Source organism: Chaetodon trifascialis, chromosome 3, assembly GCF_039877785.1.
Source record: "Chaetodon trifascialis isolate fChaTrf1 chromosome 3, fChaTrf1.hap1, whole genome shotgun sequence".
NCBI lineage: Eukaryota > Metazoa > Chordata > Actinopteri > Chaetodontiformes > Chaetodontidae > Chaetodon > Chaetodon trifascialis.
The window spans coordinates 9,781,556-9,851,161 of NC_092058.1; the positions used below are offsets into that span (position 1 = coordinate 9,781,556).

The 69,606-nt window shown below is 43.5% G+C and overlaps 2 protein-coding genes across 3 annotated transcripts in view; one reads left to right on the top strand and one right to left on the bottom strand.

Moving 5' to 3' along the window:
* Window positions 1-12,506, top strand: part of necab3 (N-terminal EF-hand calcium binding protein 3) — a 38,292-nt gene extending 25,786 nt beyond the window's left edge. Inside the window, exons 8-13 of the mRNA XM_070959324.1 lie at window positions 2,294-2,373; window positions 4,338-4,391; window positions 7,694-7,806; window positions 8,277-8,354; window positions 8,858-8,949; window positions 11,403-12,506. Of these exons, the coding sequence (XP_070815425.1) occupies window positions 2,294-2,373; window positions 4,338-4,391; window positions 7,694-7,806; window positions 8,277-8,354; window positions 8,858-8,949; window positions 11,403-11,431 (446 nt within the window). The 3' untranslated portion in view covers window positions 11,432-12,506. The remainder of the gene's footprint in view (window positions 1-2,293; window positions 2,374-4,337; window positions 4,392-7,693; window positions 7,807-8,276; window positions 8,355-8,857; window positions 8,950-11,402) is intronic.
* Window positions 12,507-22,880: 10,374 nt separating this feature from the next.
* On the bottom strand, window positions 22,881-59,761 carry cbfa2t2 (CBFA2/RUNX1 partner transcriptional co-repressor 2). Of its 2 annotated transcripts, none has more exons than XM_070958742.1 (11): window positions 59,596-59,761; window positions 33,113-33,271; window positions 32,614-32,855; window positions 32,394-32,483; window positions 30,195-30,379; window positions 29,856-30,109; window positions 27,933-28,018; window positions 27,374-27,566; window positions 25,739-25,807; window positions 25,339-25,529; window positions 22,881-24,809 (listed from the first exon to the last, which is right to left on the bottom strand). In XM_070958742.1, exons 1-11 carry the CDS (start codon window positions 59,621-59,623, stop codon window positions 24,447-24,449), a joined length of 1,860 nt encoding a protein of 619 aa, XP_070814843.1. In that variant the 5' UTR covers window positions 59,624-59,761; the 3' UTR covers window positions 22,881-24,446. The 2 variants fall into 2 exon arrangements, with proteins under 2 accessions (XP_070814843.1, XP_070814844.1); XM_070958743.1 differs by lacking the exon at window positions 59,596-59,761 and adding an exon at window positions 44,631-45,053.
* Window positions 59,762-69,606: the final 9,845 nt, after the last annotated feature.

Below are 69,606 nucleotides of genomic sequence, written 5' to 3' on the forward strand. Positions count from 1 at the left end.
GTGTTGAGGTCAGCAATGACCCAAGCTGCTGAATGCGGTCAGATGATCCACAGTGACCTTGACTGGATGAGTAATGATTTCATGGAGAGAAGAGGACAAGGAGGAATCCTTCTATAGAAGGACACAAGTGAGATACCTAGGGGTTTGAGGCATCTGTCTTGACTCCTTATATTGACTATAGGTGGTAAAATGAACCCTGGTTTTCAAATGAAGGTCGATCTCAATGTGGCTGGGGAAAAACGAGGGTGGAGCAACTCAAAGTACTTCATGGCTGAAACAATTAAGTTGACAACATAAGAAACACTATAGAGGATGGCAAACAAATTATGTTTCATGCTCAACAGGAGCAAATATCCTTATCAGACAGAGGAATGTCAAAATACAGGCCTGTCTCTAATAGAAATGCCATCAAATAAATGCCTGTTACCCTTGTACTTGAGGTCGCTGCTGCTATTACAGAATTTATGGTAATTGTTCTGATTGCTTGTAGTTGAGGTAAATCAAGATCCTGACACTCTTATAGGATTTACAGAAATGTATTCCTGGAATGTTAGGTGGACGCTGGGAAAATGGAAACAATATTTCATTTTGCACAAAGCCCCGTGGAACTTAAAACTGTAATAAAAATGTAGCATGACCCAAAATGTGTTACAAACACAAGGTGTGAAGACTGGTTGATGCAAACATTTAGAGCTGAGGAGTAGTGTTGCATTAGATTTTGAACTATGTCGGTTTTCCATCCATCCATCCATCGTCTATACCCGACTATTCCTTTCGGGGTTGCGGGGCGGCTGGAGCCTATCCCAGCTGTCAACAGGCGGGAGGCGGGGTACATTCTAAACCGGTCGCCAGTCGATTGCAGGGCAACATGTACAGACAAACAACCATTCACGCTCACACTCACACCTAAGGGCAAGAGTCACCAATCAACCTGATGAGCATGTTTTTGGTCTGTGGGAGGAAGCCGGAGAGCCTGGAGAGAAGAACATGCAAACTTCACACAGAAAGGCCCCCGCCCGACCCGGGGATCGAACCGGCGACCTTCTTGCTGCGAGGCACGTGCACCACCTGCTGTGCCACCGTGCCGCCCCGCGACAGTTTTGGTGCTGTAAAAGAATCCTGGGTAGAAATTGGCTCCTGGATAATGATTGGGAATAACCTACCGATGCACAATGTTCCTTCCATATTAGGATTCAGATCACTTGTCAGTGAAATGTAGGAATCAGGTCTTGCCTTCTCTTTGAATAGACAGACCAGATCATGCCACCAAGGATGCAGGACTCTGCACAATAGGACTGACGTTTGTCGCACTCAGGGGAATGATTTTTGAAATCTTTGTCATCGATGACACTTTGACCTGAGAGAAGATATTTGCTGCTTGAGGATGTTGAGATCTGAGAGTGGTGAGTGGCTTGGATGTGAAGTGCTGCTGAACATAGAAGCAGGCTGCAACACGAGGCCTGGCATCGACGAGGGACGCTGATGATGCTGTGGGAGCTGAAGCGTTCTCTGGGGACTGCAGGCGTGCATAGACAGCTTGGATGGTATTAGCCAGAGACTTCATGATGACGATGAGGGTGTTGTCTGCAGCAGATACAGTGAGCAGGAGACTAAGCTGAGATGAGACGTTTCAGATTGCTACTACAAGAAACTAATAAAGGCAATGCAAACATTTAACATTCGGGGCGATTTGCGCTTAAATGACAGCTGACATATGACTGTCTGGTGGAGATAAAATCAGTTTGGCTTAACTGAAAGCATAAAAAATCCATACTCAGGTTACAATGAATTAAGTGGGAGAGGAGGGAGAGAGAAAGAGAGATGTGAATGAATGAGAAGCATAAAGATGGTGTTCCTGATTGAACTTATGTTAAGATTCATTAGCATTGTGCATAATTAGGGCAGGCTGTCAGGTCTCTCTGGGGGCTTTTTACACCGACAAAGATCATATTGACGTTTTCTAGAGATAGCTACTCTATGTTGAGCCTCATTTAATTCCTCTTCACTGGTATTGATAACCTGAACATCAAGTATAGAGCCTGCATTGAAAAGGAATGAACCGTTGGACTGAAACCACCCCAGCGTTGCCCTCTGTGTGCCTTTGTCAGCTGATGGAAACCTGTTTGGACATGACTAAATGGGACCTCTAGACATCAACAAAATCATTAAACGCAGAAAGGAAACTCTATATATCAGTCCCATAAAACGTAGACTGCTGTATGCACTAGTGCTGCCACACTTCGTATGCACAGTGGAACTGGGATTGACATGTTTTTGGTCATTCTGTCTGCAGGTGTGAACATGGAAGACGGAGAGAACTGGTGCTCTCAAATCAACAGGCTGCAGCTCCTGCTGGATAAACTGGAGTGTCAGGTACGAACCTTCCTCCTGTATATTTTGAAGTGGAATTGAATGTAGTCATGAAAACAAATCCTAAAGGCTGAAGACATATGAACAGAGAGCTTTAATATTTTAACTCGCCGGTGATCGCGATGATGTTCCCATGAAAACGAATACAGAATGTAGCAAGTGTCAACATTAAATGTATGAACTTTGTTGAAGTAATGGGCTGATAGGAAATAACAAAATAGCTAAGGCTGCGTGGGCTGCTTGCCATGCTGTCACAGACCTTTTAAAAACATTTTCATTAGTAAATAAAAGACAGCCTCCTGCATTAGTTCGGGAGCACAGAATATTTGAATGTTAAGAATAATGAGAAGCACACAATTGGGCTACACAAACAGCACTGCAGACTGTCTGTATCTCAACAGCAATGTCTTTAAACCTGCCCGCGAGGCTTTCTCTGGACTGTTTTGGTGTTGTGTTTTCATCATTGTATGCCTGGTACAAGGTGTCAGCTTAGTGCTTGAATGGTTTCAGCCCCGATGTGCCTGCTTGAAGAGACACATTGTGTATTTTCAGTCATTTAAGTCTTCAAAAACCATCTATCATGTTACATGTTGTGAATTTCTGTTCAACTTTGCACTGATGGCGTCATTCAGAACAAAGGGTGTGTGCACTCACAGCATGTAAAAAACAATGTTCTTCTAAGAGGAGCCTTGCAAATCTGTGCATCTGTCAGAGCAGTCACCTCTCATCTCTCTTTATGTATCCTATGACCCGTTCTCACGACCACGTCTCAAAGCCTCTTTCACGCGCTCCTGCTCCATCTTCTGCTCCTTCTCATTCTCTCTCTCTTCTTTTCTCTTCATTAGCTCCCGTTATTCCCATCATTTCTTTCCCCTCCTTACAGTCTCTCTCCCAGCATTCACCTCCCTCTAGTCCCCGGTTTTGACAACCCAGAGGGACTCAGACTGCAATATAAAAGCAATTCATAACCTGCAGGATGCGGAGTGCAATATCTATCCCCACACCTCAACACCAGCTCCTTCACACACATCCTCTGCCCATCCCGCTCCCTTCTCTGCTCTCTCAAATACAACAGAATGAGCTTTCTGCCTCAAAGGGTATTTTCCCTGTATGTACACGCGCACACACACACACACACACACACACACACACACACACACACACACACACACACACACCACACACACTTACAGACACATACATACACATAGGAGCCATAACCTTTAAGATGGAAAGCTCATTCTGTTTTATTACGTTCTATTTCATTATTCATCACATCTGTATGGACTGCATATTGTATACATCCTACAGATAGATAGAAGTGTAGTGAACGACATGTTTTCCACCAGTTTTTCTTTAAATCTCTGTAGCGTGGCTCTGACTTTATCTCATCATTGCGTTACTCTGCTATTACATTTTTAGCCCCAGGTTGGCATTATTGACTGAATGGATGTAACCTTTATACGACAACTCTGAAAAACTCAAACACACAAAAACTTCAGATATTAAATACCAGCAGAGCAGAAAAAACTACATCACAGCAACAGCTATGATTCACATACTTAGTCTATTTACTTCACCACTTTACTGTACCGCATTTTGTCTGCAGCCTGCAAACAGGTGCAATTTGTGCACAGGTGCGAATTACAGTGTGTGTTTGCTAAAGCCAGTGGTAGTTTTATCATTATGTGACATCTGTGCATAACTATGCAATGCAATAAAAGGTAAGTGGAGTATGTATAAACTCAACAATCTCTCTGAGTCTCAAAAGAACATGTTGATTAAATCAGAAAATATAAAAAGTTTATGAAACAGATTCAAGTGAGCAGGTTGCACAGAGGCATTTTTCTATTCTTGCTGATTGATGGATTCAGCGGTTAATTATTTATGCCCATCACTGATCTTTCTTACCCAGATGTGTAACAGAGTTAGAGCTTGTTCTCATATTTGTTACCCTCTTGTCTCAGGGTCCAAAGTTGGAGCCACTGAAAGAGGACACCCTGGCCAGCACGTACAAGTCTGTAAGTCAGCACTGATATCAGAATGTCACCTGGAACGCTGACCACTTTGTTTATTGAGAATTCATAATTTTCTGCCATGATAATGGCTGTAAACAGTTTGTGGTACGTGGATTTAACACTGGCTGCCACACACAGGGTGTAAACAGCTTGGTCATTACAACACTATATTTTAATATGACATGTTCCAGGATCGTGATGTTACTCAGCCACACACTCACACAGGAAACTGGACGTAGTTTACAAGGCCTCATGTCAGATATTCTAATCCAAACTCGCATTTCACAACTCTCAAGGTCAAACTATATGCAGAAACCTTCCCATTGTCATGCTGAAACGCAACACTTCTCTGCTTGAGGCGAGTTATCATAACTCTGTCTTTGGTAGACAGTAGCTTGATTGCATTGATTGTGCCTCAGTGTGCAAATCAAGTAGAATACAAACTAATGAGATTCACTTTAATGGATAATTGGTGATTTAAAAGAGTGCGTTTACATTTTCATTTTTTAAAAAGGAACCGAACTCTTCTTCATCTGGCATTAATCTTGGATATCCCTACATAAAATACAAGCAGTGCACGTTGTTGTACCACTCTGACGCTAAATAGGATTATTTTATTCAAAACATTTGACAGTGGCTACAGTATGCATCTCTAACTGCATGTTTGACTTCTTTTCCTCCAGCAGCACCCTCCGTGTCCTCTTTTCACTCCACCTCTGATTGCGACATCTCCTGTAGTTGCAGTATGTTCGAAAAAGCTGACAAGATATTATTGAAGCTCTTTTTCGGCTGCACTCAGCAATCATTCTCTCCAAAAACGCATTTCACTCATCCAGTTTGTTCACCGTCCTCATTCTCGACGCCAAGCAGCTCATCCTTTCCCAAATGAAATGATACCAGAACAGCCTGTACCAGCAAGTTTAGGGTCTGTTTTGTGGGCTCGTGCGTGCTCATTCTACCTCGTTGCAGCCTTGAAAATCAATATATGACAAGTCTCGAACTGTGAAATGTGAAGTTTCTGTTCACAAGGCTCACCTTGAAACAAGAGTCGGGCTTAATTTGGTGTCTGAGTATATTTGACATGTTCTGATGTGGACAAAAGAAATTACTGACTCATGATCTCCTTGAAAGGTAGAGATTGTGTGAAAACACCCACAGACAGGTGAGAATGTGACCTATAGTTAGGGGTAACTATGGTGACAGTTATATCAAAGCATTTATAACAGTAATAGTGAAGTTAATGTCTGATTTCATATGTTCCCTTGCTGGTGGAGAAAGGTAAAACTGTAGAAATAGTAAGGTTTCTTTGTCTGTCTTTCTTTATGGATTTTAGAAGAAGACATCCAGAATAAAACTTTAGAAACCAAATCTAAAAAGGCAGCAGTTTCCGTGGATGAATCCCTTTCCCATGCGCAGTATAAATTATAAATGGTATTTTAATCCCAGAAATGCATATTTTCTCACTCACTTTCAATGGAGTCTGGTCGTGCGGATTATTTTGATTTTATGAGCTGAGGCTTTGATGTATCCACTTGCAAAACATCTGCCTCAAAGACAGACAGGCAGTTTTCATCTGTAGTGTTTTTTGGTAGACAGTAGTTCAGTGACAGCGCTTCCTCGTGATGCCTGTTCAATGTTTCAATGTGATGAGCATCATGAAGAGCATCATGAAGTAAAAGTACTGAGGCGGTGACAAAACTTAACCCAAACATGCCACATACATCCAAAAATATGCCTTGTTGAAATCAGAATCAGAATTACTTTATTTATCCCCGAGGGGAAATTGTTTTTAGCAGTGCTCCATGCAAAACAGAATTATAGATTAGAATAAAAATTAGAAAGAAGGACGAGAAGGAATATATATATAAAGGCAATATAAAAGAAACAGAATATTAATACTAAGGACATATGTAAATAAGAAATATACAAATATACAGAAATATCCACTCAATGAATGTACAACAATATAAAATGTACCGCAATACAATTGGATGTGCAAAATTGAGATGTAAAATATATATTAGAATTACTATGTACTATGTACTGAATGTTGAATGTGCAAAAACTGAAATAGATATACAACAGAACAGACAGTGACAGTGAAGTCCCAGGGCCATTCAGAGGGAGGAGTTGTACAGGTTGATGGCCACAGGCAGGAATGATTTCCTGTATCGTTCAGTCCTGAGTTTTGGTGGTATGAGTCTCCCACTGAACGTACTCCTGTGACTGACCAGCACATCATGAAGTGGGTGTGAGACGTTGTCCAATATAGTCCATTATAGAAATGCAGATGAACCGACTCTTCAAGTCTGTGGAAAAGGTGGCCATAAAAGATGCCATAAGAGAAGATTCACTTGATAGCTGCAGCAGTGACTCACTCTGGCATTAGACTGTTGAGAAAGTAAAGAGGACAGCAGGTTGACATGGTGCACTGGGAGGCCAGACGCCAGGCGGAGGACCTCAGTTCAAGCCCGGTTTCCCTGTGGACGATGCTGAATCGCTGCGAGCTGCAGGGATGTTGCTCGCTATCTGGGCATATTGATTTATAAAGGGGAAGAAAAAAAAAGTATTCTGTTTGAAAGTTTCTTTTCTTTTCCTCTGTCATGAGGTCCATGGATTGATATGGAAAACAGGTGACTGTGAGAGACTTAAGTTTTATGTAACATTTTCACTGTACATTTAGATGATAAGTGGGAGAAAGAGCGTGCACCAGTGAACAAAAAGAGCTGATATGAAAAATAACTTGTGACACTGACTTACTGTGAGGTCGCTGTGCTGCTGTCAGTGTATTTTATGAAGAAAGTGACAAAGTACTCTGAAAGACACTGATGAGGTATCATGGCAACAGAGTTATTACAGTGCAGGTAAAGTGTCAGAAATCTTTTATGTAATAATAATGTAGAATTTAGGAAAAATCATCAAATTTCACTTAATTACTTTACAGTTAGTGCCCCTGTCTCACTTTGTGCAGCTGTTTCCACTCAGGCTTTCATCCGCAGTGACAAATAAAACTGAATATACTGAAAAATGAGCCTTAAGCAGGAGCTAAAAACCACGTGACATAACAGACATAACCACGTTTATTTATATCTCATCCGCTCTTAGTGATTGTGAGATACGTGCCTTCTGGGAGTTATGATCAGTTCCTCATCAAATGCTTCAAACGGATCCATCTTGACAATAGATGCACTCATGCCTGGACCTCAGGGGGCGACGTGAGCTTGATGCGTCCTCACACACACACACGCACACACACCAGCCAGTCGTTTCATGCGTCATCTCATCTTGTTTCTCATCGCCGACAGAACATCCTGCTGGTCCAGAGGCAGATGTCGGTGACTGATGAAAATCTGGACAACTTCAGGAAAGTTCTGAAGGGCTACATCGACGCCACCTCAGCCCACTCTGACAACCTGCAGTGAGTGTCTTCAGGCAAAGCCAGATACCTTTTAAACACTGCGTCAGGCTCTGCAACATTGAGGCAAAGCTGAATCAGAGGTTTGAAAAAGCCAAAAGTGATGTCCATGAATAAACTGAGGGGGGAAGGATATTAGCTGCACTTAATGAAAAATCTCCATTTGCATTTTAACATCTATTATCCTTGGACATTAAAGCAGCTTTTATGTGACCCCAAACTGTGAGCAGCTTGATTGAAAATTACCATTTCAATAACAACTGAATGTTTCCACAAAGCGACGCTGCCACTGCCCAAATCTGGGCTTTTAACGCTGTCTGCTGTCTCGCAAGAATCATTGCTGCCTCGCTGTCTCGTTCTGACATCTTGGGAAAAGATTCAAACTTTTTTGTGTAATTTATCCTCGCAAACTCTCTTTCACTTTGCATCCCTCTCTTGCCCCACTCTACTTTTCATCTCTGTCCTGCTGTCAGTGTGTCCGTTCAGAAGCTCCCGGGAAAGTCGTGTTACATAATGTATGAGTTCTGGCAAGACCGCATCTCCTGGATGAGGTCAGTATGGTTTGTGTGTGTGTGTGTGCGTGTGCGTGTGTGTTGTGGTTGTTGTGCGTGCGTGTGTGTCAGATATTGGCAGACTGTTTGGCACTCTTAACTTTTTGATGGAAATGTTCCCCACCAGTGAAGATGAGCAGATGGCCCACCTCTCAGTTCTCTCACACACAGAAACACACATATACACGCACACACATGGATGTAGCTTAAATGCTTTAAATGGTATCTATGCCACACGCGTATCAATGAATATATTCATCTGCCTTTTGGAACAGACATGCTGTGTTTGTTAAAAAAAAATAAAGATTTTCAATCCAAACTTTGGACATTTTTATCTTTGAAAGATTGTTTGCTATCTTCAAAATATTTGCCATTTTTGAATACAGAATAGCTCCCGTGTCAAACTCTCGTCTGCAACAGAAACACTAATGGACATTTAATTTTGCTGAACTCTAATTTCTGTTTTCACCTGTATTTTCCTTCTTCATTGTCCGTCTCTGTAGCTACCTGCAGTCCAACGACAGTAAAGATTTCCAGCGCTGCATCATTGACATGTTGCAGGATGCTGAAGTAGTTTCGACTATGTTGCTCCCAGGTTTGTACACGTGTGTCTGTGAGTGTATTCGCGTGTGTCTACAGTGTTAACAAACATTAAATGGCATGAGTGAGAACGTGGTAGAAAACCAGTGCTGCAAACCGAACAGGGTTTGCAGCAGTTTTGGCTCAGCGACGGCACATTAGACCCAAACTCCTCGGGTGCTGAGAGGAATTCATACGTTCCCATCTGCTCAGTTGCTCATTGCCTCTGTGATCTGTCATCTCTCCTGCGGCTTCAGAGCGGTTTGTGATCATACGGTGCTCGGTCACTCACACAGAGCTTTTCTCCCCTGTGTCAACAGCAATTCCAAGTCTTTTGAAGAATGTCTTAAGAAAAATAGCCTGGCTGGGTTGTAGAACTGAGCATGACACAAGCATCAGGGACGTGTTCGCATCCACCACACATCACACGGCTTTGAAATGTTCTCTTTGGTCATCATAGGCCATGATGCAAACTGTAAATATCCATATGCGGCTATCAGCAAGCGATCGTCCAGTGTCGGCCAGATGACATTTGCAATGGTCACAGTGTTTCTGCAGGTAGTCTATCAGGAAATAATCTCCTCAACAGTATTGCTGTAAGAGGAAATTATGCTTTTTTGACAAATATTTAATATTTTCTGTGATTTTCCATCTGTTGTGTGTGTGTGTGTGTGTGTGTGTGTGTGTGTGTGTGTGTGTGTGTGTGTGTGTGTGTGTGTGTTGCTCCTACGTTTCCTCTCTGCATTGCATTGAGGGATAATTAGTGTGCATCAACAGTCAATGCTCAAAATTCAAGTGCTTTGTTTTTGTTATTTTTAATTCAGACTGAAAGACTTCTCTGAGTGGACTTTTGTCTGTTCTGGTGTGAACACACTGCACCCCCCCCCCCCCCCCCCCCCCCCCCCGGACCTTTTCCCACATCAGCTACCGGCTGACTAAAAAAATAAGATTTGTTAATGTGATAATTGCATAATTGCAGAGTGTGTGTCACATTCAGCTGTTAATTGCATTAGTACATTAGGCCTGGATCTATTATGGCATGGTAAGATGTACTAAAACCCCCCATCTGTGGAAATTGGGGGTGCATCCAGAATTTCTGGGCCTTATGACAAGAACTCACTTTGTGAATTTGGCTATTGAGCCTAAAGGTAGAACATGTTTTCGAATCAGACACTTGCTGTGCAAATATTGGATGTTTCTAAACAAACAAATATCCAAATGGGGATATTTTCTCCAAACACTCTGGGCTACGTTCACACTGTCTGTTGAAAGGGAGTCGATTCTGATGTTTTGCTCACACGGCACAGATCAGATACTCCATGTGTGTATTAGAGAGGTGTAAACAGCGTAGAAAACTTCATATCGAATATGTTGTTGCCTTCTTTTGAACACATTTGAATGTGGAAATAAATACTTGGAAAAGTGGCCCCCATGTGACGCACACATCTTATTTTGTCGTCATCACGCCATCGACTCCTCAGCAGGATCAACACATGGCGGCGTAGCATGAATCACTGCAGACCGGGCTACAATCATGACTCCTCTCTCTCTCATCTTGACATTTGATTAACTTCTTGCGGGCCCCTAGATATGCTTCAGAAAGGACTTGCATTAATTATCATTCCTGCCTCTTTGCGTCCATTAGAGATGGTGAATTAGCTGTGTGGGCTGCACGGGTTGTGCTCGTTGCTAGGTTACTGAACGTGGTTGTTTACATCCTCATCTTTGGCTCGCATGTGTGCATGGCGAATGTTTAAGACATAACCAAAAGGAACAAAGGAGTCAGATGTGGGTCACTTTTAAATGCAGGTGTAAACAGGCAGTACAGAAACCTTGCGAAAGAGTCCAAGAATGTGTTGCTTTTTGAGGATAACTGCAGAAATTCAGTGTGTGTGCGTGTGTGTGTGCGTGTGTGTGTGTGATTAATCTACAACAAAACCGTAAATGAAAGCTAATTAAAATAAGCCTGGATAGATAGTACCAGTATGTGGCTAAACTCAAAATAAAAAGAAATCATAAGCAAAAAGTAAAACTTATTTGAAAATATGACACCAAAAGAATCATTTAATTGTTTTTACTCAGCAGTTTTAGTCCTCATGGGAGGTTTGTCTCGTTAATTTTCCTGTGAAAAAGTTAATAAGTGAATGTCCTGAGATGTGGTCGGTTTAAAAACAGCAGAACAATATGTATGCAACCTTAGGACCTTATGTCCAGCAGCTATGAAGCTGTGATTTTCCTGTGGTTAAATAATTTTAATTACCACAATCCCCAAATGACGTAAATCATTTACACGTGCAATTTCACTGATGAAATGTTTAGCTGATGGATTGGAAAAAAAAAGGAGCGTAATGAAACCTAAAATCACATTAATGACTTTTAAATGGACCTTGACGCTTCCCTTAGGAATCATCCGAGTTAGATGGGTGTGTGGTGACCTAACGCTCCCTCTCTGTATGTGTGTTTCCGCAGCTTCCTGGTGGATCATGACTAACAACTAACTGCTGAATCCAGAATGTCACATCTACTGCCTACACTGTCACACGGACAAAGACACACTGTCGCATCAACCCACCCACCCACACACACATACACACACACAAGTACACATACAAACACACAGAGGAATTCAAAAGGCATCCATGTGTTTGAAAGCAACAAGAGACGGAGACAATGGCGTCATCCAGCATTCTCCAGCAGCATCTTTTAATGTCCCTCTGTCCTCGACTGCTCATTATTGTGCTGCTTATATCTAAAGGGATAGTCGCACCCTATAGCCAATCTATAGACTTGATTCTGTGCAATGCAAAAGCCATTTTAATGATTTTTTTCATAACTCTCACTTCTGCCTCGTCTCTCTTGCAGTGTTTGCCTGATATTATGCCACTGGAGAGCAACCGAACAGATACGAGTGTAGGCTACTAGAGCAAATCCAATTGGAATGAAAACTGCCATGCCAGTAGTTATTTTGTGTCTTTGATGAGTTGTTTACTGTTGAATACAATTAAAAAGGAGGAAAAAGCAGAGAGGATGAGGAGATGAAGAGCTGCTGCGACCTAAACATGCATGCTGATGACCGTGACCAAGAGCTTTTCAGGAACTGTTCCTTTAAATCTGTATATGCTGTAAGATACTGTACCACTGTTTTTCTTTCATTCAGCTGGCCTGCCGTCATGTGCGCATAATGCCAAAAAAAAAAAAAAAAAAAGCTACACCTGCCCTGACATCTATCTGTTGCTAGAGTATATTAGTTATATCTCCTCAGTCTTCAATCTGTGACACACTCTGTCTCAGGTGTGACAGTAACTCTAAAAATGTGCGTTAATAAGGGAATTAACACTCTGTGGGGAGATTTCATTATATCAAGTTATAAAGAGAAAATATAGTTAATGTATAATGTATTTATTTTGATCATGGTAGACTTTATCTCATCTGTACATATGGAGCAGATACGTCAGATATGTTCATATTTCTGTTGTGTTTTAGTTCAGTAATGTACTCCACTGACTGTAAACAAACTGAAACGCAGCTTTAATAAAACCATTAAAGCTAATTGTTTGTTTCAACACGTGAAAATGCCTCTGAATATTCAGTATTGGCACATGCATTATGTATGTCTAGATCCATAGAGTTGCTTACTTATCTCTCCACACTGTGGTGTCAGGAATTAACATGTTTATCAGAGCTTCAGCAGCTCAGACTCAAGAGTCTGAGATATTTCTTCGTGGGCACATCACAAGCAGCTGCTAATATAGACGCAGTCATTTAATCCAGTGGTAATACAAAAAAAAAAAAGAAAAAGTCAGCTGGATTCAGCATTGTATCTGAGTTGGCAGCATATACCAGACGAGTTTGAACTTAATTGGAGTGAGACGTAGAAATCCAATAAGAAATCTGAGGAAAAAAATAGCCTGAAGTCTGGCTCACAATTAGAGATCAAAGAAACTTGTCACTCTATTTCTATCAATAATTCTATTCATTGGAGCTGCAAATCCCCACAGTGCTTGAAATTTTATTTTTTTTTATCATCGACACACCTCCCTGACCAAGTCTATTCAACTGTGTGAGCAGGATGAATTTCTGAGTGCTAGTCACAGGCTGCATTGCTCCAGTGGTTCCCAACAGTGGGCACTTGTGGCCTCGTTACAGGCTGTATGAGTTATCAGCGGTCCAATCAAACTGTGATATCAGAGGGCCTCAGGAGGTAAAACTAAAAAATATATATTTGTGTTGCAGAATTATGTTTCTCTTTACTACTACGCCAGCAATCCCCTTGTAGGGATTTTGAATCCCAGGTTGGGAGCCCACTGCGCTACACCTTCATACAAATGCAGGCTCTTATTTCTCCAGTGTTGCAATACAAATGTCACAGCAGTGCACTGCAGCACACGAACCTGGACTTGAGATTCTGCATGCATCCAGTGTATCGTGAACTGAACTAAAGCTGCACAGAGAGCTCAACGGAGGTCCGCATGCATGTTTCCTTTTACAATTGGAGTAGTTCTCTGAATAGTATTGAAGTACGTTGTTATTGACCGAAGCACATCATTGCTGAAATTGTTCGTTCCAAATTTACAAATGCTCACACATGCACGAGCAGGCGATTAATTGAGGTTTGATGCCCTCTCATCTTTGGCCTCCTGTCAGGCAGGCTGTCCGCTGCTAAGGCCGAATGAATATGTAGTGGCAGTGGGGACATCCATGGAGATGAGGCTCTGAGGATGTGGACTCACACCTCCTGTTCCTCATCTGTTCCTCGAAACACTGAGTGCCAAGTGTCGCCTTTGCATCTATTACCAAAACTGGAGAGGAGAGTCTTAGTTACAGCAAATTATATGTGACAAAGAACACAGCCTATTGCTGTTTGAAGTGGAACATTTCGTGCAGATGTGTTCTCCCAAAAGCACCTGTAGCTCATGTAGCCTTAACATTAATGCAGCTGCTAGAAGTCTGATTGAAATACAGATTGATTAATCTAAATGAATTGTTTTGCTATTGCTGAAAAATGATGATTTCATGGCAATCTTAAGGATTATAACTTTTAAGAAATCAGAAGTTTGCTTCTGAACGTAAACTCCACCTCAGAGTCTCACTTCCTGCCATACACAAGATAGAAATGACTCCTGCTATAAGTAATATTCTCCAGGTCAAACAGTGTGGATACGGTGTTCCACCTGATTCATTGTATATCTTGGAGATACGGCAGGAAATGATTCACACCGTCTCTGTTCCCTTTTTGCAGACAATATAGGGGCACTGCGCGGCTGCTGCTGGATGAGAAATGTGTATACTGAAACCACTGTGGAATGCATTAATCTCTCAAAATACAAGCCAGGAGCCTCGGGAGATTTCTTCCTGGAGTTACATATATCCCAACAACATACTCAAACAACATGAACTCAGATGCGTTCAGAGCATTGGTTTGAATAAATAAAGAGGTCGATAATAAGCGCTGGTGCATTTCTGCACTCCGTTCATTTTCCTTTTTACGAAGTAATATTTTTTTTCTATTGTTAATTTCCTGATTGTGAAACAGAATTCTCTGTGTGTTGAAGGGAATGTGGCACGCCGATGAATAGCCAAAGTCAAGGTTAAAACGTTGTACAAGTATTTCAAACCTCTGAATAAGACTGCCGCCTCTCTCCCTTGCCGTTAGCAGGAGAGGATAAAGAAACATAGAGGCCTTTTTTCATTCTCGCTCAGGCAGATGCCCTTGACTCTGATGTACGCGAACACATCTCATCACTTCAGAAAGCCAAGGGCCAGGGCTAAGGTGGCCAAACGACATCTGTTGTCCTGTTTCCTTCCTCCCCATTGCCATTTCCTCCGCCTTGGTTACTTCATTGTGCAGAAGGCGAAGACACACAGAAGGCATCCAAAGTCAAAGCATGTGTCACCTCGCTGTTAGTGAAGAATAAAAGTTGAGAATGTTCAGGATGGCAGAAAACCTTGAAGAATGTCAACACAAAGGTACAAGATATTTTTCAAACATAATTCTCAAACATGAAAATTAAAGAGGCTCCAGGTGATGTGTTCAAGTGCAACTTATCTCCACAGAAATCTTAAGCCCGAGGCGCAAAGGTGGCAAAGCGACAGCTGCTGTCCACTTCTGTGTCTCAGTGTCGCCATTTCTCCGTTTCACCCGATTGTGTGGGAGGTAATATGCTCAGATGACATCTCACCTCTGAAAGACTGAGTCACTCATCCTCGATACTCCTCACAGTGACTTGAGTTACGTTATACTTCAGAACTGTGCAGTTAATCTGCCAACACATCCTCATAAAACCCAAAACAAACTGCCGGGGAGTCACAGCGACAGGTGTGCCAGACCTGCATGGAGGGTTTCAGGGCAGCAACTAAACATTTAAATACATAAATAATTATAGAATTAAATACTTAAACACAATAATAACTATGTAATTAAATGCTTCAATTAATGAATAAATAAATAATTATAGAGTCAATTGCTTAAATAGATGAATAAACAGTTGTGTAATTGAATGTGTATTTGCCACCATCAATAAATAGACACATTATAGATACATAGATGTTAAATGCATTTGTGTTTATTTATTTTATATATTTTCACAACTCTAGAATTATTTATTTATTTATCATTTCATTCGCACATGAATTTATATATTTATAAATGTATTTATTTACTCATTTGCTTATTCTTTCCTTCATCCATAGTGTAAGGTAGTGTAAGGAGGAAAGGTTTAGCCTCCTTCCTGACAAGTTAGCATGACGTGGTCGATGAGGTTGTCCAGTTTCTTATGAAAAAACTGAGCCCACTGCAGCCTCTGAGTGACAGGGGTGCATTAATCTCTTTCATTTTTTAACCTGTTAAATATTTCAGATGTATTCCAAAAAGACTGCACCAATAAATAAATGAACCTGGCTTGCCCTTTACGATAGCTGATGGTATACATCAGCTGCCAGTGGTTTAATCTCGCTGGTTCCCAGCTGTGACTGTAACTTACACCCTGCTCCATTCGCCTCTTAATGATGCCCTCGGACACTCCAAACAACTTTGGATTTTCAGACAAACGGCGCGTAACGATCAGCTGTGTCAGCAGGTAAATTAAAGAGGGACGACCTGGTCGATATCCTTCCAATTTGTTCAGTGAAGCCTTCAATCTGGTCTAAAACGTATGGGAATTGGCGCTTGCTTCTGCTCAGCTACTGCAAGCACATCTACTGTTGTAGCACGCACGGTTTCATTCAAGATCTGCAACGAGTGCTGCCCTCTTGAATTAGCCAAAGCAGTAGATTCAAGCTTATTTGTATGTATATAGGGTCATGTTTAGCACTCTGCTGCATCACCAAGTCTGGACTGCAGGCAGGTCAGTCTTAGCAGCCGGACTCTTTTACTTCAGAGCCATGCTGTTGTGATACATGCAGGATGTGGTTTGGCTTGGTCTTGCTGAAATAAGCATGGCCTTCCCTAAAAAAGACGCCGTCTACTTGGCAGCACGTTGCTCCAGAATCTGTTAACATCATTCAGCATTAGTGGCGCCTTCACAAATGTGCAGGTAGGCCATGCCATGTGCACTAATGCTCCCCCACACCATCATGGATGCTGGCTTTTGAACTGTGATAGAAGAAGAGAAGAAGAAGAACTTTATTAATCACACACATGCACATTTCATGCTTTTGAAGAACACAACAACACATCATTTAACCCATCCTTGGTCTGTCCTTCCTCCGTGGCAGACCAGGAGCGGTGGGCTGCCAGCCGACAGCGGCGCCCGGGGACCCAACTCTCTGTCGTCACCACTGGTCAGGAGGTGATCTTCTTGCATGTTATTAGTGGGGTTATTTAAGGAGGATACTCCGGGAGAACATGCAAACTCCACACAGGAAGGCCCCTTTCCTCGAGCAGCAGGCACCAAAAGCATGGTGGAGGACACGCCCACAGCGGGATTCGAACCGGGACCTTCTAGCTGTGAGGCGACAGTGTCGCCACTTGTTCCACCGTGCCACAATGATAACAAGCTAGATAACAAGCCGGATGGTCCTTGTTCTCTTTAGCAAGGATGCAGTGTCCATGATTTCCAAAAATATTTTTTATATTTTGACTCATCAGACCACAGGACAGTTTTCCACTTCGCCTCAGTCCGTCTTAAATGAGCTCGGGATACGGTTTCCTCTCTTTGCACAGCAGGCTTTCAGCTTGAAGATCAAGGCCAACCAGTGTTTGTTTTGGGCCTTGTAGACAGAGATTCTTCAATCTTTTAATGACATTATGTACAGTAAACAATGAAATCCCCAGAGAAACATCATTCTTAAAGTGTTGCACTATTCACCAGCGCAGTGTGTCACAGACTGGTGCAGCCCTCCCCATCTGTACTTCAGAAAGACTCAGCCTCTCCTGGAGGCTCTTTTTATACCCAATCATGAGACTCACCTGCTGCCAGTGAACCTCGTTAACTGTGAGATGCTCCGCCAGCTGTTTTCTTTTAGCATTTCACAACTTTTCCAGTCTTTTGTAGCCACTGTCCTAACTCTTCTTAAACTCTCATCGAAATGAGGACCTAATGTTTAAAAAACAATGAAATTTCTCAGTTTCAACATTTGATATGTTGTTTTAATTACGGGCTTGAAATGTTTTGCAAATTATCACATTTCTATTCACATTTTAAACAACTTTTTTGGAAATGGGCTTGTAAATAAAAAAAAACTTAATGGTAGATAGATAAATAAATGTGTGAATAAATAAACTGATATACAAATGAAGAAACTGTAAACTTTAACATTTATATATTTAATGTTTTGCTTAATTTGTGATTTATTTATTTATTTATGGTGGCAATTGAGTTAAATTACTGTTTATTCTTATATTTATGAATTTTGTTCTATAATTCTGTATTATTACACATTCAATTATATAATTCTATATATATGCATCAGTTTAAACAGTTAATTATATAATTATTTGAGCATTTATACACTTTGTTTCTGCCCTTGAGACCCTCCATATAAACCTACCTGGTTAGATGATGATGGTTTGGGTTAAAATAAGTAAGTTACTGTCATTTACATGACATAACTGAAGTACCTTATGTCAGTTAAAACAGGTCAAAGCTGACTTTTGGTTTCACACTGGGTGATGGTGTAATTAGGGTCGTAATAAGCTGCTTGCACAGACTGTTTCTGTTGAGGCCGGGCTCTTTTAACCCCAAGCTATTAGTGTGCTTGATCTAACAGTTTATACACAAATAGTTGTTGCAAATGTTTCTGCATTGACTGTTCAAATGGATTTTAAGTGCTTGTTATGACGAGGATATGAGAGCCACATTTCACGCAGTGTCTGTGTTTCAGGTCCAGCACAGCAGCAGCAGTTTACAAAAATCTGTCTCAGAACCAGTTACCATATTTTTCCGAGGGGCGCACGGGGTGACAGAGAGAGAGAGAGAGAGAGAGAGAGAGAGAGAGAGAGAGAGAGAGAGAGAGAGAGAGAGAGAGAGAGAGAGAGAAGGGAAATAAGAAAAATTTCTGCAAAGAGTGATTTGAAAATGTGAAAAAGATAGATGGGAATGGAGAGTTTTATCATCAAAATGAGTTTCTGGTGTCTTGTGATGTCCAACTTTGGGCTAAGATCCGGCCACACTGTCCTCTCTGTGATGATTTACTGTGGCAGACCCTCCAACCCGATTACATAGTTTCAGCCTCATGCTGAGCAGAGGTGACACACACAGTGTTAGCCCTCTGTGCATCCATACTGTTTCCTCAGGTTGTTTGCTGAGTGCTCTGGCTTTGTGTGATGTCTTTGTAACTTTGTGAGCTTTGTGTTTTGGCTTTGCTGTTCTCTCCTAACTGGGGCTCTGTGCTGCTGTTGAACTGGCTTTTTTGTTGTTTGTTCGAATAATTTCATCAGTGTGTTAACATACAAGCTAGGGATGGCAATTATATGTATCTCAGCAACTACTGGCATGAAATATGCTACAGACGTTCATGTCTGTTTGCATGCAGCCTCACAGTGAAGTTGAAGACAATTTGGGCTTTGTTGAGGATCAAATGGATTCCAGTCCAGTGCTCTGATTAATGACGAAATGACATGGCTGTCATCCTCCATCCATTATGATTAGCAAATCCTAGCATGTTGATATTGCAAGCATGTTAGCATGCTAACATTAACATTTAGCCCAAAGCACAGTCAAATCCAGCTTCAAAGATGTGCCGGCACAGCAGTAGACTCTTGTTTCTATGGTTTATGGTTCTCATCTTATCTGCTGATGACGCACAGAGCTTGGTTTTATACCTTTCTGTGAAACCCTGTGAAAACTCAAGGATGCCTGTTGTACAGCGCAGGCCTACATTAAATATATGATCAACACATAATGATCCCATATGCTTGGCCTGTATCTCATTAAGCATCTATAACGAATGTTGTTTAGATAGATAGATAGATAGATAGATAGATAGATAGATAGATAGATAGATAGATAGATAGATAGATAGATAGATAGATAGATAGATAGATGAAGTTTCTACATGTAGAAAGACAAACAAGAGCAATTAAGTTATCCAAGTTATCAAAGGTTTAGTGTAATTTTGTTGTTGTGGCATAATTGGCACATTTCTAAAGGTCATTGTTAAGTGTAGTTTCTCTACTGTGTGGGAGACTGATGATTCATTAAACGAAACCATTAAATGTTATCACATAACAAGTTCCAGAGCTGCTGATGTCAGAAACCATATCGTTTTCAGGGTTTGAACAGGAATGATTCATTCTTTGTGAGCTGTTTTTAAGTTAGACGATACAAGGAACTAGAGAAGGGAGGAGAGAGGATGCGAAGAGTGCGAGGAGAAGAAGGGCAGGGCGTGAGAGAAGGAGTGTAACGCTGCTTTGCATACTGTAACTTGTTTTTCCAGGCATCATGAGAAAAGCTTTGAGAACAAGGGCGGAATATAAAGTGACCTCCATTACTCTGCCTCCAGCGAGAAGTTGGGACAGAAAACAGGCACATAATTAAACCAGCCGCTCTCCACAATCATCGCAGCACAGCGGCCAGGGAACAAGCAGAGGCAGCTCACCACACACTGAGACGCCCCTCAGTCCCTGACAGTCTCAGACCAGCTCGCTGACTGACTCTAGCTTTTCACATGGACTTGTGCAAGAGCAACCCGCTCATGAAAATTATAACAAAATAATTTCTTCAATGCAAAACAAAAGATGAAATGCTCTAATGAAAGATATACTGTGGGTATAAACAACTCCAGGATGCTCCTAATAGGCTTAATGTGTGTGTGTGTGTGTGTGTGTGTGTGTGTGTGTGTGTGTGTGTGTGTGTGTGTGTGTGTGTGTGTGTGTGTACATAGATACTAATAACCAGACAAAAAGCTAACCTCAGAATTTCTGCCCGTGTAACATTTGAGCCTCGGCATGAAACCACTCAATATCTGATCTTCAGCATAAAGCAAACGATCCTGATACAACACACGCAGGCACTGAAATAAACAACAACAACACTGATCCCGGCACACACGCTGACACACGCAATTATCTCTAGACAACAGATGAGTCATGGTTCATTTTTAGAGCAACTCACGAGCAGTAAATACACTTTATAATCACAGTCTATTGTAGGCTGGTGCTTTAAAAACTTATGAGACACAACTGAACACAGCGCTGCTTACAAAGACAAACAACACTAGATTTCTTATATGTCGTCTAAGTCCAAGTAGATTTACTCAAGCGCTGTACAAATTTGACATCATTGTACTTCACTTGGGAACTTCCATTTTATACTCTATGTATAATCCATCATTTAGAGGGAAATACTGTGTTTTCCATCCACTGCATTAATTTAACAGCTGCATTTGCAAGTTAATACAGATTAAAACACATGTTAGGTTTATTAAATTGGATCCATTATTATAAATGAAACTACCCAGCAGTATATAAAGCAGCTATAGTAATAACAAAACTATGCACCACTATACTGTGCTGTATAACTGTAAAACACTCACCAGGGCCATTTTTCTGCTTTAGTAGTACTTTTAACACATATTTTCAGTGACTACCTTTAGCGCAGTATTTTTTTCACAGCGTGGTATTTCTACTTTTACTTAAGTAATGCATCTAAATACTTACTACCTACCTATCAATAAAGTACATTTTTTTAATATTAAGTATTTCAGTACTGGTACTTCAGTATTTTCATTTCTCAGTGTGACTGCTGACAGCTCTAGTTGCTGTACATAAATATTTTAGATGCATGATGAGCTCCTGAAATATCATATATTTCTATAGATTAAGCTACCAAACAGTTTTTAATATTGGACCAGCGACGACACAAGGTTAAACATCACATATCTGAAAGGGGCAGTGACTCACAGTGAGTACTTTCACTTTTGAAATTCAAATGTATTTTACTGCTCATACTAATACTATTAGCAGTAATACAAAGAATTGAATTTGAGCACCTACTGCTTTCATCACAGACCTCTGCAAAAGGACACCCACTCATTGGTTGTTCTGCCTTTGCAGGTAAAGCGATGGCTCTCCACTTCTTAAAATATAGTTTATGCTGCCATCTCGTGGTTACACGTGACATTACACCTTTCTACTGCCTGTAGGCTGTTTGAGTTAATATTTTGCTTCGTTGATGTAAAACACAATGATGACCAAAGCAGCTGTTGAAGACAATTAATCCCCGACAACCACCACTTCTTTTAATATAGACATGACATGAATATCAATTAACTGCCATGGTGGAAAACATTATACATTATACATGGCAGAATTCCCACCCACTTCAGAATAATTCATCCTGGAGGAGAGCCTCCTCATTACTTCATACCTGGATTCAAAGCTGCCTCTTGCATATTTTATCAGGAGCCACTGAATGATTCAAAACACTAAGGAGACACAGAGGATGCAAAAATTAGAGACTTGTGAGGCGTTTGAGAGAAATCCTGACCTCACAGTTTGCTTGTTGAACAAGCAGTTGCTGCCATCAACTGGCTTACTGTAAGAATATTTCAAACATGTTTAATTAAGTTAGATAGATAAATAAGATGAACTATGTTATTCAGTGCTCTTTGAAGAACCTTTTGTGGTTCCATGTATGCTGGTTTGTGATGAAAATGACTTTACGATCAAAGTGATATTTGCTTTGTTCTGTAATCATGAAGTCCAGCAGACCTCTGGAGCCACGCTGGATACCAGCTACTCAAAACCAAATATCTGAAACGTTAAGCTCTCTGTTGAAAATAGCATAAAATGAAAGCAATGGTGTGTTTACATTGTATCATCATGAGGATACGAGAATATATTAGAAGAAGTAATATGACCCTAATGTATGCTGTGCTAACTAAGCCTTCTGTATAATTAGTTACATCCATCCATCCATTGTCTATACCCGACTATGCCTTTCGGGGTTGGAGGGGGGCTGGAGCCTATCCCAGCTGTCAGTGGGCGAGAGGTGGGGTACACCCTGAACCGGTCACCAGTCAATCACAGGGCAACACATACAGACAATCATTCAAGCTCACACTCACACCTATGGGCAATTTTAGAGTCACCAATCAACCTAATGAGCATGTTTTTGGTCTGTGGGAGAGAACCCACGCATGCACGGGAAGAACATGCAAACTTCACACAGAAAGGCCCCACCCAAACCGGGAATCGAACCGGCGACCTTCTTGCTGTGAGGCACGCGACACCGTGCCACCCCTAATTAATGACATTTAGTTTCTAAATGGAAATATAGCCTTTGTTATCAAGGCATCTGAGTTTCTGATTATACAGATTACTATACAGTATTTTTGATTTTTTAATTTTTTAATGCTGATCTGGTGCAGTCAGTTCTGAGATCTATTGACTGATTCAATGCCAGAAATGAGGATTATATTGGCAAACTGATGTTTAATTTCCTACTTAACACCATGATTGAGGATTATTCCATCAGCTTTCCTCACAAAGACAATCAGAGAAAAGAAGTAATTCTATTTCTTTATTTCATACTTCATGTCAAGATATCTTTTTTTCATATGAAGTTATGCCTCATAACAAAAGGATGTGTTTAAAGAACGAAGAAAATCGTGGCTCACAAAATAAAGGCATTCTCTCATAATATTCTTTACAAAGTCATCTTACAGCGAACGAAAACAAGAACAATGTCTCAGTTGTAACAGCAGAGCACGATAAATCAAAGGTCTTCACTAAACTTTTGACTTTAACCTAAGTGTGACGGAAGAAAAAAAAAAGAACAGAATGATCTATACATAGAAAAACAATTTAGCTCCTGAGATTCTCCGTGGGACAGAGCCGCCGCTCTAAACCTGCACCACAGCAGTGAAAGCACCAGACATTTTCACCCTTTTGATTATTTTAAATGATGTGACATAGATTTAATTTGCACCTCCTCGCTCTCCTTTTGGCGAAAACAGTTCTGGAAAAGCTGAATTCCGAACCACCCGTGTCCCCTGATGCTCATATTGCAATGGTGGAGGATCTGGAGCAACGTCTGACCCCGCCATACACAACTGGTGACGTGAACAAGTGCCAAAATGAAACTGCAACAAGAATGAAGTCTTAAATGCATCTTCCTGCGCTGACTTGGTCCAATCACCACCGCCCCTCTCTCTGCTGTTTGAACATGTGATGATCAGAAATGAAAAATAGTGACCAGACCTCTTAGTTAAGCTCATTATAAAAGTAGATACGATGTAGGGTTAGTGTACAATCATCTGTTCACAAGGACAGCTGCAGGCAATGACAACGGCTCTCTCTTTAGCGACTGAAAACTTTGGTGATGCAGAAACGGCTTGAGATACCTGAACACTTCACTTTAATATTGCTTTGACAAAAGTAACCGTATGCTGTACAATATTCACTGACGGCACGACCGCTTGACACACGCATTCACACATACGACAACCTGACAGGGAGTTGGCGAGCAAATATTTATGTATATGGGAGAGCTGCGGAGACGACTCCTATGTGGTCTACTGTCAGATTGTTCCTATAGGACGAAGACAGACGCTTTATGGCTGGTACTATTACACTGTTTACATTTTCCACCACCTCCCCATCTTTAAATTTATACACAACGAAGTGGGAATATTGGTTCATGGGGGATGAGTCTTTACACCTCACTGTTTTTTAATCTCCTCTGTCTTTTCTCATATGCCTTCCTCTCATAACTTCCTCCCCGCAGCCAGAGATAAACTCAGATCAATCGTCAGTTTTTTTCCGCCCCTCGCAGATCCAAGATTTGGGGTTTTTGGACGAGGACAAACGCGTTTCCATCTGTTAGGGAGATCTGTTCATCCAATAGATGCATTCGAGACGAGTCCTTCTGTTCCATGCCAAAGCCAAAGTCCCAGTTGACATATCACTCAAACAGTCATCCATAATCTGTCCTTTTTTGTCTGCCAAAGAGTATGATGAAAAATCTGTTATCCTAACTTAACCCACAATTAGTTCCCTCTTGCTGTTGATTCAGTTCTTCCCCGTTAAGGAAGAGGATAGGTGACACGTTCGCTGCTCGTGTCCTTCACCTCCTAGTGTCCGTTGGTCTCGGGTGCCGAGGCGGGGGTGGAAGGAGTGGAGGAGCGAGAAGCGACTGAAGCCTTCTCTGCACCAGGACTGGAGATGGAGGTCACGCTGTCGGGGGCCTTGACCCCGGCCAGGCCGACAGGAGACACCCCGGCTGCGGCTGCCGCCGCCGCCGCCACTGCTGCAGCCGCTGCGGCTGCCCTGCCGGCAGTGATGGCAGAAACGGGTTTGGGTTGAGCCTGAAGTCCCGGGCTGCAGATGAGGTGATGCCTCTCCCAGTCTTTATGCTGGCAGAAGGAGCCGCAGTAGCGGGCGGCGTTGCAGCCGCTGCACGTCTCGCTGGCTTTGCGGCCACAATTCCAGCAACACTGAGGAAGAAAGAAGACAACTGTAAGTTTTCACAGGAATGGAAGGTCAGGACAGAAGTGTCTCAGATGTCTTTTTTTTTTTTTTGAGTAACTCTCTGCCAAAAATAAAATGGAAACAAGCTGCGAGTACATCCAGGAGATATGGAGCAACGTATCGATTATATTGAGTTGTGTTTCTGGCCACCTGACAAATCTCCAATAGTCGCTTTCCGCTCAGCTCTCTTTTGCTGTCCACCAACACCGGAGGGAAAAATCTAGCTTTTGAGCTGCTAAATGCTCCACTGTCTCTTTGTCTCCCCTCTTTTTCTGTCTCCACTGTCTGTGCTGGACGAATAGGAAAGTCTTGCACTTTGACTTGAAAGACGCTGTAAAGCTCTGTAGATGTGAGTGGAACAGCAGGGTCCGGTCATGATTCTGCGTCGGTTCAACTCCCTGCCATTTAGATGTAGCTATCTGATCCTTTTAATCTAAAAAATATTGCTTATTAGCAGCTTTAAGGACGACTGTGAACGTCTAATTGTAAGCTCACCTCACTGGAATCCTCCTGTTCGTTGATGACCATGATGGCGTCCTCTTGAGCCTTCCTCTTCGCCTCAGCCAGAGTCTTCTCCATCTTAGCCCTCTCTGCAGCAATCATCTCAAAAGCCTTCTGTTCGGCCTCTGCTACCGCTTTCTGGACCTCATCCATGGCCTGGCGCTTCACCTCGTTCACCGCCTCTTCTATATAGAAGGGGAGACAAGTGTTTTAAGTTTAGCTCAGCTTGTTTTGCTTCAGTGAAAACAGACCACGGATCAGCACACAGTTGCATGTCGAGCGTGCTCCGTCTGCAAACGTTCATGAGTAAAATGCTTTCTGATCACATTTGTATGTAACTCAATATATCTGCATTCACACATCAATATGTGTAAAAAATTGATGGTGTTCTTACCAGCTTTCCTCCAGATCTCATCTGTAACGTATGCTGAGCCTGGCCGTGGAGCAAAGTCGCGCTGGGAGTCTGCGGGAAAGCAGAGACAGAAGGGATTAGCACCTGCCAAGGCTTACAAAGATATTAAGATGATTCATTGTTCAAATAATGGCTGACTCTGTGACTGGCCACTCAATCAAGGTAACAGGTGCTTACAAAGAAAGGCCACAGAGGCAGGCAGAGATATTATCTTTGTCGTCTAGTCTTTTATTCAGTCGTTGATGCAAACAAGTCCGCATATCTGGACCACACAACCAACGTAAATGTTGTTTATCAGAGTCTTGGACTGATCTGAGATCTGACAGCTTTTGAAAGGAATGTGTTTGGCTTGGAGGGAACTGCAGACCAACAAGCTGTGTCAACATTCTGTCTGTTCCCTCAAATCTCTCTCTCCTTGTGCATTTCAATTCATTTCTGTGTTGCTACTGGGCTCTGCCTCTCCAGCACCGCCACCTGGCTCATCTCCTCTTTCCCTATCTCTTATCTCCTCCATCTCACCACCGCTTTCTCTCCTTTCCCTCATTTACATCCTCTCTTCAACCAAGCCTGCACACGCCCGCCATTTCCACCCCCACTACAGCCTTCCTCAGCCCAAGCCCAGGCAGGCAGGCAGGCAGGCAGGCAGGCAGGCAGGCAGGCAGGCAGGCAGGCTTCCCGGCTGGGGGCCCAGATGGTGCTCTGGCGAGTCAGCCAGCTCTGGGTCTCTGAGCCTGCAGGACGGCAGGACGGCCCTTCTGTGGCCGATATGGCCGAGGCCAGTCCTGGCACCTGTCTGTGACTATGGACCAGCAGGGGGACTGCAAGGCTGGCACTCAGAGAGAACCGTGCCAGTACACAGAAGACGGGGAGACTAACTGTGGAGGATGTAACACACTGACATGTGACTTGGCTGCAATTCTGCAAATGACCACTAGACGGTGTGCAGAGCAAGAAACAGAAGACAGACTTTCCTGGTTGGTGTTCAGAACTTTTAGTATCATGCAGTACAACTCAGGATATTCAAATCATTACATCTCATTATTAAAAACACACTCAATATTCAGGTTTTGTAACAAACTTGAGACAACAAACCTGTACATCTAACCTCTATAATCCTGAATGAACTGCCAAAAGTTGCACTTTCCTGCCAATAAATATCATTTTTTCATAATCTGAGACTGATGCTCAGGTATGATGCTTATTACTATTTAACAAAAAGGACCAGCTCAAATTATGGAAAAAAAGCCGTCTCTTCTGCACTTAAATGTGTGTCATTGCCCCATTTCAAAGCAGTGTCCAGCATCTAAAACAGCATACAAATTCAATTCTAACCACTCTGACGCTCTTGTGTGGCAAACTTTGAGGAGCTGATGTCTCAAAATTTGGGCAAACAAAACCATCTGCATGGCTGGATAATACTACTGAGATTAATGAGGTTTTCTGTAATTTGGGTGAAGTTTAACAACTAACTGACTTCCATCGGTTTGGCTTCATCCCAGAGTCCATGAGGAAATCTTCTCTTGTGGAGAACAAGAGGCGCCAATCACAGAAACGGCAACAACATGGCTGGTTTCTGCGGCATACCGACATAATTGAATCGAAAATGGTGGTACCCACCCGACTCTGCAGAGTGGGGGCTGTGTGTCTTGGAGAAGGGAGCGGAGCCGGAGCCTCCTTTGCGTGGGTCCTCCTGCTCGCTCGAACGTCGTCTCCAGTAGTTGAGCTCCTCGCGATCTGACTCCTGGCATCGTCTGAGCACGCTCACCGACCTCCGTGTCTTTTCAACCATGTCCACAATGCAGTTCAACACCTTCGGGATGAAGAAGGACACAGAATTTTATTGACTGTATTTACTTTTAGTTATTTATGAAAGAAGCATATCCAAATATTCTCACTACCCATTACATGTAATATAATCTGAAGCCATTATGTGGGGAGGTTATTGCTTCTCAGTGATACTTTGACTGGATGTGGCACAATAATCTGTGTTACTAGTCAAAAATCATTTTAAAAAATGTCAATGTATAATCAATATGTGCTGTAGATGTATCATTGCTTTCATACTGTGAGAAGGAAAACCCCTCTTTAGAATAAGACCCCAGTAAAACAAATCACATTTTACATTCTTCCTATATCACAAGCTATGAGCAGGAGTTTTGCCTGTCTGCAGACTTACATGGTCCAGATGCCTCCATTCATCAGCCCACTCTCGGTCTGTCAGTCTGTGGTCCACCGGCTCCTCGCGGTAGCCCCCGTTAGTGCCTGATTAAAACACACAGAAGACAGACCACAGGCCGATGTGATTTACATTCTTCTTAATGTAAGAGAAGCCACAAGCGACAGTAAGTAAGTGAGTGAAAGGTGTGAGTATGTCTGTGTATGTGGCAAATCTGCGCTATGTTAAGAAAATAACAACAAAAAAAACGTAAAATTTTTTAATACAGTAGCTTCATTGTTTCACCACAATATCTCCTGCGATGCGCAGAAACTGGGAACAGATATTTCATCACACAGCAGAAGACACATGACTCAAAAACTCAAAGGCATCGCCCTCTTACATCCAGAATTAAGAGTGACAGCAATGAGGTAAAGTAAATGGGGAATAAGAAACAAAAGATGGACCGAGGGATTGCAAGGGAGAAAGGTGGGGTGGAAGAGAAGAGGAGAAGCCTGTGATGCAAAACAGACGTCCAGCACCCGGAGCCTGCACACATCTGGAAGTCAGCTGTCAACCACACACACACACATACAGGCACACACACACACACACACACTCCCCAAACTTCTCCCTTAGCACCTCCCATCCTGGAGCTCACAGCATTCCAGTAGGGAGACACTCAGGCTGAGTGGAGTGGCTCCACTTCTAAACACAACCAGCCGGTCTGACACTCACTGTGGACCATTACAACCATGAACATGCATGCACGCGCATGCGCACGCACGCACACACACACACACACACACACACACACACACACACACACACACACACACACACACACACACACACACTAATTTACCAAACTATCTGATTCCAATTCAATTATTACTCAACACTATGACTTAAGCAATATCTAATTGTATATTTAATAATGGCTTGCACACACATGTCTTGATACATGTCCACACACATGTGAGCGCACACACACACACACGCACACAAACACTACAAAGACTCTGCAAACCACAAACTCTTAAAATTGAGTAACAAACAGCCAACAAGAGGCCACATGCACACTAGGCCTGCTGACGAGAATAATGATTCCCTCATGCACACACACACACGCGCACACACACACACACACACACACACTCACTCACTAGCCTTCCCCTCGACCTCTTCTCTACTCCTGGTTCTCATCAGTGTTCATCAGTTCAAAGCCACGAGTGTGTGGACTGATGTGTTTATGTGTGTGTGTGTGTGTGTGTGTGTGTGTGTGTGTGTGTGTGTGTGTGTGTGTGTGTGTGTGTGAGTTAAGTGGCGGCAGGCGGGCGGGAGGCTGTCAGACAAGGGACTAAGGCCTCGTAAACACAGCACCTCGACCATGAACGTATCAAGGTGTGTTTCTGTACGCGTGTATGTGTGTATGTGTGTGTGTGTGTGTGTGTGTGTGTGTGCCTGTGAGCTACTGCTGTTTCCACTGTGTGCTGACAAGCCTCAAATGGAGGGCAGATATACACCAGAGTAGATCCAACCCTCCCTGCCTGGACAGTATAGCTCTGTTTATACACACATGTGGACTCCTGAGATATACAGGGACGGCTTCACAAACACACAGACCACCCGTTATCACTCAGATATGTGTGTCTGTGTGTGTGTGTGTCCGTTTTCAATGCGAGTGTGTTCATTTCTAAATGAGGCAGTCACTTGTATTCGCACGGCTGTGATGAACCAGGAGAAGGTTAAAGTGTTTGGTTTTTAAGTGATTTGCAGGAATGTTAAAGTGATTTGATCTCTGGTTTAGCCTGCAGCTATCATTTAATACTGCCACACTAGATAATGTCTGATGTCTGTTTTAATGAGCTGAGCTGTTCCACCTGCGCTGGCCATCATTAACCCAGCCACAACATAACTTATGTATAATTGTGCATCACGTACCAGGAAGTCTGGGCCTGTCTTTGAGCTCGCGGATCTCCAACATGCGCTGGCTGTGCTCGCGGTGCAGGATGTGTGGAGCTGCGATGTCATCCAGGGCGTAGTGCTGCAAGGGTGGAGGGGTCGGGTGAAGCTGGGTGCTTAGGGGCAGCGGGTGGGCAGGGCTGTGTCGGGGAGCGGGGCTGATGGTGCAAATTCGCTTGGCGGCGGGCTCCATGGCTACAGGTGGACGTTCGTGGAAGCCATTCTCTTTACCTCTGAAGAGGAGAGGGCAGTGGGTGGTTAAAAAATGAGCAGAGGGGTGAAGGCTTCCTCTCACATAAATTCTACTTTGATTCCAACCTGCTGGGGCTGTGTCTCTTGGTGCCGGCATCAGGGGGCTCCATCAGCAGCTCGGAGGAGTCCGGGGAGGAGGCCAAGGTGGTGCTTAGCAGGAGATGCTCATGCTGGGACAAGTACTGGGCTGGGGTCTGCTTGGCTGCCCGTGCACAGTGGAGCAGCTCCCTCTGCAGAAGAGGCAGGTTTGCCTGGCAAGAGAAAAAAAAAAAAGTTGGTGAAAAAAGAGATCACTGTTGTGCCAGGTTAAATGTCCGCCACTCGTATACTGAGTCACACATCAGTCATACTTCACATACTCAGAGGCAGATAGGGACCGACAGAAATAGAGAAGCAGCGCGCAGCTTGTCCAGCAAACAGACCAGAACTTGTTGAATACTGTAGCACAGCTAAGAGACACAGTGCAGTGGTGCCTCCCGGGGAAGACGCCTGGCTGGGAGTGAGGGGGTTTTGAGTAAGAGGCATTGACTCCTGGAGGTCTGGCTGTAAGGCTCGGTTTGGGTCTGGGTGTTGTTCTATGGCTGCCTCCACGGTGGCTGCGGCTTCCCTGGGCTCAAATGAAAATGGCTGAGTTTTCTGAGCTGTTGCTGAAGTGGGTTGCTAACAGCTTGCACATGGAGTGAGCACAAAATGTTGGTCACAGCATAGACATGCACGATGACACAAAGGCGTATTAACTGAGAAACATTCAAAACAAATGATACACAGACTCCACTGCTCCGTCATTCCTCACCTTCTCTTTTTTTTAATATTTATCTGTGACTGTCTCTGTCCTATCTTTCCATCTCGCTTTTGTTCCCTGCATTTCCCTAATTAGGAACAGACTCTGGTGTGTTTGCAATTACACCACTTCCTCACTCCCTCTTCTTGAGCAACCAGCTAAATAACCATACCGTTCTCATTTTGCGACTCTGACCTCCTCCGATCACGTAGCGCTTTCAACCATCAGCAGATTCTGTAAACCAAGACCCCTTTCTCATCTGCCCTCTCAGCATCTCTGTCACTTCACACAGATGCTGAAACCTCCTCTTTGAGCTCTACCCTGTAACACCCCTGTGCTCTCTTTTGCCCATCTCCCATGCTCCTCTGCCTCCCTTCTTTCCCTGGGGCCCCAGCTAGCAAACACATGTGCTGTGTGTCAGTTGAGCACAGGGCTCTCTGGGGTTCAGCGGGACGGATGCTAGATTGGCGGCGCCTTGGCAGCTGAATGCTCTTTTAACGGGACAGCGGCTCCATATGGCGCACTGAAGCCCATAAAAAGGAAAGGAACGCTTTATAGGCATGTTTCACACTTCCGAGTTCCCACTTTTCCCTCTCTCCTCCTCACCCACCTCTCTCTCTTTTCCACTTCCTCACCCCCTGACTTTGTCCCATCTGTCTATCCACCCCCCCCATCCCCTCTTTCTTAAGACAGACTACTCTCAGGGAGCTGGAATCAAGTTGTGAGGACCCCACCCCCTCGTAATAAATTAGTGGAAAGGGGGGAGAACAGAGGTTTCTTGTCTCAGTGCTCTCAGACACACAGATGGAGAGGCTCCAGAGGTGAGTAAGAGGTAAGTGTGGAAAAAAAAGTCGGTTTTGACTGCTTGAAGTTAAAGCGGTACAACTGACTGAAGATTTATGGGCTGCTTTACTTTGGGGAGCTCCTAAAAAGTATACTCTTGCAGACTTCCCGGGTTACAAAGGGGCTCATGAGGCTGTTTAACACTCACACTCACACACACACACACACACACACACACACACACACACACACACACTCATCTGTTGCTTGTCAAGTCAACACGCAAATCTTGATAGTTACTTTGAACCGCAGAGAAGCAGTTTATTCAATTAGAAAACCTACACAGATGCCTATTTATAGAACACAGCATTGTGTCCTGGAAGCACAATAACACAGTGTAATGAATCTATTGTCTTTCCATCATGACTCACAAGCTGTAATGCCATTGTACATAGGTTTTTCAGAAGCCAAGGACCCCCTCTTTGTCACTTGTTATTCCATGTTTAACAGTCTCAGCCGAGAGAAGTGAGGGTGATGCTTTTAAGGAGGATTCTGACGGGCCACGAGCGAAGCATAGCGTGTAAGGTTTAAATTTTAACTGAGAGGTGGGAGAAAAATACTGCTGTAAAGAAAAGAGGAAGTAATTCAACAGAATAATGCAAAGCAAATATAGGAAGACGGAGGAGGTTGGAGATGTTTACCTTGAGGAAAGGAATAACAAAGGGGCGTAAGGGGAAGTTTGTGGCCTCCTGAAGGCGTGAATGGAACTCCTCAATGGTAACTGTGGAATTCTAGGAGACGGGGAAAGTAAAGATCGAGAAATTAATCATCAGTGATTAAAGTAAAATGTGTATCTGAGAAGATGCAATGCCAGATAAATCTTCTAAAAGAAAAGACGTCTCCTGATAATGAAGAGCTTACCACGAGGGCCAGAACAAGGCTCCTGACGCTGTCTCCAATCTCAGGGGAGATGTCGTTGCCGAACTGCTGCAGCGTGGTCAGGAAACGTTTCAGTTTGCTCAGCTGGCGAGCCCCGCAGGTGGCCGGCAGCTGCTGGTTTGCCAGCGATGAGGAAGAGGAAGAGGACGGTCCGTTGCTGTAACGCTGCGGTGGAGATGGCACTGCGTTCAGGGTTGGTGGGGAATGATGATTCCCATTGGTCACTGGGGAGGAAAGGCGACATGAAGCGTGGAGAAATTAAGACAAGCCCTCCTTAGAGGTGACATACACTTTCAACACACTTGAGTGATCAAGGACACCATTTGCACATGCAAATGCATTAAAATATCCTTGTGAAGTCTGAGTATGAACTACAAATTTTTGCAAATTTAGCATATTATCGTATGAACTTTGTGGAAGAAGCGACTGGAGAAGTAACATCAGAGGCTCGCTGGGGACAGAATTCAAGAATGAGCCTTACATGCTGTGGTGGAAAAGGAGGCCGGGCGAGGGCCGCTGGGGTTGACAGAAGGCAGGGGTGGCATAGTGGAGCTGACGCTGCTGCTGGGGGCTGATCTGGAATGAGTCTTAGCATCCACAGGAGAACCGGGCATGGCAGGGCTCTTCTTCTCTCTACTGTCTGCAGAGAGAGAGGAAAGAGAGGTCAGCTGTGGGCACAGCGAGGAGTGAAAATGAAAACCAGTGGTGTGTGTCATTTCTCCAGCAATAGGTTTGATTTTCACACTGTAGCATGGTCTATTACATAAAGAGCACAAACAAATGTACAAAATAAAATAAAAGATTAGCATTTTACTGAAAACCACAAAAAGAAATGAAGCAATTTAACTCACTGAAGTGTCACTGAAATAAACAAACCAATAAGAAGACCACTTTCACTTAGTTTAAATCAATGCAGAAGCTTGAGGACTATAGGCACAAAAGAAAACAAAAATCCCCCCCCCCACTCACTTCACATCATACAACACATACTGCCAGGGCACCAACCACCCCCTCACCCTGCCCCATCAAAGAGCCAGATGTCTAAAGTTTGGCCCCTCACTCCCAACCATTCAGATCAATAACAGAAGAAATGCTGAAGAAGTCTATTGTTTGGGAGAAGAATGCCCTCTCATTGAGCTCCCAGGCAAATGGAAGGGGAGAAAAAAAATGAGAGAAAGGGACGAGGTTATTTCACGCTTTACTAACAAGATCGGCAAAGCTTTTGAATGTTAAACGCCACCTCTCAATATGCTATTGCCGCTGAATGAGACCACCAGATAAGGGCTATGGAGAAAGTGAAATGGGGGTGTGGTGGTGGAGAGATGTGGGATCAGAAGCTCTCTTTGTCTCGTGGAGATCCATGAAGGCAGGGTCCCGTCTCCATTTAGAGTGGATCAGACTTTTCTAACTGCTTCAAGAATGAACGATTAATAGACAAGTACGGTCGCGCAGGTCATGGGTCAGCAGAGAGCAGCTTTTTAAATGTGGATTCATGGTTTTAGGGCTTTGGCTTCAATGGCATCCTTTATGTCTTTTTCACAGCTATGAACTCTGCACGGCCTTGAGCCACAGGAGTCCCAGTTTATAAAAGTTTAAGTTAGGTTTAAGCTGTTACTGGGTAACTCGGGGGAAGTCAAAAGGAAGAATTACACCTACTGAATCGATAAAAAGCAGTTTGGATTTCGAAAATATGTGAAAACGCAGAAATCAACGCATCAAGAATTCAGAGAATAGTGAAATTATACGTGAATATACAAACATGCACACATGAAAGAAACTTGAACTCTCACTTTGACAACATCTCTCAGCCCTGTTTGCCTTCCCTTGAGTCAATCTATCCGCACACTTACTCAATCTTCCCAATGCAACTCATCTGTCATGTCTGCAGCTCATTATGCAGCGTCGACTGTTCTTCCTTCTGTTCTGCAGTCCACGTTAGCCACTCTTTTCCTCTGCCTCTTTCCCCCTCATTCTTTCTCAGCCCTGTGGCCTGCCTGCCATCACTCCACCTGTTCACCAACACAGGGGGCAGGAAGGAGGGATCTATGCAGACATTTGGACTGTCATACCCACCATACACGCAGTCTGCCAGTGCACCGCAGGAAGCAGCCTGCAGCACACGCACACACCGGTTCCAAAGCTACGCACACTCCAGCCGTATGGCCAGGAAATTAGACTGACATCTCAATAACAGAATCAACGGGGCATATGGCCTCGGTGTCAACACTGTAACCATGTAAACAACTTTATGAGCATTCAGCAGTGTTGCAAATGTATTCATTAATACTTTGTTGACACATCATCAACAGTTCTCCGCTGGCAGTGAACAGCATTTCTGTGTCCAAATTGACTCTCATCATTATAAAGCGTCTTGTAGGCCTATTGTGTCTGACTGACAGGCCTACACGAGCTTCCAGAATACAAACACGCACAACAGATACAAACACAATGTAAATATGTCTTAATGTGCATGCCGAGAAATTAGGTTGCAGCTGTGTTCATGCAATCTTAAGATGCGGCGCGGTGTGTCGTTAGCCGTGCCAGAGGTAATGGCCAAAGCGGGAGACATCAGGTGTGTGTGCATGTAGAGCTGACAGCCCACAGAGAATTGCCTCTGCTTGTCAATTAGACAGCGTACATAGCTGGATGACTTCATCTGGCTTGCGAGCACCTGAGTCCACCATATATAGTCACAGGACTGTCAGGGGAGGCAGCTGTCGCAGCAGCCACAAAACACACACACACAGAGTGTGTACAAAGTGGTCTAATGTTAACTCAGGTGAATATTGGCTTAGAGGAGGATGTTTGTCTGGTCTAAATGCCACCTGTCATCAATGCACTAATGGAACAAAGGCAAGGTACATACTCAACACACAACAACAGTACTGCATGCAAACACCCAGACGCATTGACAACACTTTGAAGTAAATTAGGATGTGAGCGGATCAGTGCATACTGAGTGTAAAACTGGGAAGCAGACACTCTTAAAACACATTTTTGGCTGATATAATGACAAATAATTATACATTCTCCTCATACCGTTCTGTGCTGCTGTTCTATCTCTTGTCTCCTCTCATGTCAAACAGGTGATACACAAATAAAGTTTTATAATCTCATAAGTTACTCGAGCTCACTCGCGCTTTCTACAACAGTTGTCATCGCAGGGATGGAAAGGTAATGTGCATCTGTGGTGATGGCTGTTGTTGCTAGCCAGGTGTTCCTTGTTTGTTCAGCTTCAGGTGATGCTCGTCTGCATTAAAACATTCAATCAGCTTTAATTGCCTCTGCCTCTGCAGGTGATGATTCAGAACGTTGCTCAGAGAAAAACAGAGGGGGGATAAAGAGAGAGAGAGAAACAGAACGGGGCTAGTCTCACTGAGCCACTGCTGTGACTGAAAGCAATCCATTAAATGCTAAAATCGGAAACGACAAGACAAATAAAGTGCAGAAAACATTCATTTACCTCTGTGCGTAACGTGAGGATGGATAACCTACTCTGAGTCTGTACAAATAAATTACCCTCAATGTGATATATAAATAAATGTGCTTAGTGTTAGGGGTTTATTAAGCTCATGGTTTAACTGAAGTTTAAGCTCTCTGGCAGCTGCAAGTCATGAGGCATGTGTGTGTGGTGATGTGGGATCGTGTCCGTGCTCGTGCTTCACTGCTATCTCTGTCCTGTCATTGTTGATGAGGTGAGAGAAGATGTAACACAGGCCTGACTAATTTATCAGTGGGCAAAAAGACAACTGAGAGCATGTGCAATGCTACAACTATGCGGGCTTGGAGCACAGACATGTTCACGCTCACAGACCCATAAACATGAAACACAGCTAACTGAATGTAAAACAGCTTGTTAAAAGAATACTGGATTTAGCAGAATATCTGGGAGGTAAACCAGAAGCTAAGGATGTGCATGTTTAGCCTAATGTTGCACAATAAATATGAAACATTTTGAGTTGCTGGAAGCTTACTTTCATCTTTTTGGAGGTGGTTAGCTTTCTCCGCTCGTTTCTTCTCTTTGTATTAGGCTAGGCTAAACATGGCTAGGATAAACGAGTGTACACAAATGAAACGTAATTAACTTTGTAAGTCACAGTAAAACAGCACACAAGTGTCAAAAACTGTTGACGTATTCCTTGGAAGTATAAAAGCATTATCCTGTCTACTACCACCCATACACCCAGACACTGGCTTCATTTAAAACAAAATAATCCCCCAAATGAACATGTAACATCTCAACTAAGGAGACAACAGCAACATGTTTGAAATATTAACTTGGGGGAATAAAAATTAAATGAAACCCAGAGTAAGCAAATCGAATGTTGACATACAGGGAGTGAAAAGGATGATGAGTGACGTAAAAAGGATCGAGAAACTAAGGGGTTGTCTTGAAGCTCAGGGCAAAAAAGGGACAAGCCAACAGCTCCCTTAGCACCCATGCAACTGATGGGCACTTCTCTTTCTCTCCCTCCTCCTCCTCCTCCTCCTCCTCCTCCTCCTCCTCCTCCTCCTCCTCCTCGTCCTGTACCATATGGATCTAATCGGCCAAGAGCTGGCCAGCTGGGACCTCCAACAGTCACCTGTGAGGGAGGGAGGAGGGGGGTGCAGAAGGGACTGCTGGAGCCTCCTCCACTAAGCCAAGGCAGTCCCCTCCTCCACACACACATACACACATACACACACACACACACACACACACACACATCTCTGCCTTCCCTCCAAGGAGAGGAGGAAGGAGGAGGATGTGGGGAGGGGAGGGGAGGCACGAGGCGGCTGAATGCAAGCAAGTGGACTTAAATGCCGGGGAGACAAAGGCTGCACCTGGTCCCCGTCCATCCACGCACACCACCACAATACAGCACACATCTGTTCCTCTATCCTGCGCTCCCTCCTGACCTCCACCCACACACACACACAAACACACGGCAAAGACAAGGGTGCGTGCGCCAACACTCACACAACCGACATCCACTTAGAAAGCAGATAATCTGACTGCGTGGTGTCTCTCAGTGTCAGTTTGTTGTTATAACCTCATAGCTAAAGAACAGGTTCAAGGACTCAAGGCTTTTCAGTGCGTGGAAGGTGTCAAAGTTATTAAAATCAGGAGCATTGCATCTCCTGTCTTTGTTTCAGTCAATCTAATTTATTTTATTGCCCTCTGGGAACTGACAACACTCCAATTGTTGCCACAATCCAGCTGATTCACTTCCACGTAAGCTGTCACCAGACACTTTTTACAGTGTAGTTTACAACACACTGGTTTACGATATAATGACAAGATACATGTTACAAATCTATGCTTATATGGCTCATTTAACAATGTGTCCATTCTTGCTTTATTTTAGTTCTGTTTTACACCGATACAGGCGTTTTTATGTCTAATTTTTCTCACTCTGTTTCATTGTCACAACACAAACACTAGCAAGAGTGTTAAACAAGCACCAACAGAAAAAAGAAATTAGTCTGCAAATTAGAGGTTCCAGAGCTGGAGAATGAGGGATGCACGCAGGGATGGGAGGGAGGCAATAACAAGGACAGAAAATACTGTTTTCATTTGGTTTCATCTGAGAGACAAGTCTAGCTGTCAGACTCAGAGCCAGGCTGTTTTTCTTGGCTCTCATTACCACCTTCCAGCCCTGTAGACTACATATTTGGACAAAACCCAATGTCAACACTCTGCTCCTCTCTGCTAGGGAGGGGAGAGATGGGGAGGTGGTAAAGTTGACCATGAGGGGGAAAGCAAGAGAAAGATGTGTACATATGTGGAGGGAGTTAGGAGGGACACCTTTGAAGGAACTGTCGGTGAAGGAAGGGACACATAGAAAGCATGTATGTGCCTTTCATGCACATGTGTGAAGAAGCACAGATGTGTTCTTGAAATGAACTCACGGACGGTGAGAGAAGCCCTCACGTAACCTCGTCACTCGGTGAAATGATTACAATAACACCGCTGTAATCCAGCATGCCACATAGCGAAAAAAAGGGCCCCGCAGATGGAAATGCACTTAGTGGCAAAGCGAGAGAGAGAAAACGAAAGGAGGGACGGCAAGGCAGACAGACGTCTACCATAAAAACTAAGAATGAGCAGTAAAAGAGGCACAGTGATGTGATGCTGGAAGCAGAGGAGGGAGAGGAGGTTTGGCAGAGGCTGGACAGCGAAAAAGGACAGTGTCCACGTGTACATGAGGTCAGGCCGCAGGGAGAGGAGCGAGGAGAAAATCCTGGAATTTAAAGCTAGTGATGTTACAAAATCTCCAAAATGCTACAGAGATAATTCATCTGCTTCACTACTGCAACTTTGGGGCTTTCTTCAAACCCGATCACTGGAACAGGACTGACACTTAACGTGACGCCAGCACCTACTATAAAGCAGCAAAGTGGGAGGAAAAGTTCTGTTTATTTTCTGAATAGACATATTTAAGTTCTAACTTTAGAAGCACTTCCAACAAGAACCATAACATAAACTTATGGTGTTGTTAAATTAGCTAAGAGACTCCCTTGTCCCTAAGCAGAAGGACTATTAAAAGAAGAAAACTTCATATATTAACTGCGGCACCTCCCAGCTCACAACTCCATTGCTCTTAAAAAGTAGAAGCGAGCAAGAAGGCCTGTGACTGGAATAAATGTCAAGTTTAATGCATTTGCCATAGACTCACACACATGTGTAGTTGCTTTTGGGCTCTATTACAGATTCCACTGCCACTGACACAGAAGAACAACGCAGACACGCGCCGCGTCACACGCAGCTGGGCTACGAAGGACGGCATTGGAGGTGGATGTGTGTCATTTTGTGTGTGTGTGTGTGTGTGTGTGTGTGTGTGTGTGTGTGTGTGTGTGTGTGTGTGTGTGTGTGTGTGTGTGTGTGTTGGCCCCATTTGCCAGGTGTTGGGTTTGTCATCAGCTGAGCAGAGGGAGGACGGTTCTCCCTGAGGTAACACACACACACACACACCTGTGAAATGGCCTGCCTGAGGCGAATGCACACACACCCACACAAATAACAACTGTGACATAACAGGGACGATTCGAATCTGTCAATCATGACCTCAGACCACAAAGGCTGTGACACACACACACACGTGTGAAGACTCTCTCACACCAGCTCCCCTTCTCTGAGGGCCAGTAGATTATCTGCCTATCTGGTTACAACCCTTCTCACCTCTCTGTGACTAATTGTTTTGCCTGCCCATCAATCATCATGAGCCCGATTCTTTAAAGCCAAGTGTGCAAAGTGAAAAGCAACCAGCTTCAGCGTGTGTCTTATTTTTTTCCCCCTGCACACTTATTCTCAGGGTCGGGAAAAAAAATCATATGTCAGACCAGACTTATAGAGCTCCCCTGACACAGAGAGAAGATATATATCATGGTGTGTGTCTGGAGGATTAAGACTGGGTGGCTCCTATACATTACAAACCCAGACAATCAACTTAACCTGCAGCCAGGCAAAAGACTGTTTCTCCTCAGCTCCGTCCTTCGGTAGGTGGACGTACGTACGCAGACACACACACGCTCTGAACTCGTAAGTTACGGTAGTCCATAAAACAAAATACAAGCTCCAGACGTGAGAAAACAAAGCACACATTAAGACCGGCCTGTTTCAGACCAGGTGTCAGAGGCCTTAACAGCCGAATGGCCTGGGCTCAGGTCCAACCAGATGTTCCTGTCACCACGGGCCACGCTGAGGAACATTTACGCCGCCTTTCTCGACCCAGACTGCGAGCGTTGGTGCAATGACTCAGTAGGCTTTGTGTTAAGGTTCAACTGAAGACCTTTCCTTTAAAAAGTTTCAGGCATTTTGCTGACATTTATCCAGAGTGACTAACAGAAAATAAGCAGGTTTAAGGTCGGAGTTTCTTGACAGTAAACATGTCGGTTGATGGATGTACACAAGCTGTTCTGGAGATTTTCATAGCGTATTTTAGACACTTTCTCAAAACTGACAGAAAAACAGTGTTTTGTATATCAGAGCCTCTGATCTGGCTTTCTAAAAACATACTGTCAGTCAAGCATGTTGTGAAGAACACTGAAAGTGAGTCACATCACTCAACACATAAGCAAAGCTCAAACAATTGTACTTACTGAATTGTAGTAAAACAAAGACATGATCCTTTCCCCAAGCGTGGTCTATACAGATGACTAATCTGCTACCCTCAGGTTTTGGGAATGCAGTGAATCAAAGCTGAGCAGTAGGTATGGTCCACAGAGTCCATAAACAGAGCTGTGGGCAAGCTTAGCCCAGCTGTATAAAAGACCAGAGCTCAACAGCCACTGAGAGAGACAGATAAGTAAAACAAAGAGGCCAGCTGTGCTCAAAACAATGAGGAGAATGAGACAGAGACAGCTGTGGAGGATGAGCATATGTTTGTGAGCGTGTGGGCAGAAGCGTGTTTTGATGAGCGTTATCGCTGTGTGTGCACACTGTATGCACAGTGCACATGTTTAAGAACGCAGTGTATTTTTAGCAGATGAGGCAAAAGCAGATATCTCTGGTTTTAGTTATTTTCTTAAATCATGTCTTTTGTGTGTGCGTGTGTGTGTGCAGTCAAGGGAATGTAGATCACACTGGTTATGCCTTGAACAACAAGCACAGCTCTTACTGACGGTGTAGAAGGATATATACTGCTACAAGATACCAATATGTGTGTGTTTACTTAAAGTTTTTTGTCTCTGTACAGCAAATGATAAAAGACAAGAAGCCCTTTTTTTCTTTTAGTGGTAAAAATACAACATTTTTGTCCACATCTTCTGAGAAAGAGAGAAAGGAAGAGAGAGAAAATAATGACTATGACAGACAATTCGTGGAGAGAGGCTGCACCACCCATTTCTTGTCCACCCACAAACCCAACAACACATGCAAATACTTTTTTTTTTTTTTTTTTTTGCTCTTGCAAGACCTCTTGAATATCAACTCTTGCCTTTTGAGTTTTGCACTGGAAAAATAACACTGTTTTTCCAATACAGTGACACAGGTTTAAATGCATCCCATCAAAAAAGGTCAACGTTCCTTCTGTCTGCCCGTGCCTGCTTCTTTAAGTATTGGAAATTTTCGCTTGATGGCTACTTCACATATTTGGAATATGAACTGTGCAATGTCAGAATAGCTAGTGCTGCTGAACTACACCTCTGTGCAGATGTAAACTGCTTTTTGCTAACCTAAATACAGCAAATTAACCCTAGCCCAGGCAAACCCACTATACAGTACACTACAGGTACGCTCAAAAAGCACTGAATTACACAAATGTCCTGTGAACTTGAAGTAGCCTGCAAGCTAAAGACAGACGTTTTTCTGTAAACTTGGTGGACTACACAATAGCTAGAAGTCTAACAGATACTGAACTTAAGGTTCTGTGGCCAGAAAAACAACACTGCAGGGATGCTCATGCTGTTAGAAGGCAACTGTCCACGAACATGTTAGCAGCTGTGCTTTTGAGAGACTGCTTTGGACTTATTTTGTTCAAAACATGCAGTTTCAGAGCTCTTCAGCTTCTTAATTTTCCCACATTTCTTTGCGCCTGTATGAAAGGCTCTTCAGCATATTGCATATAATTATTCTTTTATTTACACAGACTATTAATCTCATTTCAGAACTTGAATTGATTTGGTTGAGGAATTCAACAGAGGTCATTTTACAGCCTTTTAAGGATGTGCTGATACTCTTCCCTCTCAGACAAGTAAATAAAGGTCTTGTCTTGGGTCACTGAGTGGGTGTCTCGGGCCAGCACGGGGTCACAAAACCCCTGAAAAAGACCCCTGACTCATGCACTTAGCACAAGGAGAGGGCTCCCATACAATGTCAATTGGGTTGCAATAGTGAAGATTGGGGAGCGCAGGTGGTAAGATGCTCATTGACACAGATCCACATCTGCACACTTGCTAACACACGCACAGCTTTTTCCACAGCCAGGAGACGTCCCCATGATGAAACAATCTTTCAGAGCGCGACTTTTAGTGACTGAGCGGTTTCTGTTGAGTAAATGGCCAAACCCTTTCATGTCCACACACTCAAACACATAAGCCAGCGAGCGCATTCAAACACTCAACCTCTCATTGAACCCCTGGGGCCAGATATCACAGCCGTCGCCACTGGAACTAATAGAGCACTTCCTGCATCAAACTGTTGAAGCAGCTGCTCTATTCGGTGTGTATGTGCATATGTGTGTTGAAAAAGGGAGTATTTTGTGGATGAATTCTTCAGATAATAGCGCGGCGAGCAAGGGTCACGGTGGTCTGTTTCTCCGTTTATTATGACACTTTCAGTGGAGAAACCCACAGCTGGGAGTGAGGTCAAAAAGGAAAGAAAAGCTACAGAAAGCTATAAGACAAGCAACCTTGTACTTCAGCAGACACAGTGTCTGCAAGACACCCGGTACACACATGCACACACACTCACTTCCTTAGACGCAACCATGCACTTATCAAGTATGTGATCAAACACTTCAAAGCCACACCGATCCATGATAAAAACCCTGACTGCCCATCAGGAATGAATGGAGGTATTCTATTTTCTATGTATTTATTTTTTTGGGAACAAACACACAGACGCATGCACACAGAAACAGAACAGTGCCTGCTGTCAGGAGTGTGACAGTGTCCAGCAAACCAGACAGGGGTCTCTGGTTTGAAGCTGTGCAGCTGACAGTTAGTCTCTCCTATCTCCCTGATGGACTGGCCTGGCCTGGTGTGACACTAGCCAGGTCTTTCTGCCTTTTCTCCGCCTGCTTCTCCCTCGCACACCTCCTCCTCATCCTCCTCCTCCTCCCTCCATGCGCAAAAATATGAACACATTTTCTCCTGCAAGGGACTGCGTAGATGGAAAAAAGTCACCCATATCACAAAGGAGTCCAACACTGTAACTCGAGTCACATATACAATATCCATGTTACTGCTTTGTGACATTTGCACTCAGTTGGAGTCCACGTTCTCACTGATGTCGGTGTTGTATAACATGTAGGCACAGCATGAAAGACAGACACAGCAGTTCCCCTCCTCTTCCCATATGTCTGGGATACTGTACAACAGATGCACACGTCTTCTTTACCTATTTTCTTCTGCTCTGCTTGCCATTTGGAAAAACTGATTACTATCTGAGTAAAGCACAGCTGAGAGAGCGATAAGTCCCCGTCACACATGGAACCAATCACATTACTGGGTTTATTTATCCGGTTGAGGTAGCAGTTTTTGATGTTTACATTTATTACTTAAGGCAGGAAAAAAGAAATAAAGTTCCCACATCTCAGCATCATTCCAGGTAGGTTCAGCCTTTCTTCTACTTGCCACAAGTGGAAGCAGATGGGAAGGATCAGGAGCGAGTTGAAAAATAAAGAAACAACAGAAGGCTCCGTGTTTTGGCAGCTAGATCTGTAAATGTAGCCGCTTTTGTGCTCACTGAAGATGTGATGAAAGTTTTCTGGAAAATGACTAAAACCTCAGATATCATATTGCCACAGCATCCAGCATTCAACAAGAATCAGCTTCTGAGGTCACCTCATGATGCCAAATGCTGAAAATTACCAGAGCATGTGAAAGGGGCTGTATGAAGTGAAAGACACAGAAAGGGGAAAAGGGAAACTTGGACAACCTCTGTGCAGCTACTATGAGAAATTCTTCCACAAAACATCTCAATAATGCTCCAGAAAATTATCAGAATCTTCTAATATTCAACTACAGGAGTCTTGTAAGAAATCAGTTTTTTTGTCCACGCAGCAGGCAGACAAATTCATCCCTCCTTCCCTCCTGCCTCAGTGGACAAGGATGAAGAGATGAAGAGATAAAGAGGAAAGGATGAGGCACCATCTGTACAGTACAGAGCAGCCCTGGGAATTAGGATGGAACACACACACACACACACACACACACACACACACACACACACACACACAAATGCACCGTTTGCAAAAGCAGGCACACTCACCCACACAATCAGAGATAAATGACCGCTATTCTCTGAAAATACACCCAGAAATTCCACACTGAAAACCCCCACTCTCCTCTCCTACCTCCACTCTAGTAGAGTCCACTCTTCAGTCCTTTGAGAAAGTCAGCTGCAGTGGTGGGGTTCTGCTTTCTTATCCTTTCCTTTTTGTCTCTTTCTGTGACTCCACGCCTTCATATGTCAGGCATGTGTTTGCATTCCCACATATGTGAGCTCCAGTGTGGCGAAGGCCAGAGCCAGAGACACAGATGGCACCCAGATGGAGACAGATAACTGAGCAGACCAGCGCAACGCTGCACTACACACTCTTACTCTTTCACTTTCTGTCCGTGTCTTCGCTGTTTGTCCCTCTGTCATGTGAAGCTCTCTCTATCACTCTCACTATCTCCTTCAATCGGTCGGCCTCGGCTGTTGTGCTTCTTTTCTTTAACTCTGTCTTCCTCTCATTGAATTTGCCTCCTCTCGTGCGCTCGCTCTCTCAAGCTCTGAGCCTCCCACCCTCTCGATCTCTCTCTTTCGGCTCTAGCTCCTCCCCTGTTTTCCCACACACTGTCCTCTCCTCTGTTTTCATGGGGCGGGTGCTCCAGCGACGTCACAGCCCCAACCCCCTGGACCCCCCTCACCCCCACCCCCGCATCCCACCCATTCCCCCATGGATCCTGGCCAATCATTCACTGCTGACTGGCTCTATTCAACCTGCATTCACCGGCAATGGCCCCTGCAATTAACATAACTAATTGCTTTGGCACCTAAAGGCTAAACAAGAGGCTATGCCAAGTGAGACAAAAGTGTGTGTGTGCATCTGCATGTGTGTGTGTGAGGGGGTCCTTTGCAACCCACCCCCCTTTTACCCCTTCAAGAGAAGAGGGGATCCCCCTTTAAAATGTTTTTATACTAACTAACCCCCCCTCTTCGTCCAGGCTCCTTCATCGATGCCCTCTTTTGTCTCAGCTCCTTAATGCGGCCGGCTCAGCCCTGCCTTGCCAGCCAACCCATTGGGGGACACTTGAGGAGCATGAATGAGTTATTCTTCTCTCCTCCTCTACTTTCTCATCCTCCGCGCTCCATCTTCACTGAGTTAAACTTAAATCACTGTCTGATTTATGCCTCGCACACAAGTGCCACAGCAGAGACAATGCAGGTTAAGATAATGGAGCCTGGCTGAGACTGGGCAGCCTGCATGCTTCATTCACTTCTGCCTATTATTCCCCTCCACCAGTTTACTTCTAGAAAGTACAGAGGATGGTGCTAAGTTCATTCTAAGCCTGGGGTAAATAAGGCATTAATCTGGTTTTAATTAGGCAACTGACAATTGAGAGAACATGATCAACGTGTGAGAATCCACAGGCACTTGGCTTGTGTAAACAAACAAGCAGTCGCTGACAGATAAACACAGACAGTTCATTAAGAGAAGGTGCTGCCCCTTCTCTTTGCTGTCATGCACAATCAAATACACACAGCACTGAATAATTTAAGATGTAATCCTGTCAAAATGGGCATGAGGAAAGCAGGTAGAATCCACACTAATATTACACTGTATCTAAGTGCTTTTAGGAAAATGACAAAAAAGGCTTGCTGTGGGTTAACATATTTCTGTGGGTTGTCAAAAAATAGATCTGACTGAATAATCACCCATAATAACCTCTATCTCCCCTCCTCTCTCCTTGTAGGCCTGCTTTATTCAGGGTGCATCTGGTCAGCCAGCAGGCTCAGAGGCAGGGCCAGGTGGCTGCGAGAGAGGGAGAGAGGGAGGGGGTGGAAAGATGGAGAACTGAGGAAGGCCTCGCATCTGAAGCTATATACTCTAACCCACATGCTATTGTAGCACATAGTAAGTGGTGGGCTGCAACTGACACCGCCGATGGAACAAGCAGATTTAGGTTGAAAGCCAGGTGTAATGATGCAGGTGGCAGATTAGTGAGCATGCCTGAAGTTACACCTAACTCGCCATGTTGTACCACCATGTTTCTACAGTAGCCAAGACTGGACAAACCGAACACTGGCTCTAGACAGCACCTTTTGCGTTTTTAGCTGCCATCATATTGGAGGGTGAGGCGAGGCGTGTTCAGTTGGTTGTAATCTGCAACCTCACCGCCAGATGCCACTAAATCCTGCACACTGGTCCTTTAAGTACTTCAATCCTGTATAATTCTGTACCACCGGCTGTCACATCCATGTTAGGAGTTTCACAGCATCTTATTTTGAAACAAAACTAATCAACCATTTGATGAGCAGCACTAAAGCTGCTAAATACTGTCACAAATGAGCATACAGCCTGAAGTGATGCCTTCAAACTGCTTACATTGATGAAGTAACACTCATTACATGTAGAAAAGACAAGAACAATTAAACAATCAATCAACTAATCAGTTTATCAGCTAATGATTAAAGCACTAAATGACACAACTAACCACAACAACATGATCATTTGAGGGGAGCTTCCCTCAAAAGAAACACTTACTACGTTTACATGCAGTCAAGTAACCCTTTCATAACCGGAATATCAGCAATAACCCAGTTGCGCACGGCCATGTAAACACCAGTAACCCTTTTGAAAAACCGGAATATGCCAGTTTTTAAAAACCCTAATATGACCCCTGGGTTACTCCTTTTCTAACCCGAATGTTTGGTCATGTATACGCCTATCGGAATATCCCCATCGAACAGAACATTAATTTGTGTTCTGCGCATGTTCTATTTGCAAGGAATCTTGGTCTCCGGCTCCATTTCCTATTTCTTCACATTCTCGCCTTCCATTAATGTAGAAAGTGAGACAGAATAGTGTCGAGTATTGGTGGTGGGTCAGTACCAGCACCAAAGCGCAAACAAAGGCGACTGCTACCGCCGTGCTAGGGTTGTTGTTGTTATTTTTAAATGCAGGAAGAAGAAGCTGAAATGACGCGCATTGCGTCATGACGTTCTCCGTGCGTCGACACGTTGTCCGTGCGTCGCTGTTTGATCGGGATATCCCAATTGATTACCCCTGTTTGCTCACGCATGTAAACAGGTTATTCCGAATGTTTCAGAAACCGGAATATTGACCATAACCCGAATATTGACTGCATGTAAACGTAGTGACTGATTCATCACTACCATGAAGCAGCTGTGTTGTCAACGCAGGGTAGCCCAGCAAAAATGGTGATCCAAGCTCACCTTTTTCGGCAATGCACCATCATCCTGCAAGGCACTGAGTTAACCATTCAGTTGTTTACCACAAGACTGATGCGATGAAAGATCAAACCGCTGCTGCCATGGAGTTGTAAAACCCTGTCTGTGAGTATGAGGGAGGATTATTTAGAAGTCGTTATTTCTAAGCGATCAATTAAGAGTAAAGTATATCCAGAAAATATTGGATTGACAGGTAACACAGAAGTAGCCACAGTTGTCTCCCCATGCGTGATCACCAGAAAGATCCTATGAGCACTTTTAGGTTCAAACGTCTTGCAGCACTTTGAAGTTGAAGGTCCTTTCAACAGGCGCCCAAACAAGGAGAGTAACCTTTACTGTGTGCTATACCAATCAGCTTTGTAATGGAAAGTCAGCTTGCTGCCGTGTGCACGCATACTGTATGGCTTCCTTTTACTCTCGCTGCTCAAGCCTCACGCAGCTGTTTGCCATTGTGTGTACGTGTGTGAGATAAAGAGCGACAGAGCAAGAGACTACGCAGCATCTGTTTCTGTTCACACGCTCCCTCGCCAAACTTCCACTTTTAGAAAAAGTAAACAGCATTTTTTAGAGAGGACAGAAAAAAAGGGGGGGGGGAGGAAACGAGGGAATAGGGGATTTAAAGTCGGTGACTGAGTGAACGAGATTCAGATCACTACAGTCAGACAAAATAAGAAAATAAAAGTTCAATGTATTCTGCTTGTGTATGCGATTTTTTTTAAATACTTCATTTGAGTAAGATCTGGCTTAAATGTCATTCAATGTTTCCTTTCATGTTGCCTCAGTTATAAGATACACCAAGAAACCAAATGTGTAACCGACCACAAAATCCATTCACCTTCAACCGTCTTTACACTCTGAACTGAATCACTGGATGCACATGCGCCTCTAGTGAAAACAGTGTTTTCTAAGGTCATTATCATGACAATAGATGTCGATGCAGTATGGCTGCATGAAAGGCATACAGAAGTGGTGCATGTGCTGGGAATGGGACACTGTGTCTATAAAAGGGGACAAATGGCTAACCTTCATTTTACTGAAAGGATAATTAATTCTGGATAGCTGGCCTTTCACATCAACCACAGCAATACAGCAACACAACAAGGGGCTCTACTGATGTGGGCATGTTGCGGCAGGTAGAGAAGATAAAATACCAACAAGTTTAAAGGATTAACAGATGCAAATATACGAGATAGATGGTTTATACTCCTTTGAGGCAGGATCGTACAACTCGGTAACATGATGCATGTTTCCACTCTGCCACGAGGTCCAATGAATAAATAACCCTGTCACAGACAACATCTGCCCTCACTCTCACTGTACCCACACCCATGATCCTGATCTCATATGAGCATCGCCAATCAAAGCTCAATATTTTCATCAGCAGTCTTCTGGTGTCGCTAACGTCAAGACAAAAAATGAGAAATGTGAGATACCCTCCGACGAAGCAAGGTCTCCTGGGCAACAGGCAACAACAGCGCCGCTTCGTGTTGTAGACAACCAAAACTCTGCCTCCGGCTCACACTGTGCGACTAGAATCATCTTCATAAGGCAATGCAGCTCACACATGGCGAGAGCATTTTGTTCTCAGCACTCACTGAGGAGTTTGAAAGGGTAATCTGGGAGATGGGATTTCTCTGGGAGAGTTGCTGCCAAATCAGTGTGAAATGATGACAGAGATTTTCATAAAACTCATAAAAAATATGCTGCTGCTTTGTATTGTTTTCTCAGCTTCCTGCAGTCAGAGGCTTTCCCACTTCGCACTGTGTGAAGCCAGTCTTTGTGAGAGTTTGTGTGCATATGGTGTGCCTGTGATGTGAATGCGGCCTTATCAGTCATCAAGCTTGAACCAGAACGATTCAGCCTCTAAAATGCTAAATTTCAGTGCGATAAGGTGATGTGCAATAAATACACAGGCATGTTAGCGCTTTTTGTTTCTTTTTTAGGCGCTGTGTTGTCACTGTCAATGAGTCAAGTATCTCTTCTATGCGTTAAGATGTTTCTACACGCAGCAACTGTCTAGCGTGGTGTCAAACGTTTCTGCGATGTTGTTTCATTCTTTATGTGAAGAAACAATCTGTGCACTATGCCCAAGACAAATTTCCCCTCGGGGACAATAAAGTTTACTCAGATTGCTGAAGGGGCTAAACGGCTGCCAATAAAAGCCGACCAGAATCAACAGTACCAGACACGCAGAAAAATATCTCGTCCGACACCTGCAAATTCTCAGCAATGGCCAAAGAACATTGCTTTAGTGTGCCAGGGACCTTTAAAACATTGGACATACCCAGATATTTCTCCTCTTTCTTTCTGGCTATCAGATAAAAATGTCTCTTTTGGTCACTTATTCATGTTGTGACCATTTTTCCCACCAAGCCTTTTTTTTTTTCTCTAACCATCTTACCAGCATTTGCTCCCCTCCCTCTTCACTCCCCCCTCTTCCCCTCCATCGCATCGCTGTTCAGACTCCTGATGTTCGCTAATCTGATGCAGCCACAGATTTCCCTGTCTGATCTCTCATGGCCACATTTTCCATTGCACATTTATCTAATCGGGACACGTCATTTTCCAGGTCCATGTCTGTCTGGAGAGCCATTTACTGTAAAAAAAAACCCAAAACACAACACAGTTAGAGATCAAGTAAGATGCTTCTTGGTCGTAATCAAGGCTAAAGTGCGGGCTATTTTCTCTCTATCTGCAGAGTCTGATAAGTGATTGGTCATATAAACAAAAAACAGATTTTACTGTATGTATTGCTTCTGGACAGTGAAATTTAAAGAGTAATATTAGAGGATGGCAAAGGGAAGGATGAGATTCCCAGAACATGACCCTCCCACCCACAACACACACACACACACACACACACACACACACACACACACACACACACACACACACACACACACACACACACACACACACACACTTTTGCTTCTACTTCAACACTATCACATACCAAAGACATAGAAAAAAAACACATTTAAATCTAATATTCTTCTGCCATCCACATAAAAGTATTTTAAATCCAGCATTGTTTACATGCATGTTTTGCTGTTGGCATTCTTCTTTTCCCCTGTCTTTGTTGGCACATTGCAGCATTTCTTGGTGTGTTACCGCCACCCATTGATCAGAGGACCAGTGTGACACCATTGGTAAAAATGTGCATCATGTTACCCGCATGTATGCACGTGATAAACAAAACGGGGACCCACACATCGAAAAAACGGCTCTACAGCACCGCTCGAGGTCTAAAACCCCACAGCGAATCTTTAAATGGCAGTTGGCAAACCACAAAATGGTCCTGGTAAGCAGTGTGGCTGAATGGATAAAGCTTTTCACAAACATGCCCGATGACAAAGGCTTTGTTTTCAGGGCGAAGCATCTAATTTTGTGTCTCTTTCTGTTATCACTTAGCATGCGGTTCAAAACAGCCAGTTGTAGCTGCTGTGTTGAGATACCTGTGTTGAGACCTTTGAAGAGTCTGATCTGCCGTAGTTAGCGAACAGCGTTTGCAACACTGAATTAAATAACTTTTTATGGCCTTATAATTATCTGACATTAAAATAAGGGCAATCCACACCACTACAGATTTGGATGTTAGGGTTAAGGTTAGGGTTAGGGTTAGGTGGACAGCAAGCTTGGGGTTGGCGTGAGTTGAAAGAATGGAGGCTTTAGTAGAACTTATGTCACTCTCTCATTCGCTAAGCCAGTCTTGAATATTTTCAAAACCAACATTGTTTCACTTGGCCTGCTCTTGTCTTATTCTCTGCTTTTTACTGGTGCAATGCTACATTTCTTGTTGCATCACTGCCACCAGCTGTACAAACTACATTTGCTTCCTCATGCACATGCCAGTAGAACATGAGAAGAAAGAAAAGCTCATCAAAACATTGGTCCATATCACCACTAGTCTGACTCACAGGATGTTGGCTGTGGGTATAAGCCGACCATTTGCCAACTATTTCAGTCGGAATTCACCTATGTGAAACGACAAGCTCTGAGCCAGAAACCTACACACTGAGTCTTGGATTTAGCCTCTATGTAAGTACATATCGATCTCTATCAAATCTGATTTTGCTACAGTTGCAGGACCACAGCAACCTGTGAACGCACCTTGGAGAAGCCCAAACTCTGTTTCCAAAGACTGTTATGCCCGATGTTGATCCATTTTCTGACACAGACATCATCAGTTGGTGTTGTTTTAGACCGTCTCCTAACTCTAGCAACAGCGTGCGTCACTGACACTGACTAGAAAGATTGTGATTGGTTTAAAAAAGAACAACCAAGAAGCCAAAGCTTTTTTTTTTTCCTTCTACAGCAGAATGATGATGGGTTCAACCGGACCTTTCTCCAACACTGAGACAGCACTAAAACGAAGTGTGGAGAAAGGCCAGTGTTTTTGCTGGTAGTTTGGATGGATGGCCATAAAGATGGGGAAACTCTTGAATTACTGGCCTTAGTTTGGACGTGGCCTCACTTCAAAAGTATATTTATTCCCTCAAGACTCATTCACGGCTCATCCAAAGGACATTAACAACAAATGGGTGGCTGGTTAGGGGGAGCCCCACAGTGCTCTGACACAAAACAACCACTGACTGGTACTTTACCCCCTCCTGACATCCCACTAGCCCTAACACGTCTCCCCCTCCCCTCTTTCCCCGCAGTCCACCGACCCGCCCTTGCCCTCCCTCTGTCCTTCCACTCCACGACTATTGTGCCCTCCTTTTCAGGCATCCTCATATCACCCAAAACAAATGGGTCCCGTATTTTTCTCTCTGTCCTCCTCCTCCCCCTCCTTTCTCTTATTTTCTCTCTTTCTCTCTCTCTCCTCCACTCGGTGCCGATGAAAGGAAGGCATTGAGCCGGCAGTGGCATTCCAAAACCTCAGGCCTCGGCTCCAGTGTGTCTGGCTATTCAACACTGCTGGGAGCCATTAGTTTAAGTAAGGTCTGACCCGCCTACTCACCCACGGAAAACCCTCAGATCTCCTATTACACTCTGCACACACAGGGGAGACACACGGCTGCTCTTTGGGTGCAACTAGTGTGTGTTTGTGTGAAGATGGGAGAGAGACAAGTAGAGATGAGTAAATATAAGAAGTGCGACTATGAGGGGGAGAGAGAAATGCATGCACGAGTGTGTGTTTATGAGTGAGAGGGAAAGTGAGAGAGAGTGTGTTTGGGAGTTTTGAGAGAGACAGAATGAGAGAGCGGCTGCATGTGTGCTTAAAATTTATGAGCGGTGGGTCTCACGCTCACTTGGCTGCATCTTCCCAAAGTTTCCACACAGGGAGGCCAAGTGCGTAGCCAGACGCCAAACCCTTCTCACCAATAACTCCCCTTAAACGATATTCAACAACCACGCGCTTTTCGAAGTCCCTCCAGCCTCTCTCCTGTTCAACCTATGCACCAGAGAGGCTGTCAGGGATATCCATCTATGGCACTCAGGCTCAAATCCTTAAATGCAGCAATTTCACTAATTAGAAAATGATACCACGGATCAGAACTTGCTCCGTGTTGCCAGCCTCACCCAATTGTCGGCACATAAACATGAATAGTTCTCATAAACAACTCCATGTTTGAACGAAGTCGTGAGTTAAAGGAGTGTGTGTGTGTGTGTGTGTGCTCGGTCAGGCCCACACACAGATGTATACAGTGAGGAATTATGCACTGGACATTCCTCTCAGTACAACAGGCTTTATTTCAGTGACAACACTGTATATTGTTCACAGCTGGCCAGTAAAAGCTTTGTGACTTTGCCACTTTTTATGTTTGCCAGGCATAAATGTTGGCATTGTATGTTTCTTTCTGTATCTTTAAATTCTTGTGACAATGCTGTGGTTAAGTTCTAGTCAGGATTAGGCACAAAATAACTTTGTTAGCAAAAGATCATATTTCGCCTTAAAATACCAGATTTAGCTGCCACAAACAAGGCTGGAAAGTGTCCCAATGTGTCGTTAAAAACTCCCAGTTTTGTTGCCACAATCACATTCCTAATTGGCCAGTAGGGGCCACAAGTGATCAATAGCATCAATCAATGCCAAATTTCGGTCGAAGGTTAGTTCAAATAAATATTGATAAAATTCCTTATGATCCTCTCGTAAAGCTCAGACTTTTCAACAGTTTTCGCTATTTTATGACATGCATTACATAGCATAGCAAAAGACATTTCAAGGCTAGGACGAAGATCAGGCTTACCCAGTCTGCTGCTAGCCACATGCTCGCTTTTGTGCACATCAGTAGAAAAGTTTGGTCTGATCATGAAACAGAGCACCTGCAGATTAATTCCATACCTAGTTATGATCCACTACAGTTAGGCATGATATGAAATTAATAAATCCCCATTTTTATTATTATAATATTGAATGTAAACCCGGGGGTCTACTGAGAGCAGTCTTGTAGCTCTATAGAGAATTGATTATGGTTTAGCATTAGTCAATCTTTGTCTCTGCATCTGGTTGCTCACTTGTAGATGATTGGTTGTCCCACTGATTGTTATGCAAGCAATGATTTAAGTCTTGGAAGAGAGGAGCCACGAAAGACATAACTGAACGCAGATATCGCTTCTTATGTTCAATGCTACTACAACAAATGGACTTACATGTCAAGGTTACTGTGTTAAGGTTCAACTTTCACTCATGTTGAAGCCATCACACTGAGCTACTTCAAATATATGCAGATCGCCAGCAGGGGAAGCTGTCTTCACTGAAAGGCAGGCGATGACAACACCACCTACGATATAATGTTATTTTACACTGTGTGTTTTCGCCTGCTACCAACACTTGATTCTATATAAACCTTCTGCCTCTCTTTTTCTGTCTCTGAGGCTGTCGGAGCAGCTGTGTTGTTCTCTTCCCTGGCGATAGACACACCTGTGATCTGCAGGTGGTTCATCTGGCAGCGGAGCCGGGAACACCTGGCCAGGCAGGGAGATAGAGCCTGCAGGCTTTACTCTCGGCGAGTGTTTGTGTGTGCGTGCAATAGTTTGGGGGATTTCTGAAGGGCTCAATTAAAGTTGAGGGGAGATAACGGCTGTCTTTGCACACACACACATTCAGAGGCATGTGTTGGCATTTCCCAAGGTTAAGCCTCAGGGATGTTTGGGCTTGTCACTGTTGCAATCCAATCCTTAATTTGTGTGTGTGTGTGTGTGTGTGTGTGTGTGTGTGTGTGTGTGTGTGTGTGTGTGTGTGTGTGTGTGTGTGTGTGTGTGTGTGAGGGAGTATTTACGGTTTTACTTGTTACAGTTCTTTTCCATTTCAAGACATAACAAACCAAACTAAACCTCCTGCCTTCCAAGTTGTCCCTGCTTAGTTTTACTGACCAAATCGTACAAATATCTCATAACAGAACAACAAGGGACATGACAGCACCTGCTTTGTTGTTGCTTTGCAAACCCACCACGGGTATGACATCTCGCTACAGTACTCTGCTAGGACAAACAGGCAGAGACAACAAGCAGAGACACCAGCTGAGGACAAGACACATAAACAACAGTACCCAGAACACATTCCACCCTGGGAGCAAGAGCAGACAGAGTGCAGTGCACGTTTGTGTGTGTGGTGAGCAGAGAGGGTCCACTTCTCTGACAGCACAAAGCCCAGCAGGAGTGAAATCCGAGAAGGGACAGATGAGGTGAACTTGACAAAAGTCATAAAACTCACAACTGACACGTGGAGAGAAGAGCTCGGGAGTGATATTGGCTCAGGCTAAGCTCCTCTGTCACATTCACTGTGTGTGTGTGTGTGTGTGTGTGTGTGTGTGTGTGTGTGTGTGTGTGTGTGTGTGTGTGTGTGTGTGTGTGTGTGTGTCTGTGTGTCTGTGTGTCTGTGTGTGTGTGTGTGTCTGACAAAGTGAGATTATGAGGCAAGGCCACACATCATCTTCATCATTATCTGTCAGGATGTGAAGCAGTCATTATCTGGGTCAGAGACTTTGCTTGTTCACATAAGCGTTACATGTGTTTCAGCTGATAAGTGATGATCATTTTGGCTAAGCAATCATAAACATACATTTTCCAATACACAGAAACATTACTGACAAAAGAAGAGGTGATATAAATATATAGAATATTATATAGAAATTCATACCATATGAAATGTTCTATAAAATCCAGACATATGACAGGTGGAAAGAGGTTAAAAAGGGTGATATTGCCTATATCTTATAAAACTGCTTATACACAGTTGGATGTCAGCTTTCCTCTGGGCCATGACAGGACTCTCTGCATGGTGGCCGAGACAGACGAGTGAGGATGGATAGAGGGATAAGGACAGATAAATGGAGACAGGGAAAAAGGAACAGGGACAGAAAGATTGGGAGAGAACAAAGAGGGATGGACGGAGGGAGGCCGAATGTCAGACAGAAACAGGAGGTGAGAAAGAAGCACTGGAGTAACCCTGGAAGGCGTGGAGAAAAGGGGGAACCAATGCTAACCCCTCTTTGTCTGGGCCAAGTGGGAAATGATGGAAGGGGGGGTGAAAGGCATGAGGAATGGGAACAGAGAGACAGGGGCATTAAAAAAGCATAGTGTGGTGATAAGTTCCTTTCACTTGCCTTTTCTTTTTTCTTCCTGACCACTCCGATTTACTCTGAAGTGACTGGGCCTTTTTGTTCCCAGCCAATGTCCCTCCACTTAAAGCAGAGGACCGAATAAATGCCGACACACAATCCTGGGACCTGCACGCCGCCGTCCTGATAAAGCAGGACATGTTTTTTTTTTTTTCCGTGATGATTTAAATGAAACACAGAAGAACACACAAAAGAGGCCTTAATCCCTTTCGGCTGAATGTTTCAAAAGCCATATGACAAATATGCAAAACCACTCTCGAACCCAGCGAGCCGCCTTTTTGGAATAGTCAAATGTGTCAAAGCAATGTTTACGCTACCTTGTGACACCTGAATACAGAGGTCACGGCGGTGGCTGGCAGTATAACAAAATGACAGTGTTAACAACGCTCAGGAGCCGAGCTGAGGGCTGTAATCAAGAGAAGAAAGCTCAGAGCTGGGTTATCTTTCAGAGGCGGAGAAGTGATGTTTTGTCAGGGGGTGGGCGAGCGCGGACACTCTAATAGCCCCCGTCTCCTGTACGGCTGGGTATTTCTGAGGATTGTTATTGGCGGGTGATCCTCGGCGCAAGATCACATCTGGATCCTATCCTCCCAGCCGCTCCGTGCAGTGCCGCACAGCAACAAGAAACAGCTGTGCAAAACTGGCTTCAATTAGCCTCACATTCTCCCTGACAGTTAATTCCTTTCTACCATTTTTTTCCCTTTAACTGTTTGGTCACTCCTCTCTCTCTCTCTTTTTAAGCTTTGCTTCGGGTTGCCACACTGTCTGAAGTAATAGACAGGGGGACACAGTGTGCTGAATTGGAAACAGACACCAGGACCGAAAGCTCAGAGATCTCACGAAACACAGAACATGACAAATCCTATCTGTTTGGAGAGACAGATGATGCTGTTTGCAGCGGTTTGGGATTCAACACAAGGGAGGAAACTTGACAATAAGATGCAGAGATGATATATTTTAATTTCCTGTCACTGGGTAGTCAACGCTCCATTACAATTAGTGTTCGTTTAAATCTTCAGTTGTCACAGCATGCGAGCCTTAGTGCGAAATTAAATTCTATTCAAATTGTCATTTGGCCACTTATTATTGCTCAAACAGAAGATGCCAGGTCCTTTGTTGTGGTTCTCACATGTGGAGCACTGGGCAACAATGTGACCCCATAACTTCAGTGTTTAAACATCACTTTTCCCACTAAAACCACACTTAGCAAACACTTAAGTGTGATCCAGCCGTGCAGCACACCGAATAAAATGCTGCCGCTCATGAGTCATTAATCAAACTCAGCTCACACCAGTTCAACTGCACACCATCTTGACTCAGCTAAACTGCACTGGGGAATCCAGCTCAGATTGGTCCTGTGACAGGAAATGGGAGCCAGATTTTAGGTAAGGGAGCCGATCTGATGGGCTTGATGAGCAAATCTGGAAGGTTCTGCAGTCATTGTAGCCCTGGGGCCTGAGTAAAACACTAACAGGTGGTACTGCTGGTGGAAAAGACCCACGCAGAGACCAGAGGGAGTGAGAAGGATACTGGGCTCACAGCCTGACACACACAAACACACACCAACAGCCAACCACTTGCATGACACATAGCAACACACACAAACAAGCATTAACGCAGAGAAACAGACGCAGTTCAACGCATTTGGATACATATTCAACATACGTACCTGAAACTAGACTTCTTCTTGCATACAAAGACATCCGTATACAAGCACACACATGCACACAAACAGCCCGCAAAGACAAGCTGGGGTGACTCAGAGAAGATCTGCAGGCACCTCTTTCTACCTCCAGCACAGGCAAATTCTCCCACATGGCAAAACACAAAGGGCCCACGTCTGGCAACGCTAGCAGCCCACTCAAGCCAAAACCAATTAGGTCTCTAATGCAAACCTGCAGGGCCCCTTTGTCGTTTATTTCCCCTTTTAATGTCAGAGGATTGGAATCTGACTCTACAACCTACCCCAAAGAAAAGAAAGAGAAAAGGCAAAAGGGAAAATTATCGGGGGTTCCAAATTATCCACATGTTTTCGAGTAGAGCTAATTGAATCAAGGGAGAATGGAAATGACTGAGTAGTGTGAGCAATGTTTAGCCTACATGCTCTTTAACACATTTTCTCCCAGTGTACACACAGCATCTCTGCTTCTCAGAAGGCTATTCAGCTTTCTGCCTAACATTAAATTACTCCAACTAAACAACAATTACGGTAAAAGAGAAGAATACACATATTTTATCTGGTTTGGGTTTTAGTTGGAACTGAATTTTCCGAAAACGGGAATTACTTTCAAACCCAAAATCCATCACGTTTATAGTTCTATATTACAGTGCACGCTCTGCTGCTCCCTGGTGGTCACTGTATAGCACCAGCATCATCAGCAGCAGCATTACAGTCATGTCTTTGTCATGCAATTATTTGTGTCTGTGTGGTGAATAGGGGACCAATGGGAGTCCTCGGGGGAGTCACAGTGACACATGGGGGCCTACAGTCGTGCCCTCGGGCCCTGTTGACCCCACTTGCATTGCAGGACTGTACCATTGACCCCTGATGTAAAGCAGGCAGACAGAAACCGCAGGCAAAAAAGGAAAAACCTCCTCCTGGCATCAAGCAGCAGCTCCAGCCTGCTTTCACACCGCCTGGTGTTTTTGTCTTAAAAAGCTGTAAACTCCAGATGGTGGAGAGAGAGAGAAAAAAAACTTTGCCTGGTGGATTAAGGGCTCCAAATCCTCCACTGAAAAGACACATAGACCCAAAGCTGCTATTCAATCAAATGGGAGCATAATAGCTGTCTTGTGGAGGCCATATAAGGGATAATGCATCCAATAGAGTATGTGTTATGCATAGTTTATTCTCACTCTTTAATGGATCCTAACGAGCGTAAGATCTCAGCAGACAAAGGGATGACTGGGTTTTTGTTTGGTCATTATAATGATTTGATAGGATCTGAAGTAACTCATTCAAAGGTCTTTTCTGAAGACTGCTCTGGGAGAGGAATCAGAAAATAATAGAGCAGAGAAGTTTTTTTGGTACACATTATGTAGCCTAGATAAAGCTTAATTCTGCTATATTTTCATTAGGAGACAAGGACTGCCCTTCAGCTCAGATCCTGCTCCTTAATTATGTAAAACACAACAATGAGAGCGTTGACATATGGGTTCATTTGTTATGGCTCAGCTGCAGCAGAGCGTGCAGGTGCGAATATACATACCTGTGGATAAACGGCAGGTAAAAGCAGCTCAAGTGTGATGCCTCATTTCACTCGACATGTTAAGCATAAATCAAAGTCTACTTACAGTTTAAAACACTCGGCATTCCGACCATGCTGCTCGTATTTTGGAGTTTTTCTTCCTCTCGGCAGAATGACGGCTGATAGCCTTTTCAAAGTCCTTCAGTTTCTCTTCGACGCGGTCTCGACGGGATGAAGACACTTTTTAAAACACTTTTGTATTAAAACAGACACGAAAGCTGCAGGAGGCGATCGATCCGGTTCAGGTCCGCGCACCAGGTCCTTACTCTCCAGCGCGACGGAGAATATTTGCGTGGGCGGTTCTAATTGTACCCGAAAGCCGATAACGCTCCGCTGCAGCAGGGAAACAGTCTCAGTAATGATTAACTCCGAGCGGAAACCAGAGGACACCCGCCCGCGTAATCCTCACAGCGGACACACTTCCATTGCCTTGAGCAAAGTCGTTTATGACCTCGACTTGTTGGTGTATTGATTTTGTTTTTCATAGCCTAAATCCGCAGAATGGCTCACAAGTTGTCATTGAGACAAGCAAGGATAGGGAGCGCCTGATGGAATAAAAACGATGGGCTGTGCTTGATAATGTGTGGCTCTGAGGGATGAGTCAGCGTCTCAGTTTGAAGTGCTGAACAATCTAACCATGCTTTAAGTGGAGAACAAAAGTTGACTCTTTATTGTGTCATCTGTTGAGCTTCGTAGGACTGAAGCCAAAGCCTGCACCGTCAGACTCTCCTGGATCTCATCCAGAGTCTAACGCGTTATTCTTCTTTACAAGCATAATATTTGGATGCTGGCTGAGGAGGTTGTGAGTTATACCACCCCCAGCACACACACAATCACATCTACCATCAACCCCCCACACCCCCTCCTCCCCTACAGCCACCCACATATGCCACACGCTCCTGTCCCCCCCCACCCCCTCCAGCCCACCATCCTCCACTCCTGCCAGGCTGCCACCTGCTCTCTGCAGCATGCTGCACAGCTGCTCTGCTACAATAACAAATTAAGGTCCACCATGGCAGGCAGGAGTCATTACCTACAGCTCCTGCAATGGATGAGCCAAGGAGCCACGAGTGGCCTCTGCGTGCGCGGGGAACACAGGTTTCCCCCTCCTTTCTGTGTAAAGCAAGGGGCCAAGGGGCCACTAATTGTTATGATGTGAGGCAGAAGATCAGGGGGTGCCACAGTTTGGGGACACAGAAGCCAAGAGTCACCGCTTGCTGTCTCACTGTCAGGAGCAAGTCACATGCTGCTGACTGTGCTGTTTCCATAAACAATGAAAGAAAGAGAAAAGATGCCCCAGATGCTGGCTTCAGAATGACATTTCATTTCACAGAGGTGCTTACTTTCAATTCAAGTATTGTTCTCTTATGGGTGGATTATTGTGACAGTTGGTGACAATGTTAATTAGAATCTTACAGTTAATTAACCGACTTGCTTATCAAATGCAGAGGAAGCTTTAATTGAAATAAAACATTAGAAAGAAATGACTGGACTGTAGCGTGACAGTACATTCCACAGATGAAATCGAGAAGAAGCAAATGTTAGAAACAGTTTGCTTTGGAGAAAATGAAGTGAGCTCAAAGTTGCCTGGTGCCGTTGCTAAATTGTTGCCAGTGGCCTTCTGTCTTAATGAAAAGGGGAGAGTGTAGTTTCGCATATCAACCACCCACATAGTCTCTGGCAGGTGCACACAGTAAATGCAAGAACACAAGACACAACTGTTACTGTGATACTTTAAATAAACTGTCATGGCAGCTTCTTCCTCTAAAAATATATGGGCAGAATGGCTACTCCAGCTCAGTTTCGACACTTTACTTTATCAAGGGTTTAATGATTTATTGCATCAATGACGTGCATTTTATTTTTTTGCTCTGCGTGTGATCATGGAGGAAATGTGTGTTCATGTCCATCCTGTTATCCTTATTCTACTCTAGTTTTACCTCCATTTTGATATTTTACTGTGTGGTTTTATGCACTGTTTCTATTCTTATTTTCATCCTTATTTTAATCTAATTTTCCATATATATTTAACTGTTTTTATGTCCATTCTGTCTTTTTTTTATATAAAGCACCCACCCACATACTCCTGTGTGAAAGGTGCTACACAAATAAAGTTTATTATTGTTATTATTATAAATCTGCGCAAGAATGTGAAAGGCCTGAGGATGGAAAACAGCAACATTAAACAAAACTTGCATACATTTAATGCAAGAGAAGGCTGCAGAAGTGAGGGGACTTCAGGTAAAGGGAGGCTTGCAGCAAAGATTCAGCAGTAGTGTGTGCAGAAAGAATGAATAGCAGGCCCATTAGTGTGGGTTGCCTGGTTGTTTGACTTATGGAATATATGACTTTTAAAGTGCTTCTGTGCGTACATGAACAACCACACGTTTTTTTATGTATCCAATTTCTGTATCATAATGTTTTATTATTTCAACATTTAAATCATTAATCAGGGTGATTTAAATTGACATTTGCAGCATGTATTCAGTGATTTACTCATATAATGAATCAATCAGACTAAACCTTTGATTGTGACAACAATGCCCGATCTAGCTCATCATGTCAACCAGCTCTGTGGCAGGTTAACAAAGAGATGACTAGTCAGTTAGCCTGAGTCTGAAGTCAGAGAAGAATCAGGCTCAGACGGCGGTGGGATTTGCCGTGGTCATTATGGTCGCTCTGTGTGACAGCTGGCCATTGCCCCCCTTGATCGCCTTTCAGCGTCTTTGTCACAGCCCCTTTAATCACACCAGCAGGACTGTTGCACAGAAAATCAGCTGACCTGATCTACTGACTGACTGTCTGAACGCAATGAGCTGGAGTTTTCTGCAAGATCTAATACTCTCTTCCAATTAAAAGTTCAGCCCAAGGTAGTAAAAGATGTCCTGTGTAAATAAAAAGTTTAGTCCACTGACAGTGGGTAACAGTATACTTTACAGCAACAATCTTTATATTTCAGGTCATTGTTTTGGTTTTCCAGTCTGCAACTACAATGTTTTGGTTCACTCTTACTACTCCAAAATGCCCATTGTGACCTGGCTGCTCAGCACCTAACAGCAGACAAATTCAACAACGACTAGCTGGTAAACATAGTGGAGCATTTAGCATCGTAAGAGCCAGATGTTTCCCTCAGGAGTGAGAGAAGCCCCAAAACGCAGCTAAAAAAAGTGAAAATTGGAGGTACATTCATCTGGTGGCCAGAAATACGACTTGAAATGAATATTAATGCTGCTCCATATCTGCTGGATGTGTAAAGAGTCAACTGTTTACTAACAGGTTCACCACATCAACTTTAAAAGAGATTATATGTCAGTGTTATATTCACAAAACCCAAGTGACCCAAAATCTGTTATTGCAGGTTTAAATTGAGCAAAGCAGCAAATTTCTGTCCAAAATCAATCTGTTTCAAGAGTTCAGCTTTGATGAACAATTGCAAACCATCTTGAGAGTGCCAAACTTTGTCTAAAGCAGAGGTAGCTATAATATTAGCTGTACCATACAACCTGCTAACACTCTACGCCATGATCTTCAAGCACCTCCTATTTTGACACGATGCACAAATGGATTTTGCTTGTGTTATTTTCTGATGTGACCAGACACTGAAAAAGTAGGAATCTGTTTCACAGGAAAGAAGAAATTTCTGCTTGGAGCCCTCCTGTGTTTCTCTTCTCTTTATACTTTTGCTGTGGACAAGCTGCAGGACTTTGTCCCACCCTGACCCCACACGTGTGCTCCTCAGCCTCAAGATGAACTGGCTGCCCCTCCTCTCTGCTCTGAGTTAAGTAATCGCTGCCTTGGAGTGATCCGACGGTGCCAACAACACTGTAAAAAGATGCCATGAATATATACGCCCACACATTTACCCTCTGAATCTCACTTACCCTCTCCACTGTACAGTGGTTGACCTGACACACTCTTAATCCCCATGAGGGAGTGTTTTCCCCAGTTATTTGCTCCTTCACTTCACTGTACTGAGTCAATAGGGGGCAAGTCATTAGCTAGGACTGTTTACCCTACTTTCTCAGCAGTCGTGCCATCTGTGTGAGCTCTGTAGGTTGCATAAGGCCTGGCAGATATGACACCTCCACAAAACCTGTTCCCTGTTATCCATTGTTTCAGTCTGCTCCTTCCAATTTTATCTTTTCTCTCTCCTGTGCCTTCCTTCTTAGTCCCTAGGTTTGGCTTTTCATGATTTCACTCTCTTCATCAGTCATCTTTTCATGATTTATTTCTCCTCACTTATAGTACCTCTCCCTCGTCCTCCATTACGTATATCTCTCCTCTCCTCCTGTCATCCCCAACAGCTGACAGACCAGACCCTGCCTGGTGGTGACACTTCACCCACGCTGACCCACGCCGACCCAAGCCAGATCGCTTGTCCATGTGGGAGCCAGAGCCAGGGCCAAGGCCAGGGTTTCTGCTGTGGGGGCGCCGAGGCCAGCAAGATGGCCCTAGTCATCATAATCATTCATTGCCTGCTGGTCCTTCTGTCCTCATCCTCCTCCCACTCCTCCTGCTTTTTTGTCCTCCTCATGTCAGGGCCACACGGCACGCGTATCAGCTGAGCCCAGGATGGTCAGAGTCAACGGGGTCAGGTGGCAGACGCCTGGTTAAGTCTCCTGAGGCTGCAAAAGCGTTCGCGTCAGCTCATACAACTGAAACGCACTGGCGGAGACAGACACACATGCATTCTCACAGACACACATTTACAGAATTTATTGCAGCCAATAAGACAGACTGCGCAGACTCAAGATCAAGCATTCGCAAGACCTAAGTTGTTGGGAGGTTTGATGAGGTTGATGGGACGTTGAGTCTGTCAGACTAACAGATAGATCAGAATTAAGAAGGAGGAGGGGGGAGATTACAAACACATGACCAGATGGAGAGAGAGATAGCCCTATTATGTAGATCCTGTCTCCTCTCGTATGCTTGGATCCCTCATGCATATATACCTTTACATTATTCAGTAGGTTATAATGAGAGTAACTGAAAGTGGTGGGGGTTAAAAAAATGGTTGCTGGGCGGTTTAGACGGCAGAAGGTGGGCCACAGGTGTACAAGCTTGACTTATTCTTCTGTTTGACCTCTCATTATCACCCCCAAGTTCTCATTCATTATAATCCTATGTCCTCGGGTGTTTAGGGAGCAGCGTGGTGTGTCTGTCTACCGCAGTCTGTTCACCGCACAGTCTGTCATTCATATTTTGAGAATAAATTATTCCATATTTTGGAAAATCTGTCATTGTTTGCTCATCTGGTTGCCTGTTCTGTGGTCTATCCATCTGTGTTTCTGTCTTTTGCCACATTTCCAATCTCTTCCTCCACCCTCTGCTCATCCTGACCACATTTTCAGACTGTTTTCTCTTGGCTTGACAGGTGCTTATCAATAACATGAGTACAGAGTACAGCTGCTCATCTGATCATCGCATTTGATTGAGATCTTTTCAGAAGCCGACTGTCACATCTGCACATCTCTCATCTCCCTCTCAACCTATTTATCTTTTTGTCTGTGATCAGTTATCTATCCATCCACCAGCCTGTCCTGGATGGCCTGTAGAGGAGGGGTCTGGTCTGTTGTTGCAGAGGAACAGGTGGGGCAGGCTAACAGTCAGCGCAGGCTTGAACCACACACACACACACACACATACGCAAGCTGCAGGGAGGCAGTCAGTCAGCCGCTCAGACACTGGCCCATATGGTAGACCTCTGGAGCTGTTGCCCTTTGCAGCGGAGGGGAGGGATAGACAGAGGGATGCAGAGATGGTTGGAGGATGGCAGGAGGGGGCAGAGGGAAGTGGGGGGAGGTTGAAATTAATCAGCAGGCCACCCCAACTGTCCACTGTCTTTAGGGAGTTGAGACATGCATATATGTGGCTGATTGAATCGGGGTTGTGGAGATGGCAAGTGGGGGGTTGTAGCGTGCTCTTGTTGTGGTGTTTGGTTTTATTTTTTTCATATGATTTTATTTGTTTACCAGAAATACAAACTTTCTTTCGTATTTTCAACATTTGAACACCTATTGCATGAGCCTGAGCATATCCCAAAAACCTTAAATATTCGCATGAATGAATTATAAAGATATAAGTTTTAAAATAAAATAAAAATAGACATAAATTTATCCCTAATATGTAATGTAAAATCTTTTCTATGTGGGAATAAAGTCATTTTTTAAACCTTTTTCTTCTCCTTTACATATGTTGTCGTCTGTATTTCATTATATTTTATATAAATTTTCACTTTTTTCAATTATGGGTTTTTGCAGTGGTGGAAGAAGGATTCTTATCTCCTACTTAAGTGAAGTGCAGTAGAATACCCCACTGCAAAATGCAAGTAAAGGTCCTGCATTCGAAATCCTACTTCTGTTAACTTTAGTTTTAAAAGTTTAGCAAAAGAGGTATTAGCAACAAAATGCACTGAAAGTATCAAAAGTAAAAGGAGCTGTTATGTAGAATTGTCCCTTTTGAAATATTCTATTATTATATTTCTTATTGATACATTAACATGTAAGCAGCAAGGTCCAGGTGGAAATTATCTTGAATATTTCCTATAGTGATGGGGAGTTAAATCTATAAAAATGTCTAATTTTATAATATGATCATTATGTTTTTGGATGCCAAATCCTAATGTGTAAAGTAACCAGTGACTATAGCTGTCAAATAAATGTAATGGAGTAAAAAGCTCTTATATGTAGTGGAGTGGAAGTATAAAGTAACAGGAAATGAAAATACGTAGGTTAAGCACCCCAATACTGCATTTCCAGTTAGCACATTACTTGAGTAATTGTTACTTTTCACTACTGGGTTTTTGTTACAGTCAGTTATCAGTTTTTACATACAAAGCACCATGTTACTACTCTTAAGTAATGTGCTGGAGTAGAGCCAAAACAACAGGAAATGTGTCACTCTCTAAATACTTAGGGAAAGCACCACATATGTTTCCATATGACAAGCAACTTTTCAGTACTATGCACGACCACATCAATCCCAAAACTACAAATGCGTTTTCCATGAGAGGACATGTATCCTTTTGTGTGTGAGAGATCCTTACAAATCCTGTTGTTCCATTCACTGAAGCTTTGAAAAAAATATGACGGCCTGCTACTGTGGAAGATAAGCTGGCCACCTGCCATCCACATCACAAAGGAACAGACTGACAGATGTATAGACAGGAGGTCAGATGGTCAAACACTTTGTTATAATGCTAAACATCATTAGGTAGATGCACCGCTTAAGTCAAGCACTGTCGCTGAAGCCCCCAGTTCATTGTTGCTGAGCTGTTTATATGTGTTGCTCTATACATGTGCTAAATAGTACATCTGAGGGTTTTTATCGGAACAAAGAACAACAACAATGGTGAAAGTTTACGTCAAAACCTTAGAATGCAAAGAGACTGTAAATAAATCATGTTTCTTCAGTTAACCGGTGCGTTCACCACAATCTCACCCCGTCTTTAATGGATAGTAAAGACAGTCTGAATCCAAACATGATTTTTATGGCTACTAGCTGGCACAAACAACCTGAGAAACACACATCTGATTACTGCCTCAAGAAGTTTTAACATTAGGGTTAGACATAATCAAAGTTAACGTTTCGCTAGAGCCATGTTAGTGGCCACCTAGTTCAGTCTTATATTCCCTCTCCCTTTTCTTCTGGTTTTGTGAAACATCTGGCCCTTTTGGTTAGCTAGATGTTAGCAAGAAGTCTGTTAAAAATTCTCCATTGTTCATTAGCTAGTTGCTAATTTCGTCTGTCATTTGGTGCTGGATGCAAGTAACATGTAATGGGTTTATCATAGGTGCCTGTTTGCTTGTTTGTTTTTGCTGTGGCTGGAAAGAAATTGATGAGAGCCTTGAGACTGAACCTTTCAGAGCATTTGTGGGCCATAAGCCAAACAATGAGCTAAGAGAGGCTAAAAAGCTTAACAGAGATGAAGTGTTGGTTAATACTAAAGTGAGTTTGTCATCTTTTTTACATTACACAGTCATTGAATTCTTCCTTAATCTAAAAAAATCTTTTGGTAAAGCACTGGATATATAATTTGTCAGATTATATGAAACAATATGTTACATTTTATGCCTTCATTAAAAAAAAAACAAAAAAAAAAACCAGAAAACTTCCATTGCTCTAATTGAAGTGAACTATTAGACAATTATCACATCTTTATTGTTGGATGGTTTGGTAATCAGTGCCTTCTGGTGACACCTGGGCCTTGTGTCCCTATATTATATATCTAGGCTCTGTTGCTCATTCTCTCTCCCATGTTTGTCATGGTCCAAGAGCCGGGTTGTGACAACAATATATTACACTTATGAATAAAACTCACTGCTCTTACTGATAAAGACAATAACTGTAGTGGCTTGAGCAGTTGCCAGTGGATGTCTTTTCCACACTTTCAATGTAAAAACCTTTTACTCCTTGACTAAGAACATTTTCATTAATGTTTTCAAAGTTAAGATTTCTTCACCTGAACGGTGAGCAAAAAATGCTTTAATCTTTACAGGACATTTGGTTGGATACATAAATTTATTAATAATAACAATCATTTGTGCATGTAATCCTGGGACAGATTGTAATGGTGTAGTTCTGGTTGATGGCGCTATAATTTTATCGTTAATCTCAGGAGATTAATGTATACAGTATATGACATATATTTTGTCGGTCTGTAGAAAAAACACATGAGCCTTAACAAGGTCAGATGGATTAAATCAGTCAGCCTGGTTTTGGAACAAAAGAGACAAGTCAGAATTTTTGCCCTTAAAGCTGTTCAATTGGTTTTATGCCTTCTGTTGTTTCTTTTTTGTAATAAAACTGGCATCACAGAATAATTTAGGAAGTCTGAAAGTCTTATCCCTTGCCAAATATCTGTGTCACATTCAAAAAGATGCCCTTGTTTGGCAAGCTATTTAAATTTGTCTGTCTCTGAGGTAATGGAGCATTTTGATCACTAGGGGGAGACAGAGGATTGGGTACCAACCTTTAAAAACACTGTGCCGAACAGAACATGCTGTTTATAGTCTGTGCATTACCTTCAATGGATGTATACAGTCCAGTTACAGCAAATAAAACTGCAGTTTAATATATATAAAAGCAAACATTAAGCACATATGCAGCAGTTCAGGTTGAGGTAGAAGGAGGTTCTGATAACGCAGCATCTTTTAACCATCTGTATGGATTGAGAGCAATTTTCAGTCAATGTTCCAAACTTGTTTTCATTAGGGGAGCAATTGCCTTTCACCAACCCACCCACAAGTGTGTTTTCTAAAATTGGTTGCTGGAACTTGTTTGCTATTTCACCTGTTGTGAAGCAGATGCAACACAGGCTGCCACACACACAGCTGAGGGGCTGGCAGATTTCTTGCAGATGCAATGGAGCATAGAGAATGTGGACTGCTCCATCAGCTTGTTTCAGTGACTCATGCATGTTCTTAATGTCTACTCTGGGCAATTAAGTGCACCTCTGCTGAGTCACCAGGACAGTGCAGTATTTATCCATGTTGAGTTGGAGTCAAGACCAAATGGCTTGGTCATAGCATATTATTGCTGAAGTCATGGGAGCTTACTACAAATGAGTTTCAGACATATATTAGGCAGCAATTTCAGTGCTTTTCATATTATCTGAAACATTGATTACTGAAAGAAAAACTAGAAGGTTAAAACTAGAGGTTTGCACCATTATTTGCACATGTTTGAGGTGGAATTATTGCAAATCAACTTGTGGATTGGAAATAAATGGAACTGCCTGATAGATCAGACTGATGAAAGGTGGAAGGAAATAAATCAGAAAAAAAGAATTGGTTCAAAGAGAAAGATATTCAAAATGTCATCTTGTGGGCTGAAACTATTGGTGAAAAATCAGAATGGAGGCAGACAGGAACTGAAAAACTGAGATCCCACTAGTTGACACATTTCTTTACCGTACATGCCATATGATGCTCTGCATTATGGGAGCTCGTGTTTCTGGACTGGGCAGCTCCAGTGTGAATCAGACTTACATTTTTAAAAGACAACACTAAACTTATACTATATATGTGTGTGTGTCTTGAAGTCTTTCTCTCACTCT

Excerpts from the sequence above, each read along its gene's own strand:
- cbfa2t2 (XM_070958742.1), bottom strand. The coding sequence starts at position 59,623 with ATGGTCGGAATGCCGAGTGTTTTAAACT. Across the intron at positions 33,272-59,595 it reads AATGCCGAGTGTTTTAAACT|ACAGTAGAGAGAAGAAGAGC; the intron begins GTAAGTAGACTT and ends CTCTCTCTGCAG. Across the intron at positions 25,530-25,738 it reads TGAGATCTGGAGGAAAGCTG|AAGAGGCGGTGAACGAGGTG; the intron begins GTAAGAACACCA and ends CCTTCTATATAG.